Source organism: Lycium ferocissimum, chromosome 6, assembly GCF_029784015.1.
Source record: "Lycium ferocissimum isolate CSIRO_LF1 chromosome 6, AGI_CSIRO_Lferr_CH_V1, whole genome shotgun sequence".
In the NCBI taxonomy this organism is placed as follows: Eukaryota; Viridiplantae; Streptophyta; class Magnoliopsida; order Solanales; family Solanaceae; genus Lycium; species Lycium ferocissimum.
Genome location: NC_081347.1, coordinates 2,967,636 through 3,028,583, shown reverse-complemented (window position 1 = coordinate 3,028,583; position 60,948 = coordinate 2,967,636). Strand labels below are relative to the sequence as shown.

Below are 60,948 nucleotides of genomic sequence, written 5' to 3'. Positions count from 1 at the left end.
TAACATCTTTTGCACCACCACCGCCACCACCACCACCACCTTGGGCAGCCCCACCGCCACCTCGAGTAGCTTCCTTGTCACCGTAGACATTGACATGGACAGCCGATGAAGCAAAAACAGGACGGGTGGTGCCTCTTATTTCCTTAGCTCTACTATTAGTGCATAATTCTATGATGAAAATAAATAGTACAGCAACCAAGACAAAAAACAGTAAGATAGCTGGTAAAATGCTGCTTAACACGGCCAATGCATCCATTTTCTAATTAACCAAGTTATGAAGTTTTCGTCAAAGAACTAAGCCTCCTTTTTATAATAAGTTCCATAGGGAGTTATTTTCCAATATAGTCTACAAACGTATGGAGTTATAATTCCACCTCCTTCAAAACGCAGTTACCATCTTTGGTTACTTTGGTAGTCTCATGACTGTACGAAACGCGTAATTTCATCAAGAAAAAAACATTTGGTAAAAATAGCTTCATGCCAATTTATGTTACTTAAAAGTCCTTGGGAACAAATTTGGTATTAGTGCACTAGTAGAAATATTGTCATGAAAATGCTTGCAAGGATTCTTCACAAGAACTAAAAAGGTCTAAGCCGTGAAGAACAAGAGATTAGTATTCCAATGATCATAAGGAAAAACCAATACAACAATATAAAGAATTGTGATGAAGTGGTTCAAATTTTCTCCCTGCTCTACCATGGATTTGTACAAAATTATGTGGGCTCTTAACATTTTTAGCCAGGCGGCTAAAAATATTTTCACCCGCATAACCTATACTATTTGTAGCCTTTGTTGGTATGTACTCAATGTATACAAAGAATAAAGAGAATACCTAAAGAACCCCCGCCAATCCCCCATTCAAATTTCTCTTAAACTATACTTGTCCTATACCCCATGCATTTAGCTTTTCTATAATTGTTACCCCTTCAAATAATCATGGTCCTAATTACCCCATGTACTTGGCTTTTATTCAAAGTTCTTAATTTCATCAGTACCATCGGTGTCACCTGCAATTTTAGATTTGTTCTGCGTGTTAGAAAATCTTGTGGTGTGGAAATTTTGTTGCACACATTGACTATTTTATCAAGTACCTATTACTTTCCACCAATACAAATACGGGATATAAAATTCCTTTGTTAGGCAACCGAATGCTATAATATATGTTTGGTGAACACTGGAAAAAATGGATCAACCTGGATTGCTTAATTGAAGAACGAATCAGATACAAATGATAAACTGAAAAGGAAAGATACTTGAGCGAAGAATGTTCACCTGCAAAGAAAAAGAAAATTTTGTTCACGTACTAATGTAAGTCACATGTCATATACATGATTAATCAGAGCTGACCATATGAACTACCATAAGTTGATCATATGCAGAGACAGAACCAAGATTCGAAGCTTGTGAATTCATTTAATACAAATATATGGTTCAGAAAAGCTACCGGGTTCGACCGCACCCATGGCCCAAGGGCTAGCTCTTCATATGTAATATTATTTTGTATGCCCTTACCATAAAGTTTGTACAATTTAGTAATAATTCTCATTTATGTTCCTTAATGTTTTTTGGATTCAAACTTAGGATTGGAAAATTAAGAAATATTATCATGAAAATATTTGCCAAGATAATTCTACAATTTAAGCAATTGCTTGAAATTCCCAAGTAGTGTTCAAGAAGAGAACAGAATCTATAGGCGACATAGAAAAGCATGAGGGAGATGATGGATGGTTAATCACATTAGAAAGACCCAAGGCATGAATAAGAATATTGGCATTCCAACAATCACAAGGAAACCAATAGAACTACAAAGAATTTGTAAAGTGGTTCAATGTTGAATTCACTACACTACCAAAGAAACAGGCTCTCCCATGGATTTGTACAAAATTATGCGGCTTCTGAAGATCAGTAACCTACTTCCTTTTTTCCAAAAAGGTAACGGGGATCCACAATAACTTAGTCTCGTTTCTTAAAAAGAAAAATGTGCAGGTTGCACCTTGTGCCATGGCACTATAGCCGGTAAATGATGAAGAAGTACATCCAGAGACCGGGCTACAAAAGAATCACGCTCAATCCAAGAATTCCCAGAATCATCAGTGTTGTTGAAAAGGAGTTATTATTCAAATACTGGGCCGGATACGCTGATGAACTCGTGGAATCCATAGCTGGAGCTGTGCCATTTAGGAAAGTCCCGTTTCTGCCAAGACTGCACCAAGATTCAATAAATAGTTTAGTTGTGAAATCAAAATGGAGTGATTCAGTGAAAAATACTGCTGACAAACATTAGTTAGTTAACAGGTTCCTTTTTATTTAACTCATGGCGTAAAAACACTGGTTCATAATACTAAGGATAGGTACCTTGAAAATACGCAAGAACCATGACCTGAAATATGCAAAACATAAGAATAATTAGTCTACAAGTTTTATTCTTTTAAATACTATAAACATCAATTATACAACGAAATGCTTACTTGGATTAGTTGTGGTGATTGTAGCCACCCCATTGAAGTCACAAGTCCCCGGAGCCCTACCCATCATGTGATAGTAAGCATCAAAAGCAAAGGTCGCATGTGCAGCCACATTATCTGGTTCATAACATGGTTCCCCTTGCAACAACGGTGCACAATCTACCTTACCAGGCCCGCAAGCCCAATCCAAAGCAGCCTGTAGCATTTTAGAATCCACCCCTTCTTTTGCAGCACAGTAAGTATTGTTTGAAGTATCATTTGCAAACATAGACCCTGACTCAGTCAACCGTAGAATATAAACTGGCGTGCCATTATTATTAAACAATCCCCAATTCTTCTCCGACAAAGGGCCCGCCTTGTTGTCTTCGTTGTACAGCTCGTAGATGTAAGTACTAACAGCCATACCGGGATGTTTAGGAGTTCCGGTTTTGTTCAACACGTGCTTTATCAGATTGCTGTTGTAAGTGTTGGCATTGTCTACAGTAGCATCAGGTTCTTTTGAGTCGCCCAATGAAGGCCAGCCTGACTCGGTCACCATAACGGGGATATTGGTGAAATTGACATCAAGCATTGCAAAGTAAGCAGCGTCAATCATCGCATCAAAGACGTTAGTATAATGCAAAAGCGTGTTGGAGTCGACAGCTTCTTTATTCGCGGCTAGGGGCTTGAAAAGAGCATAATCCAGCGGAATAACACCGTTGGATTGCATGTAATCATAATAAGGATAGACATTTAGCATGAAAAATGAATTAGTGGATTGAAGGAATTTGAGGAGCGGTAGTAATACTGGTTTCACGGTGTGGTTGAAAAAGGCTTGAGACGGGGGGAACGAGTCGAGGATGATGGAAGAAGCTAGAGGTGTTGAAACTTTTATTTGCCTGTCCAGGTTTGATGCCACGAGGGCTGAATGAACAAATTTAAGGGCATTAACGAGGATAGGTGCAGCATTCGGAAGGGCTGATAGAACCTCAGAACCGACACATATGGTTGTGATGTTGGTAGCCGGATAATGTGAGACGACATTTTGGGCAACCCAATTAGCAGCAGTGGAATTTGATTGGCCGACACCGAGGAGCTGTTCGTTGGGCACGGTAACGGCAACTTTGATGCCTGTATTTGCAAGGGCAAGGAGCATGCCGCGATCTGCATTGAAGAGACGAACATGACGAATTTGCTGGGCTTTAAGAAGTGCAACGACTTGAGTTGGGTGTGGCATGTCTGAGAGCTCCGTTCCAATGTTTACTCCGATAAAGACATCTGCATGAAGACGAAAAAATTGAAATTCATATTGTCCTCTCGTCACTATATCCAGTTTAAGATCATATCTACATCTAAAAATCAACAATCAACTTAAGATTCATATTGTTTTCAGTATTTTAGGATTCAAGAAGTTCACTCTATATATTTCCACATGATAGTTTGACAAGATATAAAGAAATGAGTAGAACATTTACTTCCTATAATCTACTAATCAATTAACCATGATTAAGTTGAAAAACACTACTTGAAAATCTTGATTTTGAAATTAGACTAAGATTTTGACAATTATTTTCTCTGTTCCTAGCATCCAACCTTATATTTACATTTATTCACCTCTTATGTTTTGTGACATATCACAATTTACACTCCTCCATTTTACCATCAATTATTGAGGGCCAGAAGCACAATATTCCACATCAGAATCATAACCAAGAGAAAATAACTTTAGACTAAGCTGGGACCATGTACTTGGACAACTTGCTGGTAATTTGGGAGCACACTAACATGGCCTAGTATAAAAAAGCACATGAAATTAGCTGTGCATCAAGTTCTTCCTGATTCTTTTTCCATCTGAGATGTTTGTTCTGTTCTTTGTTCTTTGTCTCGTGCATGATTATAAATCTCATAAATCTTGTTTTTTCTATTTGTCTGGTTGCCCATAAAACATATATTCACTTCTAATTATTAAGCTTACTGGAAACAACCTAGTTAAACTCTCTTCTTTTTATTTTTTTATTTTCTTATAACGGTGGTTGATGGGAAAACTGGCTACCTCCCACCAACACAAATACCGGATACCTCTGTTAGTCACTGCTTAGACAAATCGGAACAACTCACCTGACTCTTTTTGTCTTAGGGAGATTCGAACGTCACCCATGTTTTCACCCACTTCATTGATTGACCACTAGAACGGATGACACACCCTAGTAAAAAAGTTGTAAATTCAGCTCTGCAGTTTGTACGTGATTGTGGTTTAGGTCAACCCCCACAACCTAGTATAAGTTTCTCATTTTTTACCTCTTTATAATGGTGAGTGGGCAAACTAGCTAGTTCCCACGAATACAGGTACTGGATAACTCTTCCTATCAATGCTTAGGCAAATGGGAAAAAGCTCACCTAACCCCATTTGTCTCCAATATTTTTCACTCACTTCATTGACCAGTAGAGAGGGTGACACACCCTAGTAAAAATGTTGTACTTTGAGCTTTGCAGTTTGTACACAATTTTGTGGTTTAGGCCAAACCCCCTCCCTTAAAAAGATTGGGAATCATTCACATTAATGGCTAAGCAACTAAAATACAGACAAAAGACAAAGAAAAAGGAAAGTTTCCAACTTTACTCTTTGAACTTCTTCTTTCTTACCATTTCTTCTGAAGAATAACTCCATCTCTTACATATTTAACATTAAAAAACCCCATTGCATGACCAAACCAGAAAACATAAAAATAAATAAAAAACTAATACTTATCTAACCCTCATTTAATAATAAATCTTGAAGTTTTAAGAAGGTTAAGAAATTTCACACATGCAGAATAAAGAACAATTTTTTTTTTTTACTCTTATCATATTAAAATAAAAATATTACCAACTAAAACAAACATACACCACTAGTAAACAAACCATAATCAACCAAAGTAACACTTTGCAACAACAACAGCCAAACGAAGAACACACAAAACTCAAGGGACTAACACATTCTGCCCTCATTTAGTATACAAAAGAGATCTTGGACTATTATATTAGCTCAACTTTATCAGCAAATACTGCATAAACCACCAAAAATAGCAGGAAAAAAATTCCCATTTTGATTTCATTAAACCCCACCTCAGAAAAATTGGAAACCATATTAAAATACAGACAATACCAACTTATATCACAAGTAAACAAACCATAACCAACCAAAACAACACTTTGAAACAGCACTAGCCAAAACAAGAACTAACAAACACTATAATAATAACAATAATAATAATATTAATAGCTCACCTTCATCAGCAAATACTGCATAAACCACCAAAAATAGTAGGAAAAAAAATCCCATTTTGATATCATTAAACCCCACCTCAGAAAAATGGAAACTTTTTTTACATTTTTTTTTTAAATGGAAGCAATATTAAAATACAGACATTACCAACTTACATCACTAGTAAAACAAACCATAATCAACCAAAATAACATTTTGAACACTTTCAAAACTCTAAAAATAGCTTACCTTCATCAGCAAATACTGAAGAAACTGCTAAAAATAGCAAGAAAACCAAAGCGTTGTTAGTTTCCATTAAACCCCACTTGAGAAAAATGAAAAGATTAGAGAGAAACAAAGAAAAAAGATGCTAACTTTGAACAAAGGGAAGAGCAAGAAATAAAGTGTATATAGTGGAAAAAAGAGAATATTGAAATGAAAAACAGAATCTCAGGAGAGAAAAAAAAGAAGAGTGGGGTAAGAGGGAAGTGAAAAGGTATTTAATAATTTAGTAGAAAGAGATAGACAGAAGAAGAGATTATGTTTTTTTTTTATATATAAATTGCATCAAGCACGTGTATGTCTTGTCAGAAATTGATCCTACGGTCAAGAAATAATATGATCATAGTCTCAAGATTTGAAATTTATAAGTTTTTCATGAAAAAAATATGAATTATTAAATTTTAATTATACATATTTAATGAATTGTTAAGAGGATTATGGGGTTTGAGCTAAAGTCATCGTATTCGGTTGAACCTATAGTGGATACTCCGAGCCCCTACATATGATCAGATAGACAGAAGTAGAACAAGAAGAGATAATTTTTTTTTTTTTTTTTTTTTTTTTTTGCATCATTGCATCAAGATTTTTATCTCTTTAATTAAATTGATCCTACGGTCAAGAAATAATATGATCATAGTCTCAAGATTTAAAATTTTTAAGTTTTTATTGGAAAGTGTTTTTAATATGAAACTTCCCATGCGAATTTTTGAATTTAGTTTAGCCTCAGTATAAATATCTAATACCGAATAAAAAAATCAACTCACATGACTGTTTCTTTGTGTTTTTTTTTTTTTTACCCCTGCCTCAAATCTTAACTAGAGTTTGATTCATTAATTGACTGTTGTAGTACTATTGATAAGTTTAGGAGCTGTACAAAACAATCGGTACTTCCAAGATTCAATTTTTATCATGTCAAAATATTGAAAAGAAAAAAATTATAAGCTGCTATTAACACAGTGGATTCTTGCTCCCGGAAGAATATGAAGTGAGACTTAATGTCACCTAACGGTCAATGATAAAATAATAAAAAATCAAGGTTTGAATACAAGCATGGATTAAAAAAAAAAAATGTAGCTACTTAGTGGGTTAGATTAATTATTTACTTGCAGATCCCTACACTAAATCATGTATATATATTTTTTATTATAAGCGAGTGATTTAATGAGGTGAAAATGCATCTTAATTAACCATGATTACTTGCTAAAGGTTTATATCCAACATACCTCATGTATATATTGGCTTGATATATATATCGAGTACGGATAAATTTTTACCGCTATTAAATTCTGTCAAACCTGTAACTTATATGATAAATCCGCCCTCATGTACCAAACCGACAAATACATACACATAAATTATAAATTGTATCACTTAACTGTCTATATTAACTACTACACATTTTTATCTTATTTAATCACTTTACTATTACACATAATATGGTTATATATATATATATATATATATATATATATATATTAATGCTGGTTATATTTTTTTTCCCTCCAATGTTCTTAAAGGAGTACATCCAAGTTGGCCAGGAAGTTACTATTTTATATAAAAAATTAAAATGCGAAGCGACCATAATAAATTTGACATGACGAGTAATTTTCCATTTCACAATGCAAAGTACTCCTAGTAAATAAAATAAATACTACAACTAGAATGAAGAGAAAAAGGGAAATCTTTTCTGCATAGAATAGAAACAAACAAAAGCATCACTTTATGGGTAGCCGTTACAGGCTAGCTAGTAAATTTATCATGTTATTTTTGTTTGTTTGTGTTTATCAATGCCATCTTTGACATGAAAATGCTCTACTAGATCAGAGTCTGTTGGCTAAAACTAGCAAAAAAGACAGTGGGTGGTGTAGGAGGGTGCGGGGTGAGGTGGGGGGGGGGGGGGTAGGAAGAGGACACAATCTTAGATGTAGTACTTTGTCGAAATAAATTAAAATACAGCTGGTTCCCAACGGTCATATTCTTTAATCTTTTACGACAACTACATTTGTAACTGCAATTCTTTTTCTCCTTTTCTCGTAGGCTGTAATTAACTTCTTCGAGGTAAGCAGTTAGAACTTTTTCATGGAAAAATGTATTACTCCCTCTGTTTCAATTTATGTGACACTTTTTACTTTTTGAAAATCAATTTAACTAAATTTTGAAGCTAAATTGGATAAGATTAACTCAATATTTTAACATTAAAATTTCTATATTCGAAAACTACATCAATAAGACTTATGTTTGCATTTATTTCATATCAATTTTGAGAAAAAATACATCTTAAAATATCGCCATTTTTCATTAACATGGTTTTATAAATTGGGATAGAGGGAGTAGGCGTTTGGACATGTAAATATTTACTCCTATTTGCTTTGTGTATTTATACTTTGTAAAAATTACTCCTATTTGCTTTGTACTTATGCTTAATTAAGTCAATTTATTATGATTAAAATGTTTAATAAAGCAAGAATATAAATGAATTAATCATGATTAAGTGATAACTTTACATGTTTAAACACATGTCATGCATGCATTAGTTAGTGTAAACACCTAATATAGATAAATTTTTATCCATTTGGCTATGATATGGTGTTTTTCTTTGGCGGACATAATTTGATCGGAGAATTAAAAAATAAAAATTTGATGTTGAAAAAGGTTTGAAAGTTAGAAGTTTTATTTGTACGTGACAATAAAGTTAAAATTTGTGAGAAAAAACTTTTTAAAAACTCCTAGGACTTCATTTTCAAACTTCAAATGTATATATTTTAAAGAATAAATTAATTTGAGTAACAAATAATTATTAACTATAATCCTTCAATATTATTTTCAATTTTAAAATCAAAATCCATGTGGTCAAACGGGGCCATAAATGCCATTCCTCGGGAACAAACATCGAGAATTTAGCTAGTAATGTCTGTTAAACTCAAAACCCTACAAATCGATCCCATAATATTAAAACCTCAAGAGATTGGTTAAATTAAAGTCTCAAACTACCTGCTATAACTAAGTTAAGTTTGAGTAGAAGAATCCAATTGTTTTTCGAGTATTCACTATATACAACTATAATGACATGCTTAATTTAAATTTTTTTAAAATTTCGTTCGTGTCTCTGAGATTTTCTCTCTCATTCTCCTAGCATTCGTATAAGTTACCTACTTGTCTTTGATCATAACCAAAATTTATACTCAAATTTGATTACTTTCTCAAATTTCAAATTTTGGCACACAATGTCTTGCAATACGACGAGTCTGATCTTGATTTTAAAAGTAATGCAATAGTTACAATTTGGGCTTAAGTTGTAGATCTTATTTACTTACCTTCTTAGTCAACTACAGCAACCGAAAAATTAAAAAGGAAAGAAAAAAAGGATTGAAAATCACAATTAAAACTTTTGGGATTATAATGTATTCATACATAAAAGAAAAGGAATAATGAGACACATCGTTCTATTAATTTTTCTTTATCATTTTTCTTCTATTCTTTTTACTTGTTTTTATTTCATTATTCTCATATCACGTAATCTTAGCTTTAGATTACTATTGAAGAAAAGAAGAAGCAAAGTAAAAGTAAGAGAATAAGTCTTTCCGCCATATTATATATCTTTTCAATATCTTAAACAAAACTTTCTTTTTTTTGGTGACAATTTATATTGGATTACTTATTTATAACATCATAATTCGAAGTTCAATTTATAAGGTGCCTTGTTTAAAATATATCTCTTTGTACTATTCTAATTTTTGTACTTCAAAAACACTTGCCAAAAAAAAAAAAAAAAAAAAAACATTTATGCCCATATTGAACCCACGTGCCAGCTCATATGTTCTCCAATAAATTAATCGAAAGGTAATATATTATCAACTTAGTTTAGCTCTTCATTATAGTATATTTTATCTCTTATAATATTATTTATTCTATGTTCCCATAGTGGGATGAATGATCTCAAGGGGTTTTATCGTTTGTACATATTTGATGACTTTTTTTTTTTTTTCCCTCTTAACGTAGTAGTCAAACATTAGCATTCTTGTAACATAGTAGCACGGGAGGAACGTTTTCCATACCTTCACCCCCTTGATTTCTGTCAATTTTGTTTTTGCAGATAAACTCTCGTGGGATGGAACAAGTAATGGTAAATGTAGTATAAGTTGATCTGCATATGAGATTGCTTGTAATGAGACAGCTACACCAAATGATCAAAGATGGAATACTGTATGGAAGTTGCGTCTCCCTAAAAAGATAAAACACTTTATATGGCTTTCCCAGCATAATAGACTTATGTCAAATGAACTCAGATTTAAGAAGAAGATAATTGAATCACCAAAGTGTGATCGATGTGATGTTACTGTGGAGGATTCTTCACATATTACCTAACTCGGTGGCGAATTTTATTTTTGGAAAGACGCGAACATATTTTATAAAATTAGGTATTTTAAATACAATTTCTAAAATTAGATAATACTACATTTTTCACATACTACAAAAGATTTGTTTGACTTGAAAATTTATTTCATCCATGCTATCCGTAAATCCTAGATTCGCATTAGACCATCTTAAATCTAAAACATGGCATATAATTTCCTTCCACGGAATGAGCTTGATGATAATCTCCTAAGCCAATGATTGAATGGCTTGATGATATTATAGCTAATGGTTGGCAATCATCGTCCTATAGGACTTATATGTAATCAGATAACAAATTATGCTTGTGAAATCACTAAAGTGTTTCGTGCTATAATCCCTATTACTAAACATGTTAAACTAATTAGCTTGGTCCCCCACCAATAGGAAAGATAAAACTGAACACTAATGGTAGTGTCAAGATGCAATCCAGAGATGCTGCTTTTGGAGGGATCTTTCAAGATGATCAAAGAAAGTGGTTGTTGGGTTACTTGGGTGAGATGAAACCCACTTCAAGTCCGAGTCAGAATTGTGGAGCATCAAGTAAGTATTAAACGTTAGAATCTGAATGGAATATGAAGTAATAGAATTGGAATGAAATTGCTTAATAGCTATCAATCTTATCAATGAGGAGGATGTACAACAGCATCTGCTTAGACCTATTATTGAAGATTGTAGACATTTGTTGAAGGCCAACAAAGCTTCACTTAGACATGTTTGGAGGGAGGCAAATCAGTGTGCCGATTTTCTAGTGAGAGAAGGCCACAATCATGGAGGCTTTGATACTCTGCGATACTGCATTTAAGAACATGGAGTTTCTACTCCTAGATATAAGCAGTGTTGCCAATCTTTATTTAGTTTGTTTCCCAATATGCCAAAAGAAAAAGGTGAATGTTTTGATCGGAGAGGGTATAAAACCAGCTAACTGATTTTGTAACCATTTATAAGTATATTTTTAGTTTTATATCCGTTTTTACAAAAATCTTTTTTTTTTTTTTTTTTTTTTTTTTTTTTTGCATAGGAAATCTCAAAACAAGACTTCTTTGACGGATCATTTTCTATCCCTTTCTTTTATTCAACTTATAAATGAAATGTTCGTCCATTTTCTCGTCTAAAACATTTTTGCACAACACTTTTTGTTATAATAAATCATATGTTATGCGTAGTCACTAATCATTCTGTTGTGATTTATATACATTAGAATCTAACCATTTAAGGTCTCATTCTTTATGTATTGTCTTATTTATGTATAAGTGTACTTTGGAACATGATAAGATTATGTGTGCATTGCACAAAGATATTAAATACGAGATCAAAAGCTATTATATGATTGTAAATTTGAGAATGAAAATTCAAACAATGACGGGTTTAATAAGGAAGATAAGTTATATGAATATTGAAATTTCTAATCCGACGTTATTGAGGCTTAATAACACAAGTGAACACCTCAATGTAGAAGTTATTGGAATCATGTATATACGAAATAGTTTTGAGAATTGCAATTAGAATTTGATACATTATATATATATATATATATATATATATATATATATATATATATATATATATATATATATATATATATATATATATATATATATATATATATGCCGACTTGAATTTTCAACTTATTATTTGTTGAAAGTAAAAGAACTTATTAGAATCGCTCTGACTCATTCATTTACATCGTTGGACCTTTTTGCATTCTGTCTTTTCAACACGCGAATAATTAACTAAATACCTAAATTAAGATTATGAAATATGCTACGTTTGTCCATCTTCCCAAAATTCCAACGCTCCAATGGAGTGCATCCAAAAGGATCAAATTTATTGTCATTTTCAAATTACATTTGGGAGAACCAAAGTTTGTAAGTTTGAGACCAGGTAACGTGTTTAGTGTTTAATGGCTCATGATCAGGGACCAATACTTCCCATCAGCACCGAAGTAACACTTTCTTTCCCATTTCCCAATAGCCCATGGTAACTATTAAAGAGCCCAAAAGTATTTTTTTGTTTTATATTTTTTTAATTTACTTTTAACACTAAAAAGTATTAGCTATCATTTTAAAAGCAACTCCTAACTAACATATGGAACAACTGAACAAACAATGAGTTCTTTTGATGGATCGTTTTTTTTTTCCAAATTATAAAAAAACTTATGTTCAAACTCCATTTTGTGAAGTTCAATTCACCTTCTCGTACAAAATTCCATCTCAGGACTAGATGCAATTGGAAAAATTTGACAATGACCACTTTTAACATTAGTTATATTAAACATTAACCACTATTTTAAAAATTATTACTCATAATACTAGCCACTCCTTTGATATGGATTTTTTTAAAAATAAAAGTGCTCCTAGCCAAAATTGTCTTATTCCAAGAGAATAAGTGTACTTTGACAAATGAAACTCCAAGATATGTGTGCATTCCCAAACAATTTAAGAAACTCAAATTTTTATAAGTTCAAATTTGGAGATTGAAAATTCAATTCACAATGACATATTCTTATAGTCAATGAAACACACACACAATTAAGCATGAATATTGAAATCCACTATACCAACCGCGTTAGAGGCTTAATAACACATGAAAATTTTAATAAGAATGTTATTGGAATCATGTATATACGAAATAGTTTTGAGACACTTGCAATGAGAATTTGATACATTATATATATATATATATATATATTTTTTTTTTCTCTATGAATACAAACTTCAACACACACAAAGAACTTATTAGAATCATTGTGTGCATCCATTTTTTTCTTCTATCTTTTTTCTCATCAACAAAAATTGATTAAGACACAAATCAAATGAATAATTTTTAAATACCTAACATGAAAATTATTCTACGGTTATCCATTTCAAAAAATGAAAATTCATCGGGGAGAGTTATATATAAAAAGTGCTTTTATTTATATATTTTTAAATATGGGAGAACCAAAGTTTCATTTTAAAATGTTTGAGACCAAGTAATTCCCATGATATATTGGGACAATACTTCCATCACACTGAATTCACACTTGATAGTTTCACCCATATATTGCTATAATTATTGGATAATGGAGATTACCTTTTTCAAAAAAGTGGTAGAATCACAAGAAATTCTAAGCTAGTAGAACTCTTGAGTTCCATGAATTATTCTTAAAGTTTGAACTGCACGTTTCAAACTCCAGGAATAATTTACAAACTGATTCAAATTCGATTAATCGTTTCTGGAGTATTCAGTATTTAAATAAGTTATTTTTGTTCAAATATTTTCCTATATCAAAAGAGGTGGATATTTTGTAATTATATTTCAAATATTTCCTAAATACTAAGTAGTTTAAAAAGACTGCAATTTACAAAAATGACAATTGAGGTGGGTGATCTTAGAGTTTTGACCTCAATTACCTTCCGAGATTTTTTTTTTTTTTAAATAAACCAAATTTTGATTTTTGACCTCGAAATTTTACCTATAAACCAAATGAGAGTCAAAACTTCAAGACCATCAATTTTAAAGGCCATTCGGCGTAATTTCCTAATAATAAATGTTCATTCTACCAATTTTTCTCGGTGCAAATGAAATTTTCTCCCCATCGCCCAAGGAAAGGAAAATGTTACTTTCCATGAATAATAAATAAAAATGAAAACAAGATAAAATCTTATATCAAAACGACTTCGGCATCATTGGTGGATCAAAACCACATTCACCTGTACATATTCTTATAGTCACTACACAAACTCCAACACACACACACAATTTAAATTTTCCACATATTTGCACTTTAAATTTTGCCACTATACCAACACATACATTTCGAACCCCCGCTCACATAAAATATTCAAATTTGAAGGCTTACAGTGAAAGTAATTCCATAACACAAAAACTAAAGTTCACATAACTTTTCCTCAAGACATAGTTTAGTTACCTATATAGTTTTCCTAATTATTGGATAATGAGATTACAATTAAGGCAAAAAAGTATGCCTTAATCAAAAGAAAAGTTTTTTTAAAAAAAAAACTCTCAAGGCAAAGTTCCATGATAATTCCTTATAAAGTTATGCGGGCATAACTTTTCCTCAATAATTTAGTTTAATTTACAAAACTTTCCTTAATTATGCCTCAAATTTTTTAATTAAGGTATAACCAAAGTATGCCTTAACTAAATGTGCCTTGAAAAGTTTTTTTCAAAAAAAATGTCTCAATCAAAAACTTCCTTAAGGAAAAACTAAAGTTATGCCGGAGGATAACTTTTGTAATTTAGTATTTCAAAATTTCCTAAATACTAAGTAGTTTTAATTAAGGTATAACAAAAATGACAATTAAAAGTGTGCCTTGGGTTTTTTTTAAAAAAAAATGTCTCAATTACCTTCCGAGATTTTTTTTTTTTTTAAACTAAAATGCCAAAGTGGGCATGATTTTTGATCTCAAGGCAAATTTAGTTTTGCCTTTTATAAAACTTTTCCTTAAGGAATTATCAAAAGTTCAAGAGCATTTAATTAAGGTATAACCAAAAGTATGCCTTAACTAAAAATGTGTGCATTCTAAAAATTTTTCAAGACAGTGCAAAGATAACTTTGGTTTTTCCTTAAGGATCTGCCCAAGGAAAGGAAAACTCTCCTTCCCCCCGTCTTGCGAAATTATTTTTTTATTTTATAAAAAGGAAATAACCTTAATCTTATATCAAAACGACTTAAAATCACAAATATGAAGGATCAAAACCACCCCAAAAGAAGGGCAATCCGACAAAAAAATTTTTTCTCTATAGGTCTAACTATTGGGCCATGACAAAGAGCCCAAAATTTCGGATCCGCCAAAGCCCAATTCAATAAATCGCGCCAAATTAGCCTAAAGCAAAATCCATCACTCACATTCACTTTTCTCTGAAACAAAAAAGAATTAAAAAAATCAGTCACACAAAAAGAAACCTCTAAAAAGCTAATCGTACAATTCTTCTTCTCTCACTCACATTTTTTTCTATACATTCCTTTGCATATATATATATATCTCTATACATATTAAAAAAAATAAATCATTTGTTCATTAAAACCCTAGAAAAAAACCGATTTTTTTTTTTCAATTGATGTAGAAAGAAAATGGGTGAGTTGTGTTGTTCAATGGAGAATGATGAACGTGAATTTGAACGGCTTCCGTTAAAACAGCGATTGAAATTACTATTAGCCAACAAACGTCTTCTAGAATCTTCTTCCAGTGTCAATTCTACTCAGTAAGTTTTGTTTTTTCACTTTTTAACTTTTTTTTTTTAATGCATTGAATTTACTATTTAGTAGCGTTAGTATTAGTCTCGTAGAAAATTGCTTTCAGTTACTGCAGTAATTTTATTTTTAGGATGAATTTACATTTGAATTTTAAATTTCTGTTTGATAGATTAGTGGACACGTGTTGGAGCAAGTTTTGTTTTTTCAGTTAACTTGTTTGATAAGCTTTAGCTGAGTTGTACAGTGTGCTTGTCGAGTGGTACAAAGTTTGTTTTGAGTTAGTTATGATGATTATTATGTAGAGGAATTGCTGTTTAGTCCTTTTTTTATGCATAGAATTTGCTATTTTAGTACTAGTCTCGTAGTTACTTTGTCCTTTGATTTTCTGTTACTATCTGTTGTTTCTTTGATTCCGTTGAAAATTGCTTTCAGTTACTGCTGTAATTTTATTTTTAGGAAGCATTTACTTTTGAATTTTAAATTTCTATGGGATAGAATAGTGAACACGTGTTACTATCTGTTGAAAATTGCTTTCAGTTACTGCAGTAATTTTATTTTTGGCATAATAAGTTGGTTAGGATTAGGATGAATCTACTTTTGAATTTTAAATTTCTATTGGATAGATTAGACTATTTGAGATATTATAGGCTTTTGAATTTTAAATTATGCATTTTTTATTTTATTTAAAATGTTGGCTATTTAAAGCCCTCCTATGCTTAATAAAGAATATGGAGAGACAATTTTCAACCATTTAAATCTTCTTTTTGCTGCACCATCTTTTGAAAAACCAACAGCTTCGGTTATCACATTATTATGCTGTTGTTACTATGCTGTTGTGTATTGATTTCTCTATTATTTGCTATGCCTGCTTTACTTCTGCTATTTTACCTTTTTAAAACTGCTTTGATATGCGTTATTTGAGCCGAGGGTCTTTGGAAACAGCGAGGTAAGGGTAAGGTCTGCGTACACTCTAGTACTCTACACTCTTCAGGCCCCACGTTGTGGGATTACACTGGGTATGTTGTTGAAGTTGTAGAATTTGTTATTTGGAAAGCAATTTTGATGAAATAGATAATTTATTGTTAGCTAGTTTAAAGTGATTAGTTCACAATTTTGGGAATTATAAAGAAAGAAAAAAAAATTCTTGCAAAAGATGAAAATTTTGTGCATAGACTTTGCTATTTGGAAAGAAACTTTGATGAAATAGATAAGTTTTTGTTAGCTAGTTTATAGTGATTAGCTCACAGTTTTGGAAATTACAGAGAACTAAATAATATTCATGCAAAAGCTTATTTTTTTTTTTTTTTTTTTACTGTTTAAATGTGCTAAGTTTGCAGTTTTGGAAGTAAAAAGTAAAGGATAAAGAAAAATTAACATGTACTGCTGCAAAAGATGGGAATGTTATAGCAGGTTTTAGTGTTTAGTTCAAAGTTTTGGAAATATAAATGAAAAGCAAAAGAAAATACTACTAGCTAGCGAACGTCTTCTGGAATCTTCTAGTGTTCATTCTACTGATGGAACTTCTCAAGTGTTGGAGTAAGTTTGGTTTTTCAGTTAAATCTTCTTTTTTATGTATAGAATTTGCTATTTCTGGAAAACAACTTGATGAAATAGATAAGTTTTTGTTAGGTAGTTTACAGAGATTACTTCACAGTTATGGAAATTATAGAGAAGGAAAAAGAAATCGTGCAAAAATAGATTTTTTGCCTGTTTAATTGTGTTTGGTTCACAGTTTTGAAAATTACCGAGAAAGAAACAACGTTATTGCAAAAGATGATTTTTTTTTTTTTTTTTTGCCTGTTTAATTGTGTTTAGTTACAGTTCCGGAAATTATAGGAAGAAACAACATTTTTGCAAAAGATGATTTTTTGCCTCTTTAATTGTGTTTAGATGACAGTTTTGGAAATTACAGAGAAAAAAAAATCTTGCAAAAGATGAATTTTTTGCTGTTTAATTGTGTTTAGTTTGCAGTTTTGGAAGTAGAAGCAAAGGATAAAGAAAAATAAAGATGTACTGCTGCAAAAGATGGAACTTTTATGAAAAGGATGGCAACTTACAGCTGTTTTTAGTGTTTAGTTCACTGTTTTGGAAGTATAATAAAAAGAAAAAAAAACCGGGAAGAAAAAGCAGAGATACTATTGAAAAGATTACATTTTGATTGACAACGATGAAGTTTTAGCTGTTGTGTTATGTTCTCGGTTTTGGAAGGGAGATAAAAGTAAAACATAGTACTATAATCCATGGCTTTTGCCTAATCCACTGTTTTAACCACATCTCTTTGTTATTACTAACAATTAGATATGTTATTCTTCATTGTGCTATGATTTCTTTTTCTTGTATTTCTCAAGTGTCAGACAAAAACAAGAAAAGAGGGTAAGGGCAGCTAAAAAATGAATGGTTTGTCCAATGTAGGAAGACACAACAAGTGACCAGTAGGAGTAGTGGGCTGGCGAGAATGTAGTGAAGAAATTTATTTTGATGGACACAGGAAGTAACGAAAGCAAAACAAAACCTTCAAAAAGCTAGTTAAAGAGTAAATGAAGTAGAGTAACCTTCCTTCTTATTCAAAAAAAAAAAAGAGTAGAGTAACCTTCTTTACAAACTATTTTGAAATATGAGTACTGTCTAGACTCTTAAAATCGTTAGCACATTCTACCACTAGTGTATTCTGCTTGGTCACCGAGCTACTCCAAAGTAAAAATCTCAATCATCTAGAAAAATCAAGTAGAAACTATTTTATAGATATATACAAGGTAGAATATGCACAGAATTTTTTGTCTTTGCCACGATTGCTTTGGTTGTTATTGTTTGGTGGTACCTCTTGTTGGTTTCCTTCATTAGCTGGGAAAATGTTTTAAAACCTTTTCACTGTAGCTTAACAGAAAAGTCTTTCTATTTAGTCATCCTTACAAAATTTCCAGAAAAAGTGGTGTTCATTTTGCATTTGACATTGATGGTAACATGTGCAGGTCTTCAATTGATACCGTCATGCAAAAGGAAGATGAACAATGTGATTCACAGGTATTAAATACAACCCTAGTGGAGCCTGACAGATAGCTTGATTTTACTCAGTCGTGTTTATGGATGTTGAGTAATCAATTACACTTGCTATATAAAAAAAGGAAGATGCTGATTAATTTATTACCTTTTGGCTTCTTTTATCCATCTAGAGGAGGATTTGTTCTAAAATTTTTATGTTTGCTTCTGTGAAATTATTGTTATTTGAGAGCATGCGTTTTGGTTAAATGATTAATATTGGTAACGTTACCTATCTCTCTCCCCATCCTCTCAAGAAAAAAAAGAGAGCAGAGAAATAAAATGACTGATTGTAGGCTCGTAGCGCTATTTCCACTCCGTCTATCTCTAGCATTCTCACTTTTCTACAATGATATCAACTTCCTCCTCTCCCTGGTTTCCGTCTATTGTACACAATTGAACTAGGTTTTGCTGTCTCTCAAAATTGGACTCCCACTGGCACATATCTCTTTACTTAGCATGCTAATGACAAACCCAAATTAGTCCTACTGAATTCGAACACTTCACTGACTCTGTAGTACTTCAGATGATGAACTTTTAAGACAACGAACGGCAAATCCATGGTGATTTTGTTGGGACTAGGGAAAGGTGCGTACAATCTGAAATACAAGGGAGCATGAGGAAAGCCACTGTTGGACTTGTAGGGAGAATATTGCTAGCTGTGGATTAGGTCGTGGCCACCAAAACTGACAATGACATATGTTCAGGGACATGAAAAAGATGTGTGGTGAACCTTTGGTGGAGAGGAGTATGTCTATGCTCCTTTTCTTTATGGTTTCTTCTCCTCTTCCTCGAAGGTAGTATGATCGAGTGCCAGAAACTGAAATACAAGGGAGCATGAGGAAAGCCACTGTTGGACTTGTAGGGAGAATATTGCTAGCTGTGGAGTAGGTCGTGGCCACCAAAACTGACAATGACATATGTTCAGGGACATGAAAAAGATGTGTGGTGAACCTTTGGTGGAGAGGAGTATGTCTAAGCTCCTTTTCTTTATGGTTTCTTCTCCTCTTCCTCGAAGGTAGCATGATCGAGTGCCAGAAACTGATTTTAATAATAGCTTTTCATGATTTAGCTGATTACTCAATTCAGTGTTAGCATGAAGGTATTTCTGTATAACTAAGGTGTATGTCCTCTGTTACTTCAACTTTCTTCTTTCTTATCTTCGCTTGATGGATAAGCAGGCAAAACTGAGGTCTTCTTGCATAATGATCACCTGTGCTTAAATTTAGGGTTCATATTACTTTTAATTCCTTCTGGTAACATGGTGACTAAAGTGAAACATCTTCTGCAGAATCTCCATTTGGCTTATTCAGTTCAACAAGAGGGGCTAGGGAGTTTGGCACAGCAGAAAAATATTACTGGTAAAGTTTCTCCCATTCGTGCTGGATCCAATTTAATTTGAGATTCTTGTTTAGTGTGCTTGCTTGAATTGTGTCCTAAGACCTCAATTTTTTCATGACATTATTGGTCAAAGGGTTCAGCACTCTAATAAGATATTAAAATGTTCAAGTTTGATTTTCACGAATTTAAATTGTTTGCTCACAATTTGAATTGACATGTGTTTAGGTGATGCGCTGCAATGTTTCCATCAAACAGAAGCAAATACGAATACACTTCAGAATCAGATGAATATTTCTGCACATACTGCAGAAAAAGTTGATACCATTGAGAGTACATTTCAACAATCATTATCACCAAGGTTTCCTATCATTGTGAAGGATGAGTCTGTGGAAGGTATCAGAGTGAACTCTTCCATTAACCTTGTCAATGATTCATCCAGTGCTGACGCAGAAGCAATACTGAGAATCAATGGCAAGAAACCTGATGATTTTTTGGATGATCTTGATTTTGTTGTGCTCAAAGATAGGCAGAGAATTTTACAGTCAAGGTGCTTATATACATGCACAATTTAATCATTTTTACATGAGGTGCCTTTGTCTTAAGTCTTGATAATCCATGTCCAATGCAGGTGTCAAACTTAGTTCGAAAGAGAAATTCTGAAATATCTGTTACCTACTTTTCAATTTATACATCTTTGACACCTGTAAACTGTAAAGTTCTAAAAAGAATTAGATCTTATGCTTCTTGGTTCAATGACAGGAAAGAGCTATGCTTGAAGGCGTCAACTTTAGAGGTAATTGTCTATAGCTTTCTCTTCTTGTTGCAAATCATACGAAATTTTGTTTAATGCATTTATATAGTTTTACAACTTGTGGAACTAACTGATAGCAAGAAACCCATGTGAACAAATATGAAAAGGAAAAGAAAGAAAGAGAAAAAAGAAGCAGCCATTGACATGGGTTTGCGAACTATATGCTACAATTTTTAGCTACGCGGTGAATAATTTTTCATAGCTTCTTGGGCTACGAACTTTTGCGCTTGATTATTTTTGACAAGATTTATAAGTATTTAGTAATATTCTGTAATTTCTTTTTTTCCACCGTCATAATCATGTTTTTACATCTTGCAACTAGGGCAGTTTTGCTCGAAGCTTAGCCATGAAAGTTGGTATACGCTCGACCTTAGCTCAGGGAAGAGCAGGGGAACATCCTTCTTGTTTGCTGGTTCAAATCCAGCAGGTCGAATCCTATGCTTGTTGCAGAAATTTGTTACATACCTATGTTAGTCTGTCATGCGGTTTTCCTATGTGATTATTTGGCTCAATTACAATACTGCATTCCTTGAAAAAAAAAAAAAAAACTGACATTATGAGCTTGATAGTTCTCCCTAAAAAGCTGACATTATGAGCTTGATAGTTCTCCCTATCTCTTTATCTCTCATAGATGTTTGGTCTGTAGAGAAGAAGCTCTGGGAATTGTCTTTTTAGTCATTCCGGAAGTACTTAATCGTCAATATCTTTCCCCACTGAACTGCTTTTTTGTTGGACACCATTCTCCAGGGAGGGCAAGGAAAACTGGAATTTAATGTCGGTCACGTTACTGCCTGCTCATATCTTGTTATTTCCTTTTTAGTCAACTGTAGAAGTTGCCAATTTCTGTATTTTGTGCAGGATCACCTTTCCAACTTTTCCAGCGTACTCATGGATGACACGAATATTCAAAGTGCTGGGATAGTAAAAGGACAGATTTGTCCTTCTAAGATGAAAGGTCATCGTTCTCGTGAACTTCATAGGATTTCTAATTCTTCAACTGTGGCAGTTGGAGGTTTGTCTAGTAAAGATCCTCAAGTGTTTGAGTTGGGGCATCAGTGGCAGAAAAATAAGTCGTCCGACTGTGGAAACTCAACGGAAAGTCTAGGAAATGATGGGAGAACTCTTCCCAAGCATGAAGAATCAAGTCATGGACAAGACCTTTCATCTTTTAATTGGAAAAGGAAAGTTAGTCCTCCTTTATCGGACTGTGTACATGTCAAGCTTGAACCTGTGGATAACAATATGGTTGAAACTACTGTGAAGAATGGAATGGGTAGTTTGCCCCATAGTAGCATGTTTCTGGTGAAAAGTGAAGTTGGAATTGCCAATGAGTCTTCTGAAGATGAACTGGATCATATGCTGTTACGAGAGCGAATGAAGCTGTTCTCTTCGAAAGGGGTTCCTTCATTTGAGATAGGTAGAGCTGCAGAGTGCTCAGGCAAATTAGTTTCTTCTGTCTCGGATTGCACACCCATCTCATCAGCACCAGCTCCACTAAAAGTTAGCCGGCCACGGAAGCGAAGGAAAACTGCCACGTAAAATTTCCTTTTTCTGACTATATAGTATCTATATCTATATTATTTTAAAAGCATGAATATAAATGTTGGTTCACCAAAATATCCTTCAAATATTGAACGACTTTAATACCCTTCAAAAGACAAAACATTCTTAGTAAAACTATTTCATATTGGATAAAGTAGTAATATGTAAGATTTCCCCGGATATCTAGAACTTTGAATCCAACCAAAAATTTGCAATTTGACTACAATTCTGAAATTAGAATCCTAAAGCAAATACACTAAACATGTACCTCACGTGGCCATGTCATAACTATTGGTACAATTTTAGTGATCAATTTTCTTTATTTATTTTTTTGTCCAACATTAGATTATTTTGGCAGGAGGAATAGAAATAGAATCCTAATTATATACTACCTCTGGATTTTGATGCCTAAATAAGATGGGCTTCTAATTTTTTGTGCTCAACATTGTTGTTTGGTGTTTTTTAGTTCTTTGTCTGGTTTGGTTTTTCTTCCAAATCTTGATATAAAAGCATGAGCATAAAAGTTAGTTGATCAAAATATCCTTTAAATATTAAACGACTTTGGTATCCTTTTAATCTAATTCTATCATATTTCTATTGTCTATTTTGGTAAAAAGAAAAATTGTCCCATTTGAAGATAGAGTATTAAAAAAAATACTACTTCTGAAATTTGATTCCCAATCTAATTAATTAAACAAAATCTTTGCTATCATATTTAAATAAGGAAATATCCGTACTTTTGAAATTAGCCTAATAGTAGCGTTCCTTTTCCAAATTCAAGTGCTAAATTATGATATTACTTATTTATTGATATGATCGAGATATCATTCCATTTTGACAAACAACACTAAAAGGTACGTACCAACATAGATAACTAATTTACGAAGGAAAAACAGAACAAAAAAAAAGAAGAAGTAAAAATCACGTGTTGATCAATTAATTTTATGAGTATGAATGGTAACACGTGAAGACAAATTGTAGGCTAACATAACATTGTTAACATATTCAACAATCAGAGGTTTACTAATATAATATTGTTAACATATTCAACGATCAGACGTTTCTTCTCCTTTTGTTAAATCATAACAGGTAGCAAAATTAAGATTAAGTAAATATAAATGAAGTTAGAGAACGCGTCAGATAGCATAAATTATTAAGGTTTTGTCCACCGAAAAAATGACGTTGGGCAAGAGTTATAGAATAAATATTTTAGGACCAAAGAAATGACAGGAAGTTTATTTTCTTTAGATATAATCTTTATAATAGTTGACAGGGAATAACGTGCGAGGCACGTTAATAGAGACTAGTATATATAGATGTATATATCAATTTTGTATATGTCTACATTTACTACGAATGGCCCTTATCCTCCCTTTTTCTTTCCCTCTGTTCAATTATACTTCATCACTGATACCTCAACAGACACGTGCTCGCATGTACTGCATGTATTTACGTATCCTGTACACATTTTATCCATATCATTCTCCAACAATGCAGAGATTCGGTTGAAGTAGCAATGGAGGAAGATGCTCCTGGACTCTTGCAGGTATTTTCCCATCAAATTGCCATGTTAAAAATCAGATTGTTCACAGCCTTTATCGATCTTTGCAGGTATTACTTGAAAAAGGCGTAAGCGTTGATGAGATGAAACTTTTTGGAGAAAATGAGAGTAATGAACCTATTGATGATTTGTCCTCTGAAGACAGCTTCTCAGAGCTAGAAGCTGTTATATCTAAGGTATGGCCATACATGTGCTCATGATCTTTCTTGTCACTAATTGAGGAGGAAATCTACCTATATTTGTAATTGTGTCTGAATTACACGTTTCCTGCTGAAGCATGCAATAGATTTTAGTCAGTCAATGATCTTTTTGATGATAAAGGAACCCGCAGCCGCTACCCTTTGGTTGCGCACAGGGTAAACCCCGCTCCTGTGCAATAGCTTGCAAACCACACAGGAGAGATAACCCGCACTAGGCAAGCCCTGTGCGATGAGCTCGACCCAGAAGGCAAATCCCCTGTTGTCGTAGGCAGGGGGTTTCGAACCTGAGACCTCCATTATGGAAGCCCCATGCTCAACCAACTGAGCCACCCTTGTTGGTTTAGTCTGTCAATGATCTTGTAAATGTTACTGAATGTTAGTTCAGGAATTAGGCCCTTCTTGAGTTTCTTAGCTGTCATTTTCTTTTACATATCAAAGTCTGTCCTTTCTCAAATAACTTACTAGTCAAAATTACCATTATCCTTTGCCATGCTTATGATTGGCAGTTGATTATTGATCATTATGGGTTCAGGATATAGAATTAATATTTTTGCAATTGGAATGTCGAACATGGAGTTATTCAATGAGTTAAGAACTTGGAGGTTTAGGCTACTATTTGATTTTTGAAAATTTTGAGTGTCTCTTTGATGGTAATTGGTGCATGTAAAAATCTGCTATCATGATACTAGGCTTGGAAGAAAAGTAGTTGTCACTTGTCAGCTTGTTGGTGAAGTGGAGCAGTTTCTGGTTACAATCAGATAATAACAACAATCACGAGTCATAGAATGAATTGCATGAGTGAGAGTTAAGTTTGGGCATGGAAAGAGGTTGGTTTTTAGATACATGCAGATATAATCAAATGCCTTTTGATATCTTTTAATGTGAAGCAGCGATTTTTAGGTGTAAACCTTTCATAGTCTTAGTTTCAAAAAAACAAAACCTTTTATAGTCTTCTGCGAACTGAAGCCATTCATGTCAGTTAACAAAGTTGTTGAAGTGTTCATCAAGCCTTGATGAAAAGCTTGAAATATTTGACAACTTTAGGATTAAAGTGTTGAGAAAGCTGAAAAATTAGCAGGGAGCAGGACTACTTAATGTTGTTTCTGGATTTGTAGGATTCTGAGTTCTTTACCTCATGTGCTATTACAACTTTTGAGTGGTTCAGGCTTCCACACACCCCCCCCCCCCACCCCCAAAAAAAAAAAAAAAACCCACCCACAATTCCCTTCATACTATTTGATTTATGATGGTGGTTTCCTAGCCAACTTGTGCGTACCTCGATTATTTCTCCGGGCACCTGCTACCTCCCACCACATAGGTGCCGGGTAACTTTGGGCTTAGGTAGATGGGAAAAAATCACCTAGTTTCTTTTTTTTTTTTTTTTTTTTTTTAACCTGCTGGGATTCAACTTGAAATCTCATGTAATCCCTTCATACTATTTACAATAGGCTAATCTGGAAAAGTTTTGCATCGGACTGTCTTAGAACGCTATTTTATTTTAATTTTTCTGGTGATATCTTTTTAGGCAGCGTACTGATCCATTCATTTGATGTCATGTTTTGTGTTAACTTGTTGGTTAGCTTTTCTCCTCCCAACGACAGTCACTATTAAAGCTAGCTCCACTCCAGTGTACAAAAGGTGAAAAAGCTAGCTATTGTTTGGCTTGTCTGTTTTCGCTCGTTGAGCAGGTATAAATATTTATTTGGTCCAAAGTATAGTTGCATATATTCATTTTAATGTCTTTGTATCACTATTATCTCATGTGAATTGCCCTTTTTCTTTTTCAAATTACACTTTAGGCACGGTATCTACATTTTCGGAAGTGGCCTGTTGAATGGGGCTGGTGCCGAGATCTCCAGTCATTTATTTTTGTCTTTGAAAGGCATAACAGGTCTGTTGTTGGCTGCACGTTATGGTTCTAGAGTCCTCGTAGTGTTTCAGGATCACGAAGGCACTTATATTTACATACATGCAGGATTGTGCTTGAGCGTCCTGAATATGGCTATGCAACATACTTCTTTGAACTGGTGGATTCCTCCCCCATTGATTGGCAAATCAGGCGATTGGTAACTGCTATGAAGCTTACTAGCTGTGGCAGGGTCACCCTAATCGAGAATAGAACACTGATGGTATTTACTTTAGTTGCTGCTATATTAGTTTTTCTTATGATGTTCCCATTTTCATGTTACTGATGCAGATTTGACCAAATTTATTATGGCCCTTTTTTTCCTGGGGGAGGGAGAACCTGGTTATTTTCTTTGGCGTCAATTGAAGTGAGAAATAGTTGCTTTTACTTTCCTTCCCCGTAGTGGTCCCTTGTGTTTTCTTTTTCAGACATGAGTTTTAACATGAAATCCTGGTTTGCGTCAGTTCATTTATTATCCCCTTTGGTTGGGGATGTGAGGTGAAGTGGAGTGGGCAATAGATAATTGTCGAACTTCCTCAACAAATTTTTTCATTGTCTGGCTTGAAGTACGATTTGATTTAATCTGAATTTTTTAATCATGATTGGTATTTGGTTGCTGGATAAAATAGGCAGTCTTAGGCAGTCTGTTTTACCTATATCCACCAACTGTTGGTTTTCAACTTATCCAATCAGAAACTGTTGCAGAACTAAAATAAATAAATAATTAACTGAGTTCCATCTCCAACAGTTTATGCTTTTCAATGAGGTGTTTCAACCCGGTATCAGAGTAGACGAAAGGTTACTGCCACCATCAACAGAATATTTCCATGTCCTTGGCCAATAGAAAAATACTCGGGCTTTGCTTGTGAGCAGTCATATTTAAGACCTAAACTAACTAAAATAGGTGTTCTATCCATAATAGCTTGAGCTTTTAGATGAGACGCTCAAGTGCACAAAACATTTCCATATACTGAACCAAACTGACCAGAAACATCTACTTATCAAAATAGAAAAGAGGGGAGAAATGGGAGGGGTTATGTAAATGTTTGAAGTTGTCGACCTAGCTAAGTTTTTAACCTGTCATAGGAAGGTTCTTATTTTCAATTCTTTTGTTCATAAATATTTTTGCGTACACTCTACCCTCCCCAGACCCCACGATGTGGGATTTCACTGGGTTGTTGTTGTTGTTGTTGTTCATAAATATTTTTGCCTTGTTTCTCACATGAGAATTTAATCTAATGAATTTACTCCTAATCCAAAGTATCATGCTCTCTCCCAGTTTATGGTTAAAACTTATATCCAATTGATCGGAAGCAAGATTGAAGAGAGATCATGTTTTAAGCTTGCTTGGAATTGAGGCGTAGTCGTAGTAGTTGTGGTTATTGTATGCAGCGAAGGTGTAAAAAGTATATATGATTGCTTTAATCTGAAGAAAATGTTAACAGTACAAGTGTCTTGGCATGTCAAAAATGTTCTCAAATGGTCTCTTGACATCCGAAATTATTCATTTACCTTTTTTCTTAAATTCATTTACCTTACCAACCTGTTTTCTGCTAACAATAGAATCTTACGTCTCTTTGAAAACCTTTTCATTCTTCCATTGTCTACACACAGGTAGGAGAAGAGCTTAGTGAAGGAGAAGCAAGAGTATTAATGTCATACGGTTGGATACCTAACACCGGTCTGGGAGCGATGCTCAACTATTGTGATCGAGTTTTTCATGATAGAAAGTGGGAGAAAGATAGCTCGGAGTGGAGGTCGAAAATTGGGAAGTTGCTTATGGATGGATACAATGGTGGTTCACTAGTTGAAAAACTTGTTGAATACAATGTTGCTCAAAGTTGCCCACAAATCAAGTTAGAAATAGAGTAAAACCTAGCTTCAATTATCTAAAATCTTGTAAATGTCCATCCTTTCTGAACTTAGACTAAAATGCTTTTTTGTACAGATTTATCGCTCTCTCTTTTAGTCATGATGTCTAACCTTAGTTTCTGTTATTGAATATGAAGTTAATTATGTCCTTTAGTGAATATAACAGGATAATTTTTGCAGGGCATATTGAGGCAGTTCAAATGGGAGTTGTGAAACTGCGTTTGGTTTTTATAATTGACATACTATTTGAAACGACTATGTTATTATATTAAATATGATATTTGTCTTTGATTTTGGCTCATGGCTGTGTTAATCCAAAACAAAGTGGTTTACATAGATATATTTTCCCAAAATCTCTTGTTAAACTACTTCTAGAACTATATTTAGAACTATATGGAAACTTAAATAAGTAAGTTATAAGCCAAAAAAAAAAAGTTGGGGGTACTTATTTTTTTTGTTCAATCTAAGGAATTTATACCATGAGGTCATTTTTATTTGTTTTAAATGCATGTTATATTACTGTTCAATCTAAGGAATTTTATACCATCAGGTCATTTTTACTTGTTTTAGCATGTAATTCATGTTTTTAAGATTACAAATTTCACATTTTAAGAAAACTTGCCTATAGATATCCGTTTGGTGATTGTAATATATCTTAAACTCTGTAGCAATATGTTTTTTCCCCAGGTTTTAGAGTCGGGTATTCAGCTAGGTGTTAAATTTGGTGTCGTGACAAGTTATTTACTTGTAGCTTTTGCATATATTGGACCTTGTTTTATACTGTGCAAACTGATTTTCTTGATTTAATTATTGTGGAAAATAATAATAACTACGGTTTAGTTAAAACAGGTTGGGGTCGGGTTGTATGAATCACCGCACACTGATCGTATTTTTCATTTTGTATTATGATGATTCATCTTCAATTAATTAGTTCATAACTTTATTGTACCACCACAAACATTATTTTCATTTTCGTTAGCTAATGTTTTCACTACATGAAATCTTAATCTTCATCACTATTATACTTGACCAACTTTATATTTAAAACAATACAAGGAAGTAATTCAAGATTTTTTCCCTTTTCTCAAAAATTATTTTACAAAAAATTACTTTTATGTAAAGTTCTATGTATAAGCAAATGGTATCCACTTCCAAAACGTCTATGAAGCTCTTTAGACGCATTTTCGTTGAAGTACATAACTTCTGCCTTAAGCCAAAAGTCTGAGTTGGGCTTAGCTAGGGTCCGAGCGTGTTTGATTCAGATAAAGTTTACAAATAATCTTTTTTAGAGCTTGTAATTGAAAAGATAGCCAAATATTAAGAAAAATCATTGAAAGATAATCATTTTTTAGGATGGATATGAAATTTTAATAAAAATACCCCATGCTTAACAAAGGCAGAGACCATTTCTTTCTGTTTTTTCAATCCCTCCCGGATATTATGATGGAGTTTCATTTGTTAGAAGTTCAAACACGAACATATTTTTTATCGGGCAAGTGGCAGGAATGCCTTTATTCTGGGCTAGTTTTTAATTTTTGTCTTTTGCCTAATACCATGAGGTTTGAGGTTCGAACCTTGGCTTAGTAAAAAAAAAAAAATGGCGAGACAGAGTTTTGTAGTAAAGCTAAGCCTATTTGGGCAAAAGTTAGGCCTCAGGAGAGTTTTGCATTCAAAACTCTGTCTGTAGGCAGAGTTTTGTAAGCCAAAGTTAGGCCTCGGGCATAGTTTTGCAAGCCAAAGTTAGGTCTCAGGCATAGTTTTGCAAGCCAAAGGTTAGGCCTCAGGCATAGTTTTGCAAGCCATCAGGCATAGTTTGCCTACAAACTCTACCTGCAGGCAGAGTTTTGCAAGCCAAAGTTAAGCCTCAGGCATAGTTTTGCAAGCCATTAGGCATAGTTTGCCTGCAAACTCTACATGCAGGCAGAGTTTTGAATGCAAAACTCTACCGCCAAAGTTAGGCCTCAGGCATAGTTTTGTAAGCCATCAAGCATACAAACTCTACCTTAATGCAGAGTTTGCCTTGAGGCATAAGGCAAACTCTGCCTGGCGAATCTAAACCTTTGCCTTGCTACTTTTTTTTTTTTTTTTTTGTCTTAGCGGGGGTTCGAACGCCGAATCCATGGGTTTTTAGGCAAAAGGCAAAAACTAAAAATTTCAAATTTGAGGGGCAAAAATAAAAGACCAGTGCTTTTGAAGGGCAATCCGCACAAGAAAATGTTTTTCATGAACTCCGCATTTTTTAATCAATTCCAATTTTTTCCCGAATTCACCCTTTTTCTTTGTGAACCCTATTTACGGTTAATCACCATTTACTGTTATTCTTAAAAATATTATTCTTGGTCATTTGAACAAAGTCTCATTGGCGTCATTTTAACTTTCGTAAAAATGGTGATCTCGATTTTTTTACCACCAAAAATTGTGGTGGGGTGATAAGTAATAAACTCTCATCTTAATTAGAGGTCTTGGTTTCAAGTCCTATGAATATCAAATGCAATTTAGTATTTGAACTTAATGGGTTCTAAATTCTTGGAAAGGGCCATCAGCATAATTAGTTTCTAAAATTAATTTTTATACATATTTAGTAATATTTTTAATGCATATGCAGGGGTTTAAATTAAAGCTACTAGGTTTGACCGAATTCGTACGTCAACTTCTAACTCCGCCTCTGATGAATATAATCACATATGATAGATAGCACTTTACCTTCAAGTGGGATTTTTCGACACGAGTCCAAATTAATCGAGTCCCAAAGTGAATATCGAACACGAGGCAAAGCACGTTAGAGTTTTTCAAAATTAAAAGCTTCAATATAATAAAAATTGCGATATGCATAGGTCACGAATGTGTCTTACATAGTTCTTTTATTCGTTCTTCATACAATTGGCAAACAAAACAAAAAGTTCTTCTTAGTTGTTTATAGTATAAAAAAATCAAATAAATATGGGGGACAAATCATATTCATGAGAACTTTCTCGAATCAACTTGTTTGAATCTTTGGATCAAAAGATGATCTAAAAGACTATGTTTTGTCATGTCTTTTCAAAGTGGTGTCCAATGAGATCAATCCTAGGTGCACCACCATAAAGTAACTAACAATGTAACTCGCTTTTTGGTTGTTGGAACTAATGGAGTTGATAATGGAAAAAGTCCATTTTCTTACATTTACTCCTTCAATGACGTTGACAGCTGTTTTTTTTTAAACCGTAATGTCTGTGCCAATTTACGTATACCTCAATTAGTTTAATGGAATATTTGCCATTCTCCGCTAGTATAATATCGGATAATTTTACCCATCAAAGCTTAGATAGATAAAAAAATTACCTAGTATTTTTGCCTCCGGTGCTATTTAAACTTCAGACTTTATTATTCTCAACTCACTTTATTGATCACTTAATTACACCCTTGGATGCTTAACAGTTGTTTTTTAGGTATCTTTGGCATGACCAGTGTTTTAAAAGGCGGGGGCGTAAGGCGGAGTGTTTTACTTAGTACGGAGAGGCACGGGGCATCAGCCCCATGAATCTTTAAATTTTTTATTTAAAATGCAGTAAAATAGTATAACAACACACAAATTATAAAAAATATGTTAATAGTTTTAAAAAATTAAAAACATTATTAAAGAAACTCATAGAAAATAAAACTTTTAACATGATTTTACAAGTATAATTAATTCAATGATTTAAAACTTATTATGTGATGCAAACTAACTCTAACATCTTAACTTTCAAACAGTAAAAGAATCACAATTTCTTAAAGCATATTACCATCATACTATGCAATTTACCTCCACAAAAGAAAATAATCAATAACTTTATCATATTATAATTAAAACATCACTCCTTCCTGAATATAAATAAAATTATTTTCAATTAGTAAAATAATAAACTATGATAATTTTGAGGCACGGGACAAAAACGTGAAGAGCAATGTCAAGTAAAGATGTAAAATTCGGCTGTGTATTTTATAAAATGTTAAGTGATATTCATCCTCACAGTGTTTACAAATAGTGAATATGCAATACTATGGTTTGTTATTTGAGTTACTCTCAATCGTCTTATTTCTATAGATGAAGAAAACTCTTAAGCATCATTCATTTAATAAAGAATTATGACGGTCAATAATGTTAATTGAGGAATTTGACACATAATTTATATAAGAACTCTTAGGCGAGCCCCGAGAGTTGGGCGTTAGGCGTCTTTAGGGTGTACAGTCGGGCGCTTAGGGCGGCCTCACAAAACTAAGCCCTACACGTAAGTCCCGAGGCATTTTGCCAGTGCCCCTCCCCGGGCTGAGCCCCGAGACGAGTCCCAGAGCTGCCTTTTAAAACACTGGGCATGACTAATTCAGAATTTGGCGGATAAGTGAGAGCGCACTTCTTGCCAAAAAAAAAATTCATTCTCAAAACTCATATTAGAGACCTTCAATTAAAGAAGGAGAGATTTCAATTATTCCCATGATTAATTCAGATTGCGCCGAAAAACTAAGAAGGCACTCTCTATTGAGAATTTTTTTTATTTTCAGAACCCACTCCTGAAATCTTTAATTAAAGAATGAGAATCTCAGTTATTCCATCAAACTCCTTGACAACTATTGTTACCCTATTTGTACTTTTATCATGTTTCATCCATTTATACAAAACCCAAATATAGTACTCCATAATACTATAATGTGACATACATTCTTCTTTGTTTGGCCAACTGAAAATTGAAACAATAAGTGAGAAGGTTATGCAATGGGAGAATACCCACTAAAGTCTGCATCATAACAAATCCAAGGTTGTAATCCTACCAAACCCCAAACAAGTGCAACAAACCCCATAAAGCAGATGTGTTAAAAATTGATTGAGACAAGTAAACCATTTATCCAATCAAAATTGATGGTCATAAAGACTAATAATGAAAATGGAAGGTGTATGTGTCCTATTTCCAATCAATTATCCATTTATATAACACAAAAGAGAAGATCATGAATGAGTACCCATTCCATAATAAAGTGTCTCTCCAATCCCCATTTCACTTATAAGGTCCCCAAATCCCAAAATGGTCAGTACACGTTTGGCACCAAATATTGAAGAGCAACGTAGAAGAAACATGTAGTGTGGTATTCATTCATAGAATAAGACTTCACATAAAATATTAAGGAAACATAAATGATCAATTTATATACTCGGATAGTATTAAGAAAATTATACTATCGTAAATGAATAGTTTATTAAACCTCCTACTCCCTCACCATAGCCCACCGCCCCACACCAACCAATAACAAGAAAACAACATCATGTCATATCATCATTATCATCATGCTGCTACAAGAAATTATAAAATTAGAAAGATGATAAAGAGAGTATAATAGTAGATCTTGGCTATAATATAGTTTTTTTTTTTTTTTTTGTGGGGTTGTAATGGTTTGTTTCCTCTTATTTATGGTGATGTGTTGGCAAACTAGTATTCTTACAAATATACTCAAATGGTGAGACCAGTATATATGTTCCACTCTATTTGGGGTCCTTTCATGGCTTCGAATTGTTTTTTTTTCTTTCTTAAAAATCGAAAGTCTCATAGACCAATCTTTGAACCGCGTATATTGATGTGTTTTTGGTCTTTGAACTGATTGATCAGAAAGTGGACCTAAGGAGTGTGCATAGTGCCTAAAGAGAGAAAGAAACAAGAAAAAGAAAAAAAGTCTTTAATGTATGTAAGACTATGAAGATTAAAGGTAGCTTTATAGAAATTAATTATGGATAACTTCAGTTACTGAATAATAAAAATTTTCGCTAATCCTATTTAACGATGAATTAGCGAGGACTATCAAAAAAGTTATTAGCTATAAACTATTTAGCGACAGAATAACGCTGAATTTTGTAATTTTTTTTTCCTGTAGTATAAATGTAAGGTTTAGCGAAACATCGACCATGTTGATTCGATTATGCATGGTCTTATATTGCAAAACCGATACATGGGAATAACTAATATTGTTATGCAACAAATGCTCCATTATGCAAGGCTATGAACCGAGCAGCTCGGTGAACAGAATCTCACTATATATACGCATAATTTAGGACACGAGCAGCTCGGTGCACAAAATTTCATTGTATATACAATGGTCTAGAGAAGGGCTAAACCACAGAGCTCGTTTGGTAGGAGGTCTTAGCTAATATAGTCATGCTATTAGATGTGGTATTATTTTATACCATGTTTGGTTGACATTTTGGGGCATGTATAACTAATACATGGATTAGTTAATGCACCAAAGGGTGTATTATCTTATCCCACCACCACCATGGGATAACTTATCCGCCATTGATAGCTTATCCATGGATAAAAAACTAAAATGACAAAATTGGCCTTGTTTTGTTCCAAGAAACCTATAAAGGGCAAGCATCTAAGGGTATAATTGATTTTTTAAGTTTTAAAAATAAATAAATATTCAAATGATATCTTTTGTGTCCAATTTTAGTTCAATGAACTAAACACCCAACAAAAATAATCCTAGTATTACTAATTCATGTATTACTAGTCCCTACATTACTAATTCCTGCTTTATTAATCCATATATAACTTGTCTTTGAACCAAACGACCTCCAAGTATATTAAATTAATTATATGGTAATAATTTTTACTGTTGCGCCGATGCTTCCTTATTTTTGTGGGACAATCGTATGTTTGATCAGATTCACATGTTAGAGCCTATATGTTCATTCCAAATGTCAATCATAGTTTAAACTGTTTAGTGACTGGCTTCTATGTTAGCCTGACGTCATCTTTACCATTGCATTTTATTTTCTTCAATTAATCACTCCCCCTCCTTTTTCTGTTTTCTTCCTTTCTTTTCAGTGAAAACATGTAATGGGAGACTTACTAAGTAGGTGTTTGGCCATGAAAATTAAATATTTTTTACTTTATTTGGAATTTTAAAGTTGGAGTTGAGGAGTTGTATTTAGTTATAGTTTTTGTAAAAAATATTTGGTTGAATTTATTGAAAGTGAAAAAAGTGAAAACAAGTTTTTAGGTGTTTTTCGAAACTTGTACAAGACTTACGTTGGAATTTTTATTTAGACGTTGATTTTTGAAATAAAGTGAAATAATTTTTCGAAAAAAAGCAAAAAATTCTCATGGCCAAACGGGTCCTAAAAATAAACTATACTTAGAGTAATTATGTACATTCTTTACTCCAGTTATCTTTACCGTTGTGCATTATAAGAAACAAGCGTCATGCATGTGAAATTCAATATCTAATATCTTTGTTAAAGTGAATCTATTATCACTATCATTATATTTTAGTTTGGCCATTATAATTGAAAGCTGGGTTTTGGGGGGGGGGGGGGGGGGGGTGTAGGGTATTTAATATCCGAATTAAGTCTTATTCATGTCAAAATTTTGTTACGTATTCGCTTAGGTCATTCAAGGAGGCAACTATAGCTAGATTCAACAAACCCTTGGAAAAGTTTCCCTAGTAAATCAAGGTGATAGTGCTATTTTAGGATGTTGACATGTTTTGGGATGTTCGGTGGTTCATTTGAAAAGATAACAAAATTAGATGGTATTATTATTTGTTGAGTTTAACTTTTGTTTACTATCGTAACATAATTTTTTGCTTCATGATATTAAACTAACATATAATAATAAAAAGTATAGAGTAGTCATCTACTGTAGCTAATTAAAAACTCATTTATACTGCAAAAATTCTTTACACCATTGATGTATATAATTTAACAGTATAAAAGTTTAGATTTAGCTAAGATGTTCGTCACAGATTTGTCACTAAATAGCTCATAGCTAATAGAATTTTCTAATAATTCACAATTAAATAAAATTGGCCACAAATTTTGCTATTTAGCTATAGAATTTTTAAGGGAAAAGGGTCAAAAGTATCCCTTTAACTTTGGAGGCAAACATTTAAATATGTCACGAGAGCCCAATTTTGAATTGACGTCACTCAAATTTATTAAACTATTCAAACATACGCCTTTTTTTAAAAGAAATATCCAATCGCTCCAAATAACCATTTTTTGATCCGACCTAATAAAATATTAACCCTTAATCCACCAAACAATCCGAACGTTCCCCATCCCTATTGCTAAAAAATCTGAATCCCAAGGGGTTAAATATGAACTATGGCTGCTAAAATCGTCAATCAATGGCTGCTAAAATCGTCAATCAATAACTCCCAATATAATGAATGTTAAGTAAGAATTAAAAGTCTTTAGTGTCAATTTTTTATTCCAAACAATTATTTGTACTCTCAACTTTCATATTGATACGTTTATCTCCACTTTGGGTCCACTTAGCTTTGAATACAGTAGAGTTCCATTCTTGTTACAGCCGTGTCCAAATTGAAACAGACGTAAAAACTAATTGCAGAATAGATTGTGGAGAAAGTTAATAAATTGGTAGTTCACCCATATTGACTTATCATAAATAAATTGTAGTAGCACAAGAACTACTTGGCATTTAAGAAATCATATTGTTGTTACAGGGCAGAGCCAGTAAGCTCCATCTTTTACTAGCAATCACAGTAGAATTGCTTTACATTATTTAAACAAACTTCAAATTACAGGAGAGAAAACACTAGTTTTTTGGCAACAAATGCACTCTTGAGTGGAAATTAAGTTATTACGAACACTAAATTTGTAAAAGATCCAAAGAAACAAGCCAAATCCTCTTGCCTCCTCCCTCACCTGGGAAACGTTTGGGTATTGTTTGGTAGATTAGGAGTTAATATTTTATTGGGTCGGGTAAAAAAAATGGTTATTTTGGGGGATTGGATATTTTTATTAAAAGAGGAGTATGTTTGAAAAGTTAATAACGGGAGGGATATTTTTGATCCAAAATTAGTTCGGAGGATATTTTTAACCCTTTATCCAAAGTAAAGGGATATTTGTGACCCTTTCCCCAATTTTTAAAGACCGATCATTTTCAACAATAACAAAATGGTCATCTACTAGCCATATGTTTTATATTTGTTGTAATGCTTTATCCGTCGCTAATTCTTATAACTTAGGAGTGCAAATGACACTATTAAAATTGAAAGTCAAAACAAACTTTTAATTACCAAACAAACTTTTAATTACAAAATGTTAAACATCTTTTATAGAAAAATATTACTTTACATTTTTATGGAAATATGCAAACTCTCTTCAAAAAAACTTGATGAATTGTTGTCTACTATTTTAATTCTTAATTTAATCATTCTTTTCATCCTTAACTAAAGATCTCAAGTCTAAGCTCTAAATATGAAATCGCCTTTGGTAACTAGTGCTTTACCCGTTATGTGGAACTTCCCGAATTAGTCGAGCTTCGAAGCCCACCGTCAAGGATAAAGAAAGAAGAAGTATATTTTATTCTTGCATGGAGATACTCAAGTGTAGATTTAAGAGTTCTTGAGGTGATTCATAATCAATTATTACTTACTTTAAATCTTTTAACCATAATAATATTCCATGTTATCTATTTAGCTTTTTATAGAAAAAGGCCACGTTAAAGGGAAAGAATTGGGGCCCAATATCCACTAAAATGAACCAATAACGTATAGGCGTGGGGCGGCAGGTCCTATAAAATTTGGCAACCGCCCCATAACGGTCGAGCCCTTTGCCCTAATAATATACCTTCGTATTTATAGAAAAAAATATAATTTAGGTTAGTAATAGTTAAATTACAAATAACTATATTTTCAATATATAAAAAAAAAACTTTCATTTTACTCCTCTAATATATTAACTTTCATTTTGATAAGATTATTTATTTTCAAATCAGATGCCGAGCTAGAATTTGATGTTTATGAGTTCCAAATCTTAATTTTTTAAATTATTTAGTTCTAAATTAATAATCCATACGTATTTAATGAACTCTTAAGGCAAATACAGAATTTGAACCAAAGCACTACTGAATCCGAACAAACCCATAGCTCACACTCTAACTCCGCCCAGCTTCAAACCTATTTTGTATTTAAAAAGATTGACGTTTGTTAACCAACTAAGAGATCATAAAGATAACCCGATTTTGACTAATAACATTGTCTTCATTTTCAACACTATATGGCATCTTTTAATAATTCTTAAAACTTTATGACAATCATTTCAGTAAAAATCTTTTTAAACACATATGAGCTCATTAAAGTATAAATATAAAGTAAAACAAATGTCTACATGTAATTACAATAATTTTCTAAAATTCTGAAATTTCATAATATAAATATAAAGTTAAAAAAAAAAAATCTCTACATATAAAAATCTATAATAAGCAACAAACGAAAAAGAAAAAAACGAGAGAGCAACAAGAAGCAAGAATCTAGTGAAGAAATGACTATTTTTTAGGGTATAGATAAGATCAATAGAAGAGAGTAACATGGAAAATAATGTGCAGCGGATAAGACTGCTCCACTCTTAACCAGGGGTCTTGGGTTCAAGCCTGGTATGAGAAAATTCTTGATAGGGAGCGCTTTTCCTCGAATGGGCCCTACGTGATGTGAATCTGAATTAATCAGGCCCCAATAATTGCAGATACCGGGCATCTAATACAAAACCAAAAAAAAAAAAAAAAAAAAAAAAAAATAAGGTAGAAGGTTCGATCGACAACTTTTGAAAAGTAGACCATGCGATCAAAAAGTAAATTTTACTTTAAAAATTAATATCAGGACCTATAAGTAATTAATTGAAAAGTTTGACAGTTTATTGAAAACTTATGTGACCACTACAAAAGCCCATATATATATCGCATAATAGCTTTCACTTTCAATTTTTCGGCAATGTAATTGAAAAATAGCTACTATCGTGGAATATCAAATTTTACAAATGAGGTTTTATAACAATATTTTGAACTTTCATCTGTGAAATTTGAAATTTCGTGGTATTGACTATTTTCCAATTGCAAGGACCTAAAAAAGGCTATTTTGCATATTCGACGATCCAAACAAGTTATTCTTTCGGGCACGAAGCATAGTGACAGATCCAGCAATGAGTTTGTAGGTTTTGCAGCATATAATGTTTCTCGCAGAATATTATGCCTTGCTATTTTATAGCAAATTATCTTATTTCAAACCTCACGACTTTTAAAGTTACGATATCTATTTTATAACATATTAACTTATTTCAGAACTCATAACGTTTAAATTTTGGACCAATAAAAGAAGAACCAAATTTTCCAACTTTGTCTTGAATCATAGATCAATCATCATCATTTCCAAAATTGGGAGAATAGTATATTTGCCAAACACTTCCAAGTTCCAACTGTCTGTTTCATATTTTTTCACGTAAATAATGATATTTTTTTGTTTTTGTTATCACACTAGCCATGTCACTCTTCCACTATTATTTTCCTTTTTCGTAAACGAACACTTTCTTTAATTTTTTTCAAATAAATGCTTTCTTTATGGATATAAGATTGTATAGTGTTGGTCAGGGCAATGATAGCCAAGAGACAAGTTAGCTCCTTTGTTAGCATATTTAAATTATTTTATTTTTAGCCTTTTTATACTGCTATAAAAAAATTCCTTTTCACCCTACATAAAATAATGGTAAAAAGTGTTATCTTACAAAGGATATTGCATGCATGAATCTTTAAAGTGTGAGAAATTTCCTTTTCCTCTTTAACACCTAATTTAATTTAGTGATTTTTTCTTCAGAGAAAGATAGGTCTTTGCTCAGTATGACGTAATATAAACTCTCCCCCAATTACATTTTAAATTATTGTTCTAAGAATAATAATTCAACTATACATGTTAAATTTCATCCACAACACCAATTTCTTATGGTGCAAAGCCAAAACTTAATTAATGAATGAATAGTTTTTTCACTTAATATGATATATCGACATTGTCATCTTTAAGTTGACTCGTCTCAAATCTGAATAGGAAATTAAATTCAGTTAGACTTGAAAAATATATTGTCTTTGCTATCCTAATGAAAAACTTATCACAAGCTAGCTCAATTAATTTTGGTAATGCTAAACGTATTCTTGATTTCTATTCTTACAAACTAAAGTATTTGGATTAATCATCCAACTTAAGCTCAAACCTTATTTAGTCATGATTACCTTATCCCTTTTCCAAAATAATTTTTGTGTGTTTGATAACCTAAAATATATTATCCATTATTAATGAACCAAAAGGATGGGAAAAGTTTTACACGCATGGAATATTTTACTAAATGACTGAATTAATATAAGACACTTGTCGATTATATGAACTTTTACCACTAACAAAATATTACTTTAAATTGTTATTCTTAAATTTAAACTGCTTGATTTGTTCTAAATAATGAGTGCAATTACCTATTTTCGAATGCACTTAATGGTATAGCATGATGATCTGATTGATCGAGAATCAGGAATTTTCAGTTTTAAATCTCATCGAAGGCAAAAATATTAAATAACTTTTCCTGTCTGTCCAAGTAACAGATTTATACAATATTTATACTAATGCGAAATAACAAATTATCGGATGCGAAATAACAAATTTACTTATCAGAAAGTTGACTCAAACGTCACGATTATAAAAATATTTCAGAATATGCATGACCTAAGAAAACAAGTCATCTGCTATGTTCACTGAGAACACTACTCGAAAAAATAATAGTGAAATTTGTGAACGTGTCAAGTCAATATCTCTTTGTCATGAAAGTGTTTTAGTCACTTGAGTGGGACCATTCATCTAGTGACATCATGTTCAAGAATGTTGACATCACAATGACCTAATAATATGTTAAATTTTCTTAAATTTTAATTTGTAGTACTTTTGTTTTCTTATTTGGGAGTTGAGGGGATATCATTTTCTTGCCTACCATTATTTATTATACAAACTATTTTAGATTTCAATAGTTAATCAATGTTTTGAGCAATCCTCAATTAATTTACACATTAAAGAAAAGCTTCTTGAAAATAACTTTCTAAATTTCTCTACTTGTCACTGCCATAATCCTTTAAGTTTTATCTAGAAAAAATTTACTTGCCAATATGAAAAATTTGTGGAGGATATTTTTTTATCCTATGGCTATTAATTGAATACTGAAAACAATTGAATCATACAAATTCAGTAAATATTTTCATGAACGAAAAAAAGGGATTATACATGAAATATATTGTATTGTGGGACATTTAATTTTATGTCCGAAGTGGACACAAATCATATTTTGGGACCATCATTTAAACCATATTTGCGACAAGTAAAAATTTACACGTATATCCATTTCGAAATAAGTTTCTCAAGTTAGGATTGACAAAGCCTAACTTTTGAAGTTTTATATGACTAAAGTTAGTACAGTCCATGTTTGAAGTTTAGTCAGGGGCGAATCTATATAGAAAATTTGGGTCACGTGAACACATGGTCATCAGACAAAACTCGGTATATTATGTATATAATCCTTAAAATATATCTAATATTAACTGAAGGAACACATGGTCAAACTAAATTGTGTGGAGCACTGGTTAAGTGTCGGTTTAATACCTTGAGGTTGTGAGATCAAACCCTACTAAATGCGCATCTGAGTTTAATACCTTGAGGTTGTGTCTTTTTTCTTAAATTTTTTTACTAAGGTGAACCCATCATCTTGAAATCTTGGATTCACATCTGAGTTTAGTAATGTTTGAAGTTCAACCGTGCAAAATTTTAGACACTGCATATCTCAAGTTGTCCCGAAATGGGCAAACGTGTTAATTATGTAGAATATCCCATAAAATTTTACACTATTTATTGCGGAATATTATGGATAATTTTTTTTTCTGCGGTAAGTTCACAAAGATGTCATGATGATCCAAATTTTGAGTTACAAAAATAAAGGTCAGGCCCAAGCAAACTTTACACGTTTCCATTGTTTCAAAGATAAAATCTGAAATAATGGAGTTTGGTAGCTCCACTCGCTACCTTAGCCACGCACGTGACGGGCCTGGGCCCACAATAAATTGAAGAGATGAACGTAGGGCCCATAACCACGAAGTCACAAAATCACCGGTGAGTTTTTTTTTTCATCTGGTCTGGTGTTGGGTATCCGTTTTACAACCCGATTATATTCGGATTCGAGTCCCATGAGCTCATTTTCGAAAAAAGCTCCCTATCAAAAAATTTTCAATGATTCGAATCGAGAGGCTAAATTAAGAAAAAGAACTCCATTCATTGCATCAGTGAGTAAGTTAAAGTATAGGCTGCCTAAAGTATAACAGAAAGAAATATATGCTGAGTTATGATTGGTGGTCAAGTCCTTGTTTTGACTTTTTATTTACTTATTTTTTAAATTTATTTATCTGTCTTTTTTGTTTTTGTTTAGAGAAAAAGTATTTGGCCTTTTTCTAACTTTTTTTTAGCACTAGGAAACGCGTTGGCTTCTTTTTTCAAATTCATTTTGTCTTCTCTTTGCCTTTTCTTTTGGTGGCTAAAGTTACGTGGAATGTTATAAAAGGAAGAGAGCATATTTGTGGTGAATTTCAAATGAATATACAAGAATAATAATAACTATGCCTCAATTTATTTAAAAAAATAAAAATCACCGGTTATTCTTTGGTAAACGACTTTTTTTATATTATTTTTCTTACAGTTTGTGGGCCATTTTTACCACAGTCTAAAAATTCCTTTTCGGCAAACTGTAAATCGTATGAGAATTGTAAGATCACTCTCTAAACTTTGTAAGTTAATCAAATGTTAGATGATAGTTGAATGCTTTATTAGTAAATTAAGAAACATATGAACAAATACCCAAATCTAACATTACTTGAAAGGATAATTTTCAAAGAGTATATTTGCCCAACTTTAAAATTAGGGACAATCTAACGATGACCTGGGATACTGTACTCATTTAACTTAAAATCTTAAATTAGTCTATGTACCTTAAAGTTTATAGAAACACAATGTACTTATATGGATTAAGTTGTGTAGATTAGAAACAAAATGTTAAGAGATTGTGAAGCAGTGCAAAGTCTTGAAATCATGTTCGGATAACGTAAATATATCTAACCTCATCGCAATTTGCAATGTGTCAAAATTTGTTTCATAGTTTCACGCGTAGTCTTATTCAACTTATTTTAAGCTTGAGTAAGTTTTACTTTTGTTGTTATAATGGTAGAAGGAATACGAAAACCAAATGTATAATTTTCAAAAGAAAAGAGTAGAAAATAAATCTTTTGTTTTGTCAAGTTGGAAATTAAAGAGAGGACTATCAAATGTTGCGTTGTTGCGGTGGACTTATAGGCATTCTTCCATCTCTAATTTGAGGTCACTCCCACGGTTTTCGCCAAAAGGTCTCACACCATTAAGAGTATTCAACACCTTATAAGTAACTTTTTTTTTTTCGTTTTAGTTACTAATGGGGTACTTTGTTCACACACCCAACAATTATAACTATATAGAACGGAGATTAAATACAAAAAAAATAAAAATAAAATTACCAACACAACAAAAAGAATGATATTGAATTTTTGTTATGACTTTTGCTAATTCTCTAGATTCAGTATCGGCAAATCAATCATCAAAATTTAGGTAGGCAGCAGGTCATGACATACGTAAACATCATAATAAATATTTTGAAAAACTAGGACTTAAATGTAATTAAGAAATGCAAGTTGGTTGACATATAAAGAAACTTTGAAGAAATTCAAAATAATGCCTACATCAAGGCGAAGCCATAATTAATAATTTAATTAATTGTAGCTTCTTTGTGCATGGGAAGGAAAAATGGCTGGCTAAGTGATACTTTCATGTGTTTCCTTTTTCTACCAGAACTAACATCACTACAAAAATAAAAAATAGAAATAATTATTAGCGACCAACAACTTCTGTCATCGGACGGCAAATATTTGTCGGCAACCCCATTTAACGATGGATTATCAAAAAAATATGTTAGCTGTGGATTATTTAACAATAATTAGTGACGAATTTTGTGCGAATATCTTTTGCAGTGAATAATTAATTTATATGAAGGTTCTATTTGACAAATGCCAATATTCCCCAGCAGACCATGTGAATGCAAAATATTCCAATATTTGCGGCTTTATAAGTAGTCTTCGTTCACATTTGATACAAAGAAAGTGTTTCTTCTTTCTTTCTAGCTATTCTCTTTTTTCTTACTTATTGTCCTGTATTGCTCATTTAAAAAAAATAAAAAAATAAATTATCCTGCGTATATTGTTGATTTGATACAATTTGTGCACTAAAACCCAACTTTAGAGGGATTGATAAACTTGAACTTTAAATCGTAAAAGCGAAGTTTTAAAAAGGTTAGAGTTGAAAATTGATTCAACTGATCTCCGATATTTTTGACATAGAGCATAAAACATAAGTAAAAGATTATTAAAACTTCAATAAACACTGAATTTTGAACTCATACTTTTAAAAACGCTACGGATGAAATGTTAGGAACTTACAACGAACTTGAAAGTTTAAAGTGTGGATATGCCTCGGATTATATAGTCCTTAAGTTCACCTTAATTGGACTTGTTCCTTTCTTCGTAATTTGGTGCTTTAAAAGGAGGATGTAGTTAAGAACGTAACATAGAACTTCATCTGAATATAATAATTTTGTCTCAAACTTTGTATATGTGCTAAACATTTAATAAGTACAAATAATAGAGTTTAAATCTGATAATTCAAATGGTTTGTGGTAGAATTCTAAACTCGAATTAATTAGAAATCAAGTAACAAATGATATAAAAGGAAAAACGGAAACTCTGTCTTACAGGTTGTTACCTATTGTGTTGTATTGTATTGTATTGTATTGTATTGTATTGTGTTGTTAGTTTATACACAATGTTTGTTTTGATTGTTACTTTAATTTTATTGTAGCATATCGTTAAATCCATAGTTATGTAACGACAAAAAGTCCCATTTTATGTAACAATCGATTTGGTGTTATTGCGTCGTTACCTTATTTATTTTTTCTCATTTTACCTTTGCTTATTATCTAATGACCATATTTTATCCTTTATCATACATTTTTATAATAGCTCTACGTTGTACCCTACTTTTCTTGTAGGTTTGTCCTTCAAATTGTTTATGTCTAACATTATGTAACGACGGAAAACGATACAATCTATCTAAACGTTGTATTCATCAAAACAATACGATACAATATAATACAACACAATACGATATGATACGAACCCCTCCGTCGAAAAATCACATTGTATATACAATTAAAAATATTAATAAGGTATATTCTTTCTGATGAAAATTCTGCTCCGCCACTACTGTGACGATTGACTTGCGGATAAAGTCATCGATGTGATTCATGTACTGTTATCTTTTTTATTCATGAATGATTTTGAATGCCGCGTTATTTAGACTTGAAATTGTACTTCATCAATAACTCCAATTTTTGAATGTTACGTGGAGACCAAAAAGGGTAATAACTTTAATAAGAGCCTTCAAGATTTTGCTTTTTAATTTTGGTGTGACATTAATGATTCTTTTCGATTGAAAAAAAAAATAGATTATCGTTTCCGTGTATTCATAGTCATAATTTGGCCTTAGTTGCATGTCTTGTTTACATCTATTCTTATGCAAAATCCATTATATCCTTTCTTTTATGCTTCTTTATTTTTGGCTATTTGACCAACTTGCCACTAAATAAGGGTAGAATGCCTAGTCCTGAATTAAATTTCACCGTCACTGAAAAAGTAAAAGAAATTACATGCGTTTAGCTATGAAAAAGAATCAGGCACCGATGTGAGTGAGCGTGTTGAGACATAATAAAATTAAGTATCTCAAACAATTTAGACTTTTAGATGAGATGATCACACACTTCAACACATATTATTTAGATTCAATTGAATATTCAAAAAAACCGTACACAAACAAATAGCTGGCTATAACAAATTTTCGCGTGTGTGAATTAATTGTTTAATTTACTTGACATAAGAGAATTTTCTAGTTTAGCAGCAAGAATTACTCTAAAACTATTTCATTTGCAGGCTGAAAATTCTGAGCGAAGCATTATTGTATTTTTCAGAATCCCTGGTAGAATTTTTAGCTCCATCACTGGCCGCTAAGTTGCATATCCAATATTCCAAGTCAGTCAGTCAACTTAACATACTATTGCACGCACTTTTTTTTTTTTTTTTTTTTTGTTGGTGAAAATGATTTCAGAACTCAACTTTGTAAATGTGTAATTTTTGACTTATTTAGTTATATATATAGTTCGAGGTCAAAATAATAAATGTGTTTGTAGACGTTGTTTTCGATTGGTCGTAGCTTTACTTTTATCGTCAATGTATGAAAAAATGAACTTGAAAAACGAAATTTTGAAGCTAGTCTTCTCGCATGAGAAAGGAAAATGAAGAGAATCAAGATAGTTCTTTATCTTTGTTCACACTATCTTGGTCATGAATTTCTAGTAGCTATTGACTACAGAACTTTAAAGAATTAAATAAAAACTATGACGTGTAGATAATGTAGGAAACAAACCAAGAGTAGAAAATCTAAGTTAGTTAGGATTTAGTTTATTTAATTCATGTCTAGTTAGGATTTATTTATCAAATCCATATTGGAATGGGTTTTCTAGTCCTAGTCTATGTTGGTTTAGTATTATAAATAGGGATCTTTATGTCACATATTTTATTGTAGTGAGATTCAAGTTTTGAGTTATTAAGTAAAGTCTCCTACCTTCTCTCTCTAGTTTGATAAATTTCTTCTATATAGCCATTGTTGAGTCTTCCGCTTGTGCTTATATTTTTCGTTTGAGTATTTTTATTTCCTTCAAATTGGTATCAGAGCCTGTGTGAGATCCGACCAAAGCCTCGTGTGAGATCCGACACATATAAAAGAATATGGATATTCCCTATTTACCAAATTGTCCCGTTTTGTGTTTGATGGTAAAAATAATTTTGAGAGTTGGTATCAACAGATGAAGAATTTTTTCAATGTTGTTGGACTATGGTCCATTATTGATACAGGGTTCGTGGAAACCCCAGAAGGCACAACATTGACCGGTGAAGCAGCTAAAGATTTGGAGAAAAATAGACAATTGGATTATAAGGCACGTTTCTACCTTGACAGCAAGGTCGAATTGCATGTGTACAATAAATTTTTACATGCAAAGTCGGCAAAGGAGGCTTGGAAAATTTTGGTGAATTCACATCGAGGTTCCGCACGTAAGAAAAGTCAAATTGCAAGAGCTTAGAAGACGATGCAGTTGGCCCAAATGAAACCTACGAGTACGTCAAAGAATTCTTCTACAAGAGTTATTAATATTGTCAACGATATGACGACTAATGGAGAAGCATTAGACCAAGTTAAAGTTCTTTGAAAAAATATTGCGGTCCTTGAGTATAAAATTTCACACTAAGAAGACGGCTTCTTGAGGCAACCAAAGATATTAGCACTTTGACACTTGATGATTTAGAAGGTGAGCTGGTGACATATGAGATGTCCACGAATCAACAAACAAGCGAAACGATTGATGAGGCATTGCAAGCAAAGGTGAATCAACCTAAAGAAAAAGAAGAAACATCAAATCTGATAAACAAATCAACGAGGTCACAATTTCGAAGGTAGAGGACGAGTGGTAGAGGTGATTATCGAGACCATGGTAGAGATAATTTTTCCTATCAACAAAGAAATAATAATAATTTCGGGAGGAACAACGGAAGTAATCAAAATTTTCAAAGACGTGATAAATCAAATGTTCAGTGTTATAATTGTGGAAAATATGGACATTATCAACGTGATTGTTGGGACAATGAATCTGAAAATAGGGAAGAACATGCAAAGATGGCTGAAAATTATGGAGATAAACATGAGACATTATTGTTTTCTAGCTCATGTTGAAGAAAATAAAGGGAATGAATGGTTTATTGATTAGGTTGTAGCAATCATATGTCCGGAAATAAGGAATTATTTGTTGATCTGGATGAATCATTTAAAGCTACGATAAGACTTGGCAATAATGCAAAGGTGCACTGTCCTTGTTGGAAGGGGAAAAATTCCAATTACTTCAAAAAATGGATCTTCGTTTTATATACGAGGTATATTATGTTCCGAGTCTTCATCACAATTTATTGAGTTTGGGGCAACTAACGAGAAAAAGGTTATGATTTGCGTTTTAAGTACGGAATGGGAACTATCGTTGATGATAAAATAGGACTAATTGCACGAATAAAGATGAATAATAGTCGTTTATGGCCTCTTTATCTCAATCGTGGTGATTTACCCTGCTTTAGTTCTGTGAATTGTGATGATACTTGGTTGTGGCATCTACGCTTTGGGCATCTGAATTTTGGGAGTTTGAATTTTCTTGCTAGAAAGAATTTAGTTGATGGTTTGCCTTCTATTGATTTTCCTGACAGAAGGTGTGAGTCTTGTATTTTGGGAAAGAAGTACAGAGAACCTTTTCAAAAAGGCAAAGCTTGGAGGGCGAATGCACCATTGGAGTTAATCCACTCAGACTTGTGCTCAGTTGAAGTTCCTTCTAATGGAGGTAGTAAGTATTTTATTACTTTCATCGATGATTTCAGTAGAAAGACTTGGGTATATTTTACGAAAAATAAATCGATGCATGTGAAGTTTTTAAGAGCTTCAAGGCTTATGTAGAGAAGCAAAGTGGATATTTTATTAAGACATTGAGAAGTGATAGGGGACCGAGTTTCTTGTGTGTGATAATTATTTGAAGAGTATGGTATTAAGCATCAATTGACTAGATATACTCCTCAACAAAATGGTGTGGGTGAAAGGAAAAATAGAACAATTGATGGATATGGTGAGATCTATGATGCATTCAAAAATATTCCTAAAGATTTTTGGGCGAAGATTTTTGGGCATTTCTGTGCAATTTATGTTCTAAATAGGTGTCCTACTCGATCTAATTTTGGAAAAACTCCGCGAAGTTTGGACAGGTAAGAAACCAAGTATTTCTCATCTAAAAGTATTTGGTTGTCTTGCTTATGCTCATGTTCCTGATGTTTTGAGAAAGAAATTGGATGATAAGGCAGAAAAGTGTATTTTCATTGGCTACAGTCATGAGACAAAGGGTTACAAATTATTTAATCCAGATACAGGAAAAATAATTATTAGCAGAGAGGTTAGCTTTGATGAGCAGAATGCAGGATTGGTCAAAGAAGGATCCTAAACCTTCCACGTCTCAACCAATAATTCCAGTCATTGAGGAAGGAAGTTCTAGCAGACATCAAGAGGAACAACTAGCGCAACCTGCTCAAACAGAGACATCCAATCGCCCGCAAAGACATCACCATTTACCAGCCCGTTTGCAAGGCTCATTGTGGGTAATGATAATGATTTATCCGACGAAGATATTGTGAATTTTGCTCTATTTGCAGACTGTGATCCAGTTACTTTTGAGGAAGCTGTGAAAGATGATTGTTGGATACATGCAATGAATGAAGAAATTCATGCTATTGAGAAAAATAATACATGGAAATTGACTACTTTACCACCTTCGAAAAGGCCAATTGTAGTCAAGTGGGTATACAAGACCAAATACAAATCAACTGGAGAAGTTGATTGCTTTAAGGCAAGATTAGTTGTTAAAGGATACAAGCAGAAAGCAGGTATTGATTATTTTGAGGTATTTGCACCTGTTGCAAGACTTGATACAATTCGTATGATTATTTCTCTTCTAATAATTGTTGGAAAATTTATCAAATGGATGTGAAATGCGCCTTCTTGAATGGTGTTCTTGAGGAAGAAGTGTATGTTGAAGCGACTGCGGGGTATGTCAAAAAGGGTCAAGAAAATAAAGTTTACAAGTTGAAGAAGGCGTTATATGGGTTGAAACAAGCTCCTAGAGCTTGGTATACTCGTATTGATTCTTATTTTATTGGACATGGTTTTCATAGATGTCCTGTGAAAGATACACTATACATCAAATTCAATTACGATGGACATTCTCATCGTGTGTTTATACGTGGATGACTTAATATTCCTGGCAATAGTTCCAAACTAATTTCTGAATTTAGGGAGGCCATGATTAGACAGTTTGAGATGACTGATTTGGGACTAATGTCTTATTTCCTCGGCATTGAAGTTTCTCAATTGGAAGGTGGAATTTTTATCTCTCAGAAAAAATATCTTTGGTGATATTTTGAAAAGATTTAATATGGACAAATCCAAGCCAATTAAATACCGTTGAAGAAAAATTCAAGTTGACTAAAAATGGAACTGGTGATTTTTTTGATGCTACATATTTTAGAAAATTAGTTGGGAGTCTAAGGTACTTGACTTCTACAAGACCTCGACATTACTTATGGAGTTGGATTAATTAGCGATTTATGGAGTCACCTCGTCAATCACACTTGCAAGCGGCTAAGAGAATTTTGAGATATATTCAAGGTACGCAATCGATGGCATATTTTATTCAAAGACTAATGATAGTAGTCTCGTTGGATTTACGACATTGATTGAAGGTGGTGATATGATGCAAAGAAAAAGTACTTTCCGGATATGCATTTTATTTGGGGTCCGGTGTATTTTCTTGGTCTTCAAAAAAGCAACAAGTTATTGCTTTGTCAACGAACAAGCAGAGTACATGGCTGCTACAAGTAGTGCTACACAAGCATTATGGTTGAGAAGGATGCTTGGATTTCTTCAACACAAGCAAGATAGTCCTACAAAAATATTTTGTGATAGCAAGTCTGCGATTGAGTTAACAAAGAATCCAGTTTTTCATGGCCGCAGCAAACACATTGACATTAAATATCACTTCATTCGTGATTTGGTTCAAGATAAGGAGATAGTTGTTGATTATTGCAAGACTGAAGAACAAGTTGCTGATGTTTTCACAAAGCCACTAAAATTGGAGTTGTTCATAAAGTTGAAGATGATGCTAGGCATGGTCAAGTTTGAAGATCTTGGTTTAAGGGAGACTATGTAGGAAATAAACCAAGAGTAGGAAACCTAAGTTAGTTAGGATTTAGTTTATTTAATTCATGTCTAGTTAGGATTTATTTATCAAATCCATATTGGAATGAGTTTTCTAGTCCTAGTCTATTTTGGTTTCTAGTATTATAAATAGGGATGCTATGTCACATATTTTATTGTAGTGAGATTCAAGAGTTTTGAGTTATTAAATAAAAGTCTCCTACCTTCTCTCTCTAGTTTGATAAATTTCTTCTATATAGCCATTGTTGAGTTTTCCGCTTGTGCTTATATTTTTCGTTTGAGTATTTTTATTTCCTTCAGATAATACGCCCAAATGCATAGATATTTAGAAATTTGAACTATAAGGAAACTAAGTGGTAAATAATGTTAAACAAATAAATCAAGTACTAAAGCAAAGTGGCAAAATGACAAAAATCACAAATACGCTATCTTGCTGGCCAACAACAGTAACGACATTTACGTTTTATTTCCAGCTAGTCGGGTCAACTGTATGAATTCTTATTAGATCATTAACTTTTTTGCTGGTAAATGGTTAAAAATGTATAATTCGAACCAATATTTTTGCGCTGATACCGTTGCAAGACTAGACTGCTATTAGACAACTCATGATCAATATATAAAGTAAGGTTGTCCATTACTCCGTCACTCTCTTTTAGGCCACGCCCTAAAAAGGTCCGAGGTTATAAGATCAACTGCTGATCCAAGAAGGTAAGGAAGAGAATCCCCAAATCAGAGGCGTGTATGTATATATATATTTTTCATGTAGATTTGGATATATGTTCATTGGCCTGCGACTGATGTCATTTAGTAAAACAATGGTTGATCCACATCTTTTCCTAGTAATTTTATTATATTAGAAAAAGTCACAGATGCAATAGAGTAAGTATTTACTTATTGGCCTTATAACAATTTTTCTATAATTTACCAAAAGTCAATATCCTTGATAGCAGGTCTAGATAATTTAATCTTAAAAAACTAGTGTTTTAGACAGTCCAACTGAAAAGCCACTAGGAGTCAATCGTACTGTGTAATGGTTACGTAATTGACTCTTAATTTCTTAGACTTAGGGTTGTTGTAGTCAAAGTGGATAACATTGGATAATTCTAATTCTTTATAATTCAACGTAAAAATAACTAAATTTCACCTAAAAAATTAGATATTTTCTTATAGCAATAATGATTTTTTTTTTTTTTTTTTTAAAAACAAACGTGCTCTAGAAATTTAGAACAATGAATGGATCGATTATGAAACACCTGAATTTAATTTCTTGCACATCTGATCCCTAATTCTTTTTCATTTTAGGGAATCGCGTTGAATGGATTGTGACCTCGTAAGATTATGTCAAGTGGTAAATGAGTTTACGATGTGTGTTTATGATCCAAGAAATTTTTTTTGTTAGTTATTTAAATCTTAAGAGTACAATGACATAGCGGGAATCCTACTGTTAGTGTGATTTTAATTTTTATGTTAAAGCAAACACAATTAAAAGACAATTTTCAAGTACCCCACACGAATATCTGAATTATTTTGACTTCTCAATTTTCTATTTTAATAAAACCTTGTTAGAAATGCGACTCATTAAATTATAAAAGATTGAAGCTTAATTTCTCCATCATACATGTAGGTGTAGTTTCTGTATAATATATTTTAGGTCAGTAAATCAATCTATAAGCGTAATATATTATTGATAATGCTAGTCGAAAAGAAATGTTTCTTGCTTTTTTTCTCTCTTAACTCTTACATGATTTTGTGATGACATTCAAATTGTTTGATTTTTTCATACCAAAAACGAAGAAAATTGTTTGGTTTGGTAGCTAAGTGACTTAATAAACATGCGCATGTGGATCCAATATATCTCAAGTGGAATTCTTTCTTTTTTTTTCTCGTTTCTTTAAAGCTTTTTGATATTGTTAAGTCAAAACATAGTTATGAATATATATCAAATTAGTGCAGTTAAAAATAAATAAAAGTTGGAGAGTAGTTAAACCATTACCTTTGAATAACTGCATGGCTTATGGAGCAATGATATGATAATGCCACAAGTACTAAATATATATGCAATAATAATTCATAAATCAATGATGCTATAAGTGTTAAGGCTATACGTTCTGGGATATAAATCAAATATTAGCATTTTTCTTGTTTGCCCTTGTTTTTTGTTTTGTCTCTTTCCCACGTCTCATCCGTATTCATTTTCATTTTAATTCTGCTTTATATTTTTCTCGATAAACTTTTTTTTGCGGTATTCGTGAATTAAAATTATTTTTAAAACAAAATATATAAACGGATTTGGAAGAGACAAAACAAGTTTTTGTTTTACAAAGGACTTGATAAAGCAATTGCTAGGAATCTTTGAGATTCTCCCCCTAAAACTAAGAATCTTAGGTATCCAAATAGATATTATTATTTGTATTTTGAAACAAAAATACAGATCATATTTGAGTTAATAAGATGGAAGCTTATAATGCGTGAATCTCGTGTAAAATAAAAGTTTTCAAGAGGTTCAACTTAGGCTTTAATTAAGTTGTGTATAATTTTTTCAGTTGAAGCGAAATATTATATAAAGTATTAACAGCTATCTTTGCAATCCTCAATAAAGCATTAAAATTGTACAATATGGACATGATTTTCAATATTCCCCTCTAGATAAGTAATTTTTCTGACAAAATTTCTTCAAAATTGATAATAGTCGCATGATTGGAGTTTGGAGCTTAATCAGTTTGTTAATGAGTTTTAACAAACTTTTAGGAAAATAACGAATCTAAAGAATAATCTAGTATCAGCTGGAACAATATTTTCAACAGTATCTTTGAATTTGTACTTTCTTGCTGTAATATTCTAGCATCTTTAATTCTTAGTTGGAAGTTATGATTAGGTTATCTATTTGCTTGATTTATCAAAATAAGCAATCTGCGAATCATCTTGTAATTACCTTTGTCGTTAGCAAATTATCTCGTATTTATCCTTATTAATTACTAAGCTCCAACATGAAATAGATGGCGAGTACTCTTGCGTCCAAATAAATTCTTCGAGAGATATGGTCAAAAGTCACCCGTTAACTTTTTACTATAGTTTAAAGTTACCTAGAGTCTAATGGAGGGTAAAATTGCTTAATTTCGAATATTATGGAAGTGAATTTGACCTTTTCCCAAATTAAAATACAATACTAGTATAACTTTGGGGTAGCTATTTTCCCTAAAATTTCAAGAATTATATTGTTTTGGAATAACTACAAAAGGCAAAAGATTCAAGATAATTCAAAGCTTGTTAAGGAATTATGATATAAGAAATGCTATATTCCCACTAACTACACATTGCATCACATGTGAAGTAGCTGCATACTTCATCTTTGATGCTGAGCTGATGCACACTAGTTTTTGTCAAAATCTCTGGTCCAAATTTTATTTTTTATAAGTATCACAGGCTCGAATAAATTGCATTTATATATTGCAGCGGAGGCAGATGGTTGTAAGTGGGTTCAACTGAACTCCCTTTGTTGAAAAATTATACAATGTAAATAGGATAATTTTGTTTTTGCACACACTATATATACGTATGTGTGTGTATGCCAACAACTAATATTACTAATATTCTCGTTGGCATATCAGTTTTTATTTTGGATCTCCTTGTTTGAATTCCTGACTCAGCCTTGTTTATATATATGCCAACAACTAATATTACTTATTCTTAATTATGCATTAAATAATTCATATTCATACCTCTAAGTGTTCAATAAGGTTGCTTCTACCCGTATAATTCCACACTAATCAATGATTAATATGCTCTAATCTTTGAGATTTGCTATCTTCATGATTATTTATTTATTTACAATTTTTGTCTTTTAGTTTTTGGTTGGGAATTGAAAGGGTAGCTAGGGAAGTTGTCACCTTTACATCCAACTTGAGATTTAATTGTATAAATTACGTGATAAAATTTTATGTAATTTGACTTTTGGTTCATGTAAAGTTATCCCATGTATCAGCTTTAAACAATCATTTGACAATAAGAAAAACAATTTATTAATATACATCTTTATCAGTTAGGTATAATAGCTTTTATTATCCAAGGAAATATTTTTGTCCATATGTGAAAGCTTTTTCAAAGGCAATGCCATGGTAATTTAACAGACATTTTGAGTTCGAACTCCGGGAATGAAGTCATCTTTAATTGGAAGCGCTTTCTTCTAAAAATGAAATTTTCGATGCAAATTCATATTAGTTGGGCCGAATTAAAGCGAGTATCAAATATTGGTGTGAGAAACCAATTTTTTTTATGATTAATAAAAATGATTTTTACACAGTATAGCCATCTATCAAAATAATTGTTGAAAAAGTAGTATATTTTGTATATTGATGATACTATACATTTTGATTACATAATTGGTGCAAATTTTTTGTATATTTAACTAGCGGATGTCTCAAATTTCGGCCACACAGCCAAATGTATTAAAACCCTTAATAAAATAGCACAAATAAATTGAAAGGGATTAAAGGATTTATTTTCAGATAATTTTACTGTCACTAATGTTGTTAAGTGGAATGACATTCTTGTTTCAAAATAATACAGTTGATATGTTTCATATCTAAGATCATCTTCATATACTGGTAATCTAGTCAATTCGCCGTAGGTAATTACGTAATTTACAAAAAAAAGAAAAGGAAATAGACTAATCTACTAATTGTCAAAGTACAAGTTTTGACCATCTACTTAAAACTATTTATAAGTCATATGCATTTAGTATCAAAACAAGAAAAGTCCTAATCTTGATTGAGATATATTTACTTTTCAATCGGAGATTTAAATATTACACTAATCTTATAACCTGCATTATACCAAACTATTGTAACATGAGAACTGCTCCAATACAATATTACACATGGAAAAAATATTTACTATGCATGTGATATAAATTAATTCATTATTGTTAGTTATGATACTACCTACTAAGTACTAACATGTAAACATCAATGCGGAAACACACAATGGATGTCTTTTTTTCTTATATACACATAATCAGTACACACATAACTAAGAAAATGTAATAATGATAATGACAATAATAAGAGTATAGTAGTAGTAGTAGTAGTAGTAAAAGAAATTACAAAAATAAAATAGTCGAAACTCGTAATTTGTAGCGACTAAGGGTACTATAGCTAAGTGTCAATTAAGTTGTAATGAAGACCGTAGTCCATGTATAGGCGCTCGGATGGGATTCAACTTTTAATAAAGACAGAAAAGTATGTAAGTTTTTTATGTGTTTAAATTTAAATAGGCTACTCGAGATGGACAGATGGTCACAAGTAACTCTATACTATTGTTAATAAAATTTATTAAGAAAGGTATTAGCATTATCAAGTACGTACTGCTCATTGCATGCCTCCAATAAAATTTATGAAGGACAAATGTTAAACGATATTGTTTTAAATTTTCTCTCTCTTGAATAATGAGAATATTTTAGCAGTTAGTGTATAAGTTATTGGTCACTTGCTTTCTTCTGTATTTTTGCCCTATTGAAAAAAAGGTCAAAATCTACAATATCCTTTAGTTGAATATGCCTGAATAGTCACTCAACTTATAATAATAGACCATTAAAGTCATTCAATTTTGTTTTGTATTTCAAAAGTTATTCAATTTTGCCTAGTTAACTTTTATGGTCATCCAACTTTACCGAGTTAGCTTCTTTGCCTAATTAATTAGCTTTCATGGTGATTTAGGCAGAAATAAAATTTCCAGTACCATTGAAAAGAAATCTAAAATATAATAAAATCACAACAACAACAAAGTTGAAGTTTTAACAGTGCCATATATATGCTGCTACTAGTCAGCGGAGAGATTGTACGAAACAATATAATAAAACCACAACAACCAAAAAAAAAAAAAAAAAGGAGTTTACCTTCTAAGGAGTGACCCTATAATGAAATTATTATCAGATAAACACAAGTAATTTCTCATGAGTTTGTGAAATTAGTAACCAAAAGATTTTGTGAAATTAATAACAGAAAAATAAGAGAGGTAATTTGTTACGACAGATAAATTTACATCGATATTAAAAATTTCTTTACACTGTCAGTGACACGAGCAAGAATGTGCTTCGTTTACTTGATCTTCATCCTCGTGAAGGTATCGGCTCCATTTGACTATCATTTTTCTCCAACTCCAGTCTTTCTTATGCATTGTGGAGTACGTAAATTATTCTTAAACTAATGTTTCTCACTTGTAATCGTTAATTGATAAAACCACGTGAATAAATAAGATTTGAATTAATCCTAACATTTCTGTAACAAATTAGCGAAAAAAGACAAGTACGTTCTGAAAAATAAAGATGGACTTGTATGATGATCAGAATATAATTAACCTTTCCATTCATTTATGTAAGGGCAATATATTCTGATTTGTGCATTATAAGAACAAAAGAGTTTTTTACAACAAAAGTAGAACAAATATTTGATACATATGGCGCTTTCGTGTTTTCTCCCCATATACTTTTTTGACTTTTTATTCTTCTTCACTGCATGTAATTAACAACCAAAACTACTATTAACAAAAAGTGACACAATCAAAAGAAGAAAAAAAAAACAGTTTTTAATTAAACTCCGCATATCGAATAAACTTATATCACAAGAGTTGCTCAAACTTCCAACATTCGTCAAATGTGACATTATTTGTCATGTCACTATCATCGTCAAGCAAGAAATCCAACGTACTGCTGAAATCATTAATTTCCCAGCCAAATCCCATGTTATTATTTTCCATTGGCCATTCATCAAAGCTTGGCAAAAACTTCAAATCTTCAAGAATGCTGGATGATGATGATGCTGAAAATGAAGATGATGATGTTGATGGAGTTGATTCTTGAGAAGTAGGGACTAAAATTTCATGGGGTTCAATCAATGGAACTTCATCTGTACAAAAGCCATTATTGTTGACTTCCACTATGATTGAGTCAAAATTATTAGCGCAACTTGTCCCTGTGTCATTATTATTGTTGTTGTTGTTCTCGTCGTCTTCAGATTTGATCTCTGTAATTGCTGATTGATCAATTGGACTACTTTCAATATCCATTTGTGGCATTAATATTTCTTGAATTTTTTCCTGTTGAATTGGCTGATTTTCTTGTTCTAATATGTTTGTTTGGTCAGTAGTAGCAGTGGAGATTGGCTTGTGAGTGACTGGATCAATTCCCATTTTCTTCAGCTTCTTCTTGATGTGTGTATTCCAATGGTTCTTGATTTCATTATCGGTTCTTCCAGGTAGATGAGAGGCAATTTTGGACCACCTGCAAATAATATTTACTCAATCAGATCATCGAGAAGCATTGATTGGTAACTCAGAATCTATCGTAAGTAACCTATTATAAGAGGTTAATATATCGGTTGCGTAAAAAAATCCTTAAAATGGTCAAACCCGTAAAGAAAGAAGAAACCTCAAACTAAAATGACATATTACCCTCCATAGATGAAGAGAGTAAATTTTTGTTATGCTGGTATCTTGTGAGGGGGTCCATTTTCCCACTTGGCTAATAACAAAGAGTCATTACTAGGTACAGAAAATAATAATAATTGATGGATAACAATGACACACTGAAAGGTACACAGTTGAAGAATGGGTGCCTGAAATTGAGTTAAAGGTGTTGTCTACCACTTGAAAGTCACTCTTTTTTAATTTATTATCTTCTTGAAGTTTTAAAGAACTCCACATGAAAATTATGATCCACCCAAAGAGCTCCAAATAGACATAGCACTTCTTTAATAAGTGCTATACTTTTCACACATGTTTTTGAAATATTCAAATGTCAAAAGTGAAAAGTATGAGAAATAATTGGCATGTTTTTTTTTTTTTTCCAAACATAAATAATTTATTTACCTATTGCCAAGTTGAGCATGAAGATCAATAACCATCTTTTCTTCATATTCTGATAAAAGACCTCTCTTCAAGTCTGGTCTTAAATAATTTGTCCATCTCAGTCTACAACTCTTTCCACACCTCAAAAGCCCTGCACCATAACCAAAATCTCCTCAACATACATAAAAAATAATAATTATACTATTACTATTTACTATAATCAAGTTATACTTGTAAGTAATTCACTTGCTTTTGATAAAAATTGGACCAATTATGGGAATGAAAACAATCGTTGAGACCACCCCTTCTCATTTTTCCACATTAGCCCACTAAAGAACATTGCCTTTGGATTAAGGGTGTGTTTGGTAAGACGGAAAATATTTTCCTCCATACCAAAACATGCCTTGAGGGTCAACCAATTCTGTTTTTTAATATATATATATATATATGTGTGTGTGTGTCTATTTTCTCTTATCATCGGTGCTATCATTTCTGTTAAGACCTGTTGTGTCTAGTTTGAATTTGTCAGGGCCTAATGCAGGCTGACGAATTAAAAGATGAAAAATGAGAGAGACCTGCTAGTTTAGGGACAGCTCTCCAACAACATTGACCATTGTTGAGAATGAAGTTAATGAGCTTCTTATCTTCCTCAGCAGTCCATGGACCTTTCTTCAATCCAACTTTGTCACAACAAGGTTGTCTCCCCATAATTTCAAGAAAATAGTAGCAACCAAGTTCAAGAAAATATATTGTTTATCTTACTGAGAGGAACAAAATTAGAGCTTTGTTTGATGGAAGAACAAGAAAGACTTGGGAAATTTTTTTAAGAGATGAAGAGTAGCCTAACTCTTTAGCCAACTAATGTATAAGACCAGCACCCAAGGCCACCTACTTATATATAAAATCACAACCAAGCACCCCCCCCCCCTCTCCTCTTATCCCACCCCCACTACCCCAGTGGGGTACCACACAACACCTCAAGAGAAAACACGGTTATCAAAGGAATTAAAAAAAAATCTATTCATTCCTTTAATGGGTTTAGCACATATACGACGAATTCATGATTTAAATTTTAATATTTAAGATTTTGAGTTTACCCAAAATTATAAGTTCAAGATTTAAATTTACATCCACGGCTAATACGTTAAAAGAATAATTATTTTATTTGCTCATTTTAACTTCATTACGGATAAATAGAATTTTCGATGGACGTTTGTGACTAAAATTAGTCGGAAATTTATCAAAAACATTATCGACAAGTCAAGTTTTGATAAATTTTCGACTGGACCTCTATTAAAAATTCCCATGTTTTAGAAGCGCCTGCAGTAAGAGATAATCTGCTTTATTTTTATAGATAATTATATATTATTCTATCTTTTAAGTGATCTGATAGTCCGACTGACTCTGTGTAAAGCATTTAAGCTTTTTTTTTTTTTAAGTTTCTTTAATTTATTTATCCTACCAACACGTGTAGTTCCGCCATGCAGCGCGTCCAAGCGCGTGGTATTGTCACCTTCAGAAAGCGCCACCTCGACACACCCCTCTTTTTCTTTTTGCTTGAGCTTGAAGCATAAAGTATGGAGAAAATACTCAATTCTCACACACCTCAGCAAGAAAAGAAGAACAAAATTGCAAATTTCAATAAAGTACTATTAACTTCCTTGAATACCCATTTAGGATAAAGTTGTCAATTTAAAAAAAGAAAGGGGCCAAATATACCCCTTTACTATTGAAAAAAGGTCAAATATATCCTTCGTTATACTTTTGGTTCAAATATACCCCTCCGTTAAAATTGTCCAAAGTGGACACTAAATTTTACGTGGCACTGAAAAGCCAGTGAGGTGGACGCCACGTGGCATGCCACCTCACCACCCAAACCATTTACCTCCCTCTTCTTCATCCACCACTACCACCACACCATCACCTCCACCTTCACTCCCTCTGCTCATCTTCTCCTCAATACAGAGAGGGATTCAAGAGCAACCAAGGCAAAAAACGAAAAGAGAAACAAGCAATAGCGCATGGAGAGTGAAGCCCACCTTTACAAAGCCACTTTATCAATTAACAATATTAGTATCATCTGAATACTAGTACAAAAGAAACTATTGATGCAATATCTGATTAATTAATCAACTATGCCTCAATGCTACATTAATTAGTTGATAAAACAATTAAATGTTAAAAGTCATTTTATTTTTTGATCAACTGCAACTAATTGCAACTTCATTTCAAAGTAAAAATTGCTCGGTCAGAGAGTGAAGGTGGAGGTGGTGGGGTGGTGGTGCTGATGGTGGTAGTGGTGGGTGAAGAAGGGGAAGAGGGAGGTAAGTGGGTTTGGGTGGTGAGGTAGCATGCCACGAGGCATCCATCTCACGGACTTGTCAGTGTCATGTAAGATCTGGTATCCACTTTGAACAATTTTAATAGAGGAGGAATATGTTTAGACTAGAAGTATAAGGAAG

General features: G+C 32.6%; 3 protein-coding genes across 7 annotated transcripts; 1 reads left to right on the top strand and 2 right to left on the bottom strand.

The window, feature by feature from the left end:
- Positions 1 to 1,756: 1,756 nt before the first annotated feature.
- LOC132058926 (glucan endo-1,3-beta-glucosidase 2-like) lies at positions 1,757 to 6,166 on the bottom strand. 3 transcript variants are annotated; one of them, XM_059451351.1, is made up of 4 exons: positions 5,939 to 6,165; positions 2,470 to 3,723; positions 2,357 to 2,381; positions 1,757 to 2,204 (listed from the first exon to the last, which is right to left on the bottom strand). In XM_059451351.1, exons 1-4 carry the CDS (start codon positions 6,003 to 6,005, stop codon positions 2,051 to 2,053), a joined length of 1,500 nt encoding a protein of 499 aa, XP_059307334.1. In that variant the 5' UTR covers positions 6,006 to 6,165; the 3' UTR covers positions 1,757 to 2,050. The 3 variants fall into 3 exon arrangements, with proteins under 3 accessions (XP_059307334.1, XP_059307335.1, XP_059307336.1); XM_059451352.1 differs by lacking the exon at positions 5,939 to 6,165 and adding an exon at positions 5,713 to 5,859; XM_059451353.1 differs by lacking the exon at positions 2,357 to 2,381 and having other exon boundaries at positions 2,088 to 2,204; positions 2,445 to 3,723; positions 5,939 to 6,166.
- Positions 6,167 to 15,266: 9,100 nt separating this feature from the next.
- LOC132058924 (uncharacterized) lies at positions 15,267 to 28,019 on the top strand. Of its 3 annotated transcripts, none has more exons than XM_059451348.1 (13): positions 15,267 to 15,291; positions 15,441 to 15,574; positions 18,536 to 18,587; positions 19,894 to 19,963; positions 20,169 to 20,490; positions 20,703 to 20,736; positions 21,613 to 22,289; positions 23,794 to 23,842; positions 23,908 to 24,033; positions 25,638 to 25,745; positions 25,857 to 25,948; positions 26,033 to 26,186; positions 27,578 to 28,019. In XM_059451348.1, the coding sequence occupies exons 2-13, from the start codon at positions 15,444 to 15,446 to the stop codon at positions 27,833 to 27,835; spliced, it is 2,073 nt and encodes a 690-aa protein (XP_059307331.1). In that variant the 5' UTR covers positions 15,267 to 15,291; positions 15,441 to 15,443; the 3' UTR covers positions 27,836 to 28,019. The 3 variants fall into 3 exon arrangements, with proteins under 3 accessions (XP_059307331.1, XP_059307332.1, XP_059307333.1); XM_059451350.1 differs by lacking the exon at positions 15,267 to 15,291 and adding an exon at positions 19,129 to 19,620 and having other exon boundaries at positions 15,487 to 15,574; XM_059451349.1 differs by lacking the exons at positions 15,267 to 15,291; positions 25,638 to 25,745 and having other exon boundaries at positions 15,363 to 15,574.
- A 28,961-nt stretch (positions 28,020 to 56,980) lies between these two features.
- On the bottom strand, positions 56,981 to 59,335 carry LOC132058923 (transcription factor MYB20-like). Its single transcript, XM_059451347.1, has 3 exons — positions 59,062 to 59,335; positions 58,508 to 58,637; positions 56,981 to 57,920 (listed from the first exon to the last, which is right to left on the bottom strand). The coding sequence occupies exons 1-3, from the start codon at positions 59,192 to 59,194 to the stop codon at positions 57,260 to 57,262; spliced, it is 924 nt and encodes a 307-aa protein (XP_059307330.1). The 5' UTR covers positions 59,195 to 59,335; the 3' UTR covers positions 56,981 to 57,259.
- Between the last annotated feature and the right edge of the window lie 1,613 nt (positions 59,336 to 60,948).

Bases quoted from the DNA above. Each gene is read 5' to 3' on its own strand.
- LOC132058926 (XM_059451351.1), bottom strand. From the start codon at position 6,005: ATGGAAACTAACAACGCTTTGGTTTTCTTGCTATTTTTAGCAGTTTCT. The intron at 3,724-5,938 runs GTAAGCTATTTT...GTCTTCATGCAG, and splicing joins TTCAGTATTTGCTGATGAAG to ATGTCTTTATCGGAGTAAAC. The intron at 2,205-2,356 runs GTACCTATCCTT...ATCTTGGTGCAG, and splicing joins GGTTCTTGCGTATTTTCAAG to TCTTGGCAGAAACGGGACTT.
- LOC132058924 (XM_059451348.1), top strand. From the start codon at position 15,444: ATGGGTGAGTTGTGTTGTTCAATGGAGAATGATGAACGTGAATTTGAA. The intron at 19,964-20,168 runs GTAAAGTTTCTC...ACATGTGTTTAG, and splicing joins ACAGCAGAAAAATATTACTG to GTGATGCGCTGCAATGTTTC. The intron at 22,290-23,793 runs GTAAAATTTCCT...CCAACAATGCAG, and splicing joins AAGCGAAGGAAAACTGCCAC to AGATTCGGTTGAAGTAGCAA.
- LOC132058923 (XM_059451347.1), bottom strand. From the start codon at position 59,194: ATGGGGAGACAACCTTGTTGTGACAAAGTTGGATTGAAGAAAGGTCCA. The intron at 58,638-59,061 runs GTCTCTCTCATT...GTTATGGTGCAG, and splicing joins AGCTGTCCCTAAACTAGCAG to GGCTTTTGAGGTGTGGAAAG. The intron at 57,921-58,507 runs GTAAATAAATTA...TATTATTTGCAG, and splicing joins CATGCTCAACTTGGCAATAG to GTGGTCCAAAATTGCCTCTC.